The 72,089-nt window shown below is 40.9% G+C and overlaps 1 protein-coding gene across 1 annotated transcript; it reads right to left on the reverse strand.

The window, feature by feature from the left end:
- Positions 1-759: 759 nt before the first annotated feature.
- On the reverse strand, positions 760-53,461 carry FREM3 (FRAS1 related extracellular matrix 3). The gene is given in 13 exon segments (XM_060098131.1): positions 760-1,001; positions 3,680-3,814; positions 19,131-19,155; positions 19,157-19,257; positions 21,958-22,140; positions 22,143-22,187; positions 23,817-23,963; positions 48,312-48,407; positions 48,410-49,000; positions 49,003-49,848; positions 49,851-50,835; positions 50,838-52,709; positions 52,712-53,461. Coding segments are annotated over 13 exon segments (6,018 nt in total).
- Between the last annotated feature and the right edge of the window lie 18,628 nt (positions 53,462-72,089).

Raw genomic sequence — 72,089 nt, forward strand, 5'->3', positions numbered from 1 at the left:
ACAAGAAATACCTAAAAGATAATGATGGGGCACAAAGATGTGGTTTTCAAAATAGTTTGGAAACTCTAATTTATGTAATATTAGCTGAGGCACAATAATGGTGATTTATATTGTCAGCTTAAAATGAGTAAAGAAGCAATTGGCAGTTTGAAGATTTTACAACTCTTTAAATTTTCTTTGTTCTCTCTTACGATACTTGCATTTTTACAATTTATTGTTTATTATCTTCTTTTATAAAGGAGTTTGCAAAAGAAGGGAGAGTTGATGAAAGGATTTCCCTTCTAAGTAGCCCTGATAAAGACTTGTGGAGGAAAACTGAGCAACTGGCAAAAAGGAGGTTTAGGCTTATCTGCAAATCTCAGTAAGGTCACTCAGCACTATAACCAGAAAAACTGACAGAGGATGAGGGTATCTCTACAGTTGAAAAGTGCTTCCTGTCCAGCATGAATCAGCAAAGAAAGGTCGACCCTTTTATTCTTAACTGTTGATTTAATTGAGGACAGTGGGTTTCACTGGCCTTGGTAACAAAGTAAAAGAAAATAGAAAAAAACAAAGAGCACGGTCTAACAATCCTTTGTCAGCTGGATCCTTTCTCTGTTTGTACATATTCATACAGTTACATAAACTAGATTTGCACATATCACCAGAATATATGTAACACCAATGTCAGTTCAATACCACTGATATCCTGGAGTTGCTAAGATCTGGAAACTGTTGTTAGGAGATGTGTTTTGGCTGTTTCCCCTCCCTTGAAGTCTTTCAATCAAAAGAATGACAAGCACTCTGTTTAGAGTCAGTGATGGTGTCATTGATGAAAATGGTGGTTTTACTGGGTTCTCCAATTGCTGTGCCCAGAGGCATCTGGAGAAGTAATTCAAACCTCTCTGGACCCTCTGAGATGGGCTGTCCCAGGTCATCAAGGATTGTCAATTGGAACATCTCAACACACACTCCTGGAGCGAAGACCAGTTTTTGGCTGATGCCAACATAGTCTAGTCCCGCTAGTGGGAAAGGAAAGCCAAGAGTGAGACTGCAGAATTCACTGCCAGAAGTTTTCCTTCAGAGAAAAAAAAATTCAGAGAATGTCTGTAGCATTCTTCTATGTACACAGCACTTTCAGATGCATATTTTTTTGGCTTGATCCTCAGAAAGGGGAAATTTCCATGTTCTACCAAATGCCGCAATAGCCAGTGATCTGTCACCACATGCTGTCCATCACCTTCCAAGCACTTCCACAAAAATCCCACTATAGACTGACGGCTCTCTGAAGGCAAATTCAATTTGTAATGAAAGCGTTTCCCTTTTCTATTTGGAACTGTTAAGATGATGATCATGACTTTTATTTTGACTAGGTTTCACTCATTCACCTTTGCCAGACCTCTGGTTTAACCTTACAACATTCCGCTCTATTTACTCGGCCATGAAGGTTCTGCTATTTTCTGGGTTATTAATCATTTTGCAAGCTGGCTCACCTGATCATATCGCTTCTTTGCTACTTATTTAAAAAGTCATCCAATGTCATGACAAATTATAATTAAGAGACTAAAATAGGAAACCCTGAGTGATATAGATAAATATATAAATAAATGGAGGAATAGAATATTTACATCGTCTTAAAGTATCTCTCCACAAAAGTCTTCTTAATTGCATAGGAAGAAAAGTAACTTTATAGTAAAGAAACCTGGCAGGTACCACTTTAACCAAGTGGTCAAAGTTAATACCACCAACAGTGGGATAAATTGAAATTGTGTGCAATTGGGTAGAATGCAATGAGAATGCAGTACCATCTCTGTGATATTCCTGCTGGAGATGCATAGCCTGAATCTGATTATGAGGAAACATCAGACAAGCCCAAACTGGGGGATATTTTACAAAACTGGTTTGTAATCTTTTTTTTTAAATTTTTAGTTTATATTGGAGCATAGTTTATTTACAATGTTGTGTTAGTTTCAGGTGTACAGCAAAGTGATTCAGTTGTACATATACATATATCTATTTTTTTCAGATTCTTTTCCCATATCGGTTATTATAGAATACTGAGTTCCCTGTGCTATAGAGTAGGCCCTTGTTGGTTATCTATTTTATATATAGTAGTGTGTATATGTTAATCCCAAACTCCTAATTTATCCCTTCCCCCTGGTTTGTAATCTTGAAAAATATCAAAGTCATGAAAGTCAAGGAAAGACAAGGAACTGTCCAGATGGAAGAAAACTGAAAGACATGATGACTAAATACAATGTGTGATTCTGAACTGGATTGTTTTGCTATGATTTGGGGGACAACGGGTGGAACTTGAATGACGTCTGAAGATGAGATTGTGGTAATGTATCAGTTAATTTCCTGATTTTATGCTTGTACTGTGAGTACAGAGGAGAATGTCTCTGTAGGAGTTGCATTCTAAGTTGTTTGTTTGTTTGTTTGTTTGTGGTACGTGGGCCTCTCACTGTTGTGGCCTTTCCCATTGCGGAACACAGGCTCTGGACGCACAGGCTCAGCAGCCATGGCTCACGGGCCCAGCCGCTCCGCGGCATGTGGGATCTTCCCGGACCGGGGCACGAGCCCGTGTCCCCTGCATCAGCAGGCAGACTCTCAACCACTGCACCACCAGGGAAGCCCAACAAATATATATAGAGTGAGAAATAGTTCTGTCTGAAAATTACGAGAAAGAAAGGAAAGCAAGAAAAAAAAAGAGCAAAACAACAACAAAAGAACTTTAAGGATCATCACTGGTATCCTGTACAGTATGATGTGATATATTCCCTCAAGTGTTATAACACGTTAATTCTCCCAAGAGCAAGCTCTGGGCTGTAAAGCTGTCTTTAGTTTCCTTAACTGTTTCTGGGGTACATGTTGAAACTGGGTTCACATTTTCATAGATACATTTTCTCTTTTTGTCTTGTCAGTTCATGTAGGTTTTAGACTGCTGAGTTTTATTTGCAGGATTTGTGCTTTTATGTAGTTTTTATCTTTACATATTCTCATGCGTCTTGGTTGTATACGATGCTAATCCTTAACTCTGCTGCCTGTCCACATCCCAGGAGACTAAAATGTCCCTGTTAGCAAATGAAAAAATGTGGGTATCAACGTAGATGGAAATTTCCCTTTCTTTTTCTGAATCCTGTGCTTTTTATTTTATTTTATTTATTTATTTTCTGGTAAAGCAGCTCACAGGCTCACCAGAGGAAGTGGTATTCAGAACTATTTAGCTCCACTGCCAACCAGGCTTTGATTGTCCACATCAAGAAAGGCAAAAGGGAGTGGGACATGAGGACATGCTGCTTGAAGCCAAGGAAAATGTTCAAGAATCAGAAGTGAGACCGTCCTACCCTCCTAGGAGCTAACAGATTCCTGGATTCACCCAGGAGTTGGGACCTGCTCAGCCATCACAGGTATGCCTTGATCTGAAATACTGTTTATGAGCAGCTTATGGTATCTACAAATCTTCTCAACTTTGGAAGATTAATTTGGTCCCAGGCAAGTGGTTAATGAACAAATCATAAAGGTCGCTGAATGAATATTCTATTTATTTTATAAAGAGCAGAAGTCATTCTATGTGCCCAGGTAGGAGAAACTTTAAATCAGAGCCCATCCACAAAGACTAGGCATGCTACACTGACAGACTAGACCTTACCCTATACTCATGTCATGATAATGATACATTTTAAAATGGCCCGCTCACCTTCTGCTGGTGCCGGCTCTGTCTTCCTGGAGCGCACGGTGACAGAGGACACTCGGGAAAGGTCAGTGCCTGTTCTCCAGACACAAACCTCCATGGAGCCAGCACTTTCATCAACACCAAAGTGCAGGGCAGGCTCTAGGGAGACATAAAAGGACAAACTAAGACTGCTTCAGCCTCCCAGGCCTCCTCTCCTCTGGCCCTGTGGGAGCCTGGGTGTTTGTCACAATCATCAGACATGACAGTTTGCACAGGCTCGACGAAAAACAAACAAAACACACACAAAAAAACACATCAAGGAGTCACATGCCATGGCTTTGATTCCAGGAAGTGCAGTGAGATAAAATCAGTTAGAATTCTATTCATTTTTCTGCTTTAAGAGATAGCCGTGGCACAAAGAAATTTCCCAATTGGGAAAAACTGGCCAACTAGCTTGTAACCCAGGTAAAGTCAGCTATTGTTTGGGAAAAGATGGTGGGGAATTCAGGAGGCTTTTTCTCAGGAGAGAAGTGCCTTTCATGTTGAGGGGCAGTCCAGGGGTCTGAATTTGGGGGCTGCGGCTATGCCTTTTACCATAACATTTGCTTATTACAAAGATAGAAATTCTGGGGATCTTGTTAGCTGAGATGCCAGAAATGCTACCCCCAGAGGCAGAAAAGCCCGCCCCCCCAAAAGAGAAGGCTGAAGGCAGCTGGGGCGGGCATCAGACTCTGAGGGTACGTGGAAGAGAACAGCACATCTGATGGGAGGAAAAGCTTGACAATGAGAAAGTCAAGATTCGGCCAAGCAGACAAACTCATCCATCTCCAGTTCTCCCAGTTCTAAAAAGCAGCCTATGAACTTAGCTGACTCTTCAAGGCTTACACAAGGTTTAGCTGTTACACTAGCAGACTGTCATGAAAAAGGTTTGGAAATGAATGTTTTTCTTTGGACTGTGAAATCTAGAGGCAAACAAATGTAAACACCAGGCAGCAGTTTCACCACGGAGGCATGACTCCTGAGACAGTAAATGGAAAATCAACATTACAGAGATGATACCTTGGGAAACAATGCAACGTAGGAGCATATTGGAATGAAGTTTACATTTTGGAAGGTAGAAAGCCAAAGTAATAAGTACTATTTGCTCAGGATGTATTTTAGTAGATCTCTTTGTGCTGTGGAGAGTTTTACCAAAACTTTGACCATGGTGTATAAGAGCTCCCATAATCTGACTTGAGTCCCTTCTTTCTGGAGTCATAATGTACGACACCTGACCCTGTGCCCTGTGTTCCATTTACACCAACTCTCCATGAGCCAGCACAGCACGTGGTCATGGCCTCCATCTTCGCTGGTGATGTTCTCTGAGCTGAAACTCCCTTCCCAACATGTTAATTTCACACAGTCCTTCTGTAAGACTTTGATTGGGTTACCTGCTTTGGGGGGCCATATATGCCCTTAAGAGGTTAGTTGTTCCTTACCCCGTGCTCCCCTGACAGTTTGCGTTGCTCTATAACTGCAGTGATGGGTCACACTTGCTAGTTGCTGTTTTCAGGTGCACTGCAGGTAGGGGCCTGCACTCAGAGAAGGGTGGGGTGATCATCCTCTCTTTTGACCCAGAAGTTTCACTCCATCTCCCCACTGTTGCTAATAGATGTTTCTGATACCTCCAAGCCTGGGACAAGAAAGAGGGAAGAGAGGCAAGGGGAGCAGGAAAGGTCTTTCTTGATGGGTTTTATCACGGTGATCACATGCTCGGATCTTAGAAGATGGAAGAAAGCGGATTCTGTTTCTCATGGGCACTTCTGCGTGTTCTTTGGAGGTCTCTTGTTCCCATAGCTGGGTATTTCTCATCTGCAATTCCCTTGATGAGGATGACCACATCCCTATCCTGGATGGTCACTTAATTCTTCCTCAACCATCAGCATTCGGCAGTGCTTGTGCTGGGGATTGTTCATCCCTCTAGATGGCGCTTTTGGACAAGACCTAAGACAGTTCCATTCTGGCTCTCTGTTGTGTACATGGCTCACATCTGGTCCACGGCAACCCTCCTGCATCCTTTGCCTTGATAAACCCTAGGAATACTGCCTAATCCTAATGCACTTCCTCTTTTTTGCTCATCCATCAAAGCAGCCAATCAGCTTATCTCCTACACTGAGACTTTCCAGGTAGAGCCAGACCCCAGTTCTCTGTATCCGCCACAGTGTAGGTGACACACATTACACTCCCCAAATGGCCTTGTGATTTAGCACCTATTTGAAAAGCTAAAATATTAAAGCCACCATTCTTATACACTGTTCTGTGTTTTTATCAGAGCTCTAGAGGCATCTCAAGATCAGGGACCACATTCCACATGTCTTTATGTCTTTATATTAGGAGCACATCGGCTGGTATATTATAAGTACTCAAGAATTTGTCAAGTGGATAATTTTAACTCACTTCTGATATACTTTGAACTTATTACAAAAGTTTTTTTTTTCTTTTTTTTAAAGTTGGGACCAAGTGATCTTTTTTTAGCACAGAAATTACTCTGTGTGGTATTGGGGAAGGGAGAGAGGTAAGAAAGATTAAAAAATAATAATTTGAGTTAGATTACTGTTCAGAGAAAAAACGTAAGAATCAAGCCTCTGAGTACAGTAAGATACACGATGTAAGAGGAGGACAAGTGTCACTTAGAAGAAAAATCATGAAACTCTTCTGATATGCTCTGTATATTGAGCATCAGGAAATTTGTTGAAATAGAGAAAAGAGCACTATCTCCAAGTCGTCTTCACCCGAGCTCTGTCTAAAAAAACTGAGGTGCTGGCAATAATTCTTAAGGGCGGGCAATTATGAGAGTATGATGTTTTGACCACATCACACTTATGTTAAATGGATGCCATAGATGTGTTTTTATCTCCTTTAAGAGAGAATGTTCTTTAAATGGAAATAAGAAAGAGAAATATGACAAGGTAAAGCTTTCAAAAGAGATATGACCATCATTTAAAAATGAGTTCTGGGGCCTCCCTGGTGGCGCAAGTGGTTGAGAGTCCGCCTGCCGATGCGGGGGATACGGGTTCGTGCCCCAGTCTGGGAGGATCCCATATGCCGCGGAGCGGCTGGGCCCGTGGGCCATGGCCGCTGAGCCTGCGCGTCCGGAGCCTGTGCTCCGCAACGGGGGAGGCCACAACAGTGAGAGGCCCGCATACCGCAGAAAAAAAAAAAAAAAAAAAAATGAGTTCTGGGCTTCCCTGGTGGCTCAGTGGTTGAGAGTCCACCTGCCGATGCAGGGGACACAGGTTCGTGCCCCGGTCCGCTAGGATCCCACATGCCGCGGAGTGGCTAGGCCCGTGAGCCATGGCTGCTGAGCCTGTGCGTCCGGAGCCTGTGCTCCGCAACGGGAGAGGCCACAACAGTGAGAGACTCACATGCCGCAAAAAAAAAAAAAAAAAAAGAAGAGTTCAATGTCCAGATTCAGAGAAATTTCATGCCAAGATCCAAAGAGGACTTGCAGGTGAAGTGACAGAATTACTGTTGGTAAACTTGGACAAACTACCCGAAACAAGATAGATGCCAAAAGATGGAAGACTGGAAAATGTTTTTTCAGTTACGTCAGAAGAGAAAATAGATTCTGAAACAAACTGGTAAGCTTGATTGCTAGAAAAATTCTGGAACAGCTTATTTAAACACTTTCTGAATTTTTGGATAAGAAAGAGGTTATTATGCTTATGAGTTAATATCAGTTCTTTAACATCTAGTTTCATGAAATAAAATTTAATTTTTTTTTGTTTAGTTAAACAGACATCTATTGGACATCCTCTGTGTGTTCTAAATGTGCTAGTTACTGGGGATGTAAAGAGATGTGCGTTCTAGTGGTTGAGGTTATTTCTGGTGTAATAGGGCAGCCACACCGATGCCAATCAGCTAAACCCTGAGTGCTTTGACAAAAGAAGGAACCAACCTCAAGGCTCAGAGTGGGGAGTCTTGGGAGAAATAATGCTGTACTAGACTCAAAGAATGAATGACAACTGATCCATGAGAAAGGGGGGAAGAATGTTCCCAGCGGAGTGGCTAATATGACAAAAGGCACAGGGGCATGACACAGCCTAGCATTTGGAGAGGAATACAAGAGTGTGTTTCTTAGAAACGTGTAAGGTGAGAAGAGATGAATGAGGGAATGAGTTTAGAGAGGAAGGTAGAAGCCAGATCCTGCAGAGACTTGGATCCATTTGAAATAGATGGGACTTCACTTTCTAGACTCTCCGTAGAATGTGGGGACCAATTTTAAGCAGTGGAAACGTGGTTGGTTTTCTGTTTTCTGTACATCTGTCCAACTTCGGTGTGGGCCACAGATTGAAGGGAGAGTTAGGGCTACTGATCAGGAAGCTGTTGCAATTATCCATGTGAGACAGAGGATGGTTTGCACTATGCATTTGTACTAGGGATGGAGTGGAAGAGATGGATGTGATAAGTGTCCTGAGCAGCATCCAGTGATTGGATGCAGGTGGCTTCTAGGATGCCCTGCACTCGCAGCTTCAGGAGAGTGGGGCTGGGTTAGTATGATCACGTCTATAGCACAACCAACCGTTTCAGCTCAAGTTCGCTCAGCATAGAACCGAGGAAAGATAAAGCAGCCAAAAGAATTTGAAAAATGGGCTGTCTGTTTTCAGCCATGTTAAGAGAAAGAATATTTTCACTATGGACCTTGAGGGTCTAGGACCCTCAGCAATTATTTTTGGCCAAGCTAGTGGTGGTTCTATTGGCTTGATGGCGTTGCTAGGATCCCATTCCCATGCTCATCAGCCCTTTAAGGAGAGGGTATCAAGCAGAGGATGCTGGTTTTTCGTAAGCTGAGCAAAGTGCTTGATCTTCAATAAACGTTACAGAATCTGAATGCAAGCTCCCTGGATCCAATAATTATTAACAGTGACTTTCTCAGAACAGTATGCAGCAACTAAGTTTGTTTACACTGAACAAAGACTCTTCCATCACTATTTCTGTACATGATTTTTTTTTCTCCCATTGAAAAGCCTTCATGAGTTTGAGAATAATTAAGGATCAAGTCAGATGTAATAGAAGGCAGGGAAAAGAGCTTATTTGACTTTGGGGTCCTATACTAAGTGCACGGTAGGACACTATGAATGTTTCTTGAGTTGCTTGTTAAAAATCTACTAAAACCATTTCAAACAATATTGGAAGTAAACAATTGGGTCGTACACTGAATTCTGTGTTAATTTTCTTCCTTTATTTGCTGTATTTTTTTCTTTCTTTTTCTATTTGGCATTGGAAATGTCTGCAACTTCTGAACGTAGGAAGATTTAAAACAACTAAGGTTTTAAAGTAAAAAGTAAGTGGTGGTATGGCAGGGCTCAAGGAGGAAATATGTCCTCAAGAAATAGATATTAAGACATATTTATTTTTGTACATTCCTGCTTTTAGCTCTTCCTACAGGTTAGTCTGTTTTAGCTCATCTTACTTATTTTGTTGTTCACATAATGACTTTGTAGTTCATATAATACTGTGGCACTAACAATTCATTTTAGGTGTTTCTGGCTTTAGGTTTTTTTAAAATTTATTTTATCCAAGTATAGTTGATTTACAATGCGTTAATTTCTGCTGTACAGCAAAGTCATACACATATACACTTTTTCATATTCTTTTCCATTATGGTTTATCACAGGATATTGCGTATAGTTCCCTGTGCTCTACAGTAGGACCTTGTTGTTTATCCATCCTATATATAATAGTTTGTACCTGCTAGTCCCAAACTCCCAACCCATCCTTCCACCACCACTGCCCCCCCCATCCCCTCCACTGCTTGGCAACCACAAGTCTGTTCTCTCTTTTTTTAAATTAATTTTTATTATAGTTGATTTACAATCTTGTGTTAGCCTCGTTTTATGGATTGGGAAACTGAGCCCCAGTAGCTCCACTTGCCCGAGGTTACGTGGGAAGGTAGTGGTATCCCAGACTCAGACGCCAAGTGTTCAAGCCCCCAGTCCTGGCTTTTCTCACTCTATCATTTCACTTTCCCTTTCTCTTCTTTTTTTCTTCTCCCATTTCTTTCCTTGTGCATCTTGACCAGCAATTAGGTCCAGCAGAGAATGAGCACAGATATTGTACTGGCATCACTCTTTGGCTACAGGAAAAGGTATGACAGTGAAGATAAAAGGAAGTTAAAGCTATAGATATACCGATTTCAACTTTTTCATGTTAATTCCTCATCACCCTAGAAAACTGAGAACTGGTTATAAAAGGAAAGAGCTACTATGAAGCAGAGTATGTAGAACAATGTAAAAAAGGTCCCTACATCCATAACTTTGCTTCTTTCTCTCTCATTTTGCCTGGCAAACAACTTCTGGGTCTCGAGAACTTGGTTCAGGCAAACCTGTCCCAACCTCTCAGTAAGAGATAGCTGCTCTAGCTATAATGCTAATCAGAACCCTGATATTTAAAAAATTCTAATCTTTCAAATAGGCTTTAAAAAACCACATAACTCCATATTGTCATTCTTTTCTTTCAGAGTGTTTCTATTCCTCTGTTTGCCCCTTATATTTATCAAATAGACTTGACTAGGCAGTGATTCTTCAGAATCTCAAACAGTTAAAATTACTCCTATTTCCTTCTCTTCTGTGGAGAAAACAACAGATACTTTATATATAAGATTGTGAGTAACATCTCTCTCTCCAAAAATCTACATAATCAAGATTAATATTCTTAGTAGACACTCCCTAATATCTCTTTGGTTTAACAGAAAATATAATACAAATTCCAAATTTCTATGGAGTATACTGAAAATTCACATACATTATTGTTTTTTTGACTTGAACTCTTATAGGTTATTATAAAATATTGAGTGCAGTTCCCTGTGCTATACAGTAGGTCCTTGTTGCTTATCTATTTTATATACAGTAGTGTGTATATATTAATCCCAAACTCCTAATTTATCCCTCCCCCAGCCCCTTTCCCCTTTGGTAACCATAAGTTTGTTATCTATATCTGTGGGTCTATTTCTGTTTTGGAAATAAATTCATTTGTATCATTTTTTTTAGATTCCACATATAAGCGATATCACAAAATATATGTCTTTGGCTTACTTCACTTAGTACGATAATCTCTAGGTTCATCCATCTTGCTGAACATGGCATATTTCATTCTCTTTTACAGCTGAATAATACTCCATTGTATATATTTACCACATCTTCTTTATCCATTCATCTGTCGATGGACATTTAGGTTTCTTCCATGTCTTGGCTATTGTAAATAGAGCTGCTGTGAACATAGGGGTGCATGTATCTTTTCAAATTACAGTTTTCTCTGGATATATGGCCAGGAATAGGATTGCAGGATCATATGGCAACTGTACTTTTAGTTTTTAAGGAACCTTCATACTGTTTTCCATAGTGGCCGCACCAATTTACATTCCCACCAACAGTGTAGGAGGGTTCCCTTTTCTCCACACCCTCTCCAGCATTTATTAGTTGTAGACTTTTTGAAGATAGTCATTGTGACTGGAGTGAGATGATACCTCATTGCAGTTTTGATTTGCATTTCCCTATAATTAGTGATGTTGAGCATTTTTTCATATGCCTGTTGGCCATCTGTATGTCTTCTTTGGAGAAGTGTTTTTTTAGATCTTCTGCCTGTTTTTTGATTGGGTTGTTTGTCTGATATTGAGCTGTCATACACATTATTTTAAGAAAAAAATAGTTATCTTAATTCTAAGGGGTCAATTTTTGAAAATAAATTACACAATGAAGAATGCATAGACTTCAGAGTCTATACTTATTCTTAGCCCTTGAGATGTGTGAAAATATCTTTAGGAACTGAACTTAGTCCTTGGCAATTTCTTTATTTTTTTCCCAAGGCTTTGATGGCTAGCCTCTTTCCCCCCCTTTATTTATTTATTTATTTGGCTGCATTGGGTCTTAGTTGTGGCACACGGGATCTTCATTTGAGGCATGGGGGATCTTTTTGTTGTTGTTATTGCAGAGCACGGGCTTCTCTCTAGTTGTGGTGTGCGGGTTTTCTCTCTCTAGTTGAGGCGCGCGTGAGCTCAGTAGTTGTGGCACATGTGCTTAGTTGCCCTGCGGCATGTGGGATCTTAGTTCCCTGACCAGGGATCGAAACTGGGTCCCCTTCACTGGAAGGCAGATTCTTTACCACTGGACCACGAGGGAAGTCCCAGCAATTTCTTTTTCTTAGTGGACCAAAACTGGCCTATTGTACCATTCTGAGATCTTGTCCACAGGGTGGGATATTAACAAACAAACCCATTTAGGAGACCAAACTAACAAGAACCAAACCAACTTTTAATCACATTCATATTTTCCTTTGTTCTAGAACAATATAATACATGATAAATTTGCCATCCCCAACTAAAGAGCATATACACTCTTCAAACTCTGCTCCATCTGGTTTATCACTTGACATAGCTCAGTTTCATGGAAGCTCTGTGCTGTATCTATAAATCCACACCAATTCTGGGTCTGTAACAGCAGTCCAGTCTAATCCTGTCTAGATCTGAACACAGCAACCCATAGCCACTCAAATCCTGACAGAGGCGTGTTTGAGAGATGAAGTGGTCAAACTGATTTGAGACTCACAATAAAATAGTCTGATCCCGTCCCTGTCTTTATCAACATTTTCTCTTGAAAGTGCCTCTTGTAGAAAGGACAACTGAGACCTAAAAAAAGTAATACTAGGGCTTCCCTGGTGGCACAGTGGTTGAGAGTCCGCCTACCGATGCAGGGAACGCGGGTTCGTGCCCCGGTCCGGGAGGATCCCACATGCCGTGGAGTGGCTGGGCCTGTGAGTCATGGCCGCTGAGCCTGTGCTCTGCAACGGGAGAGGCCACGACAGTGAGAGGCCCACGTACAGCAAAAAAAAAAAAAAAAAAAAAAAAAGAATCCCCATGAGTTAGAAACTTCTGCTCCAAAAACATCAAATATACCTTGTGATATAAGCTGAGGTCTCTGGTGATGGTCTGGACAAATCCCTTATTTAATAGTGAAGAGTCTCCAAGGAGGACTGATGTGTGATTTCCAGATTGCTTTCATAAAGATGCTTTAGCAGTTGGGCCTCAAGCCTTATTAGGGCAACTTACCCAGTAGTTGTGTTATAACATCTTTATGAGGAACATTAGAGGTAGATTATGGGGCAGAATGGAATGTCTTACTGAGTATGGGTTTAATTCTCCAAAATTCAAGCTAGAACCAAAGGATTCATCTCAGACTAACTGAGCATGATGTTGTGTTGGTAAAGGTTTAACAAACAAAACAAAACACACAAAAGTACCACAGCCAGTTTCACTATCAATGTGAAGTCACTGAATCCAGTGTTGGAAAGAGATGCACCCAATTGTTTCTCAGGAGCAGTTATTGGCTGGATCCAGCAAGCCACTCCATCCATACTGACAGTGGCAGATTTTCCCTCACCCATGCCCACCTCAGACATCACTGGGAGTCTGATAATCTCTGAAACTATTTTAAAAATTAATTGTTTCTTTACAGAGGGTATATATGGCTCAGTCTTTGCAGCTTCAGAGTACATTTGCTTTGTAAAAATCATAAATGATGCTTAAAGTCAGAGAGAAAGTTCTATCAAGAAGCTACATTAAAGGGTAATTGAATCACTCTATTATGGCATTTGATAACTTTATGAGCTGGCTAGGGTACTTTATCGATGTGGAAATCGAGGCAGGGAACACCCCAGTGTCTTGTCCAGGAGTCAAATTCCCATTTCCTGATACAGCATTTTTAAATTTATTTTATTATTTATTTATTTTATTATTTATTTATTTATTGCAGTACGCGGGCCTCTCACTGTTGTGGCCTCTCCCGTTGCAGAGCACAGGCTCCAGACGCACAGGCTCAGCAGCCATGGCTCACGGGCCCAGCCGCTCTGCAGCATGTGGGATCTTCCCGGACCGGGGCACGAACCCGTGTCCCCTGCATCGGCAGGCGGACTCTCAACCACTGCGCCACCAGGGAAGCCCTACAGCATTTTTTTTTTTAATTTATTTATTTAATTTATTTATTTTTGTCTGTTTTGGGTCTGCTGCATGCGGGCTTTCTCTAGTTGCTGCAAGTGGGGGCTACTCTTCGCTGTGGTGCGCGGGCTTCTCATTGCAGTGGTTTCCCTTGTTGCAGAGCACGGGCTCTAGGCACGTGGGCCTCAGTAGTTGTGGCATGTGAGCTCAGTAGTTGTGGCTCGTGGGCTCTAGAGCACAGGCTCAGTAGTGGTGGTGCACAGGCTTAGTTGCTCCGCGGCATGTGGGATCTTCCCAGACCAGGGTTTGACCCATGTCCCCTGCATTGGCAGGCAGATTCTTAACCACAGAGCCACCAGGGAAGCCCAGATAGAGCATTTTTTAACCTCCTCACTTTGTCTTTAGTTATTATATTACATGATTATACATTCTTTTAAGCATACAAATTTCCTTCCATATATAATTTTAATAGGGCAGCAAGACAAGAAATCGCTTTCTTTAAAAGCGATTCCTAATTCCTGACTGAAGCAGAGTCAGAAGCCCCAGGCCCAGTTCATTTCATGCCCAGGAGGGTCCATGACTTGGGGGAGATGGGGTAGTGAGTGGAGATAAGGGGAGAAGGGGACAGGGCTGGAGCAGCATCGGAGCTTCTGTCTAGAGGAGTCTTTGGGACTTCTGTTCCCAGCAACTTGGCTGGCTAGGTATTCTGGGATACTCTCCCACTATAAAATATCTAGAAGAAATAATAATTCTGCCTTTTCTGTGCTCACAGGAAGTAAGGGAAATCATCAAGGGGCAAAACAAAACAAAAACAATACCCTAAAACCCCCAAACCCCAACCCCCCTACAGTTAGAGAAGATACTTCCACTCAAGCTGGGATTCAGAGTCAGCACTTCAGGGGAGACTGGGCCATGGGCCTGTGGCACCATCAGGGAGCTGAGTCTGAAACTCTGGGATTTAGCCTGGGACACAGGGGATCAGGAGTGTTTCTGGGTCAGCATCGCTCTTGATCCCAGAAGAAGCAATGTAGATCCTCCTTAGAGGAAAACTTCTTCAAGTAAAGCCCCCAGACCTTTCACAGATTCAGATCAAATAAATGTGAGAATATCTTAAATGCACAGAGAAGATAAATCATTAGAAAGACAACTTTTAGACTAAGGGCAGACTTCTTAACAAGACAATGGAAGCTGGAAGACAATGGAATGATAACTTCAAAATGCTGGGAGATAGTAACTGTCAATCTAGAGTTTCAAGACTGAGGTTGATATAAAGACATGTTCTGATATACAAGAGCATGTACCCCCAGCTGACCTACAGTCAAGGAGCTTCTAAATTATCCAAAGAACCCCTCTGAGATGCAAGGTATAACTTCTATAACTTACATATACACCTATAACCAAATAAATAAGCAAATTTTTTTTCTAAAGGAAAGAAAGGAGAAAGTCTTTCGCTGGATGTGCTTGGAAACTGCTTTTCACCTCCTCCTTAACTTGACCCGGAGAAACAGCCAATCAGAGGAGTGGGGTGGCCCATGGCTGTGGTTTACCACACAATCCCTTTTAACTGGATAAAGCTGATTATTTAAAAACCTCAGCATACTTGACTTGGGGTTGACTAAAACCACAGGATGACTCAATACTGTTCCCGTTCCCTTGGTTTTATGTTCTGTGGTTTGCTCTGCATTGGCTATTTTTCCAATAGGAGCAATTTCCTAACAACAACAAAAAAAGTGACTAATAAGAAGAAAAAGACAGATGGCATTTATTTTGAGAATAAGACAGGGTTAAGAAGTATCTAATTTGCACATCCTTTCCCAGCATATCCCTGAGCTTAAACATTTTACTATAGAGCAGCTGTTCTCAGCCAGTGAAGGAGAGTTTATTCCTCAGCTCTTCTTCCTCTCCCAGACAATGCTTTTTTAATGCAACACCTCCATGTTATTGTCTGAGAATACTGACGACAGATATTTTGGGACCCTGAGGTCACCATGAAAGCACAGCATAAAACTAGTCACTCCTTTCACCTGCTTATAAGTGTAATACATATTTATCATCTGTGAATTATTATTAATGTACAGAGCGTGAGTCTCCTTTCCATTCAACTATTTATACATCAGCTTATGCTTATTTTATTCATGAAAATAAGTAATTGGTAAACATTTATTTTAACAAGACTTCCAGAAAGGCTTAAATAACCAAATTGAACTTTTATCCACTGAGATATTTAAGTAACTGTAGGGAGTGGTGACGACAAATACCACGACACTTGAATATGCATAAAAATTGTAAAAGTTCTCGCTGTCAGCTATGCAGGAAGTTTGCTGGGAACACCAGCTCTCTTGAACCTGAAGACCTTATGGGGAGGTCAATTTGGGTGTAGCTTCTCCCACTTGAGGTGGAGGCATCCCCATATCCCAGCTGGCTCACAGCCAGACACTCTGAGTTTTCTGGTTCTTTCTACTTGTCTTCCCAAGGGTAGCTCTTTCCAGAGGCAGAGGGATAGTCCCTTCCATTTTAGCAATTACACATAATCTTCCAAATTGGGCTGTTTACTATTTCATTTCTCCCATTCACAGAATCGTTGTCTTCCAGACACTCTGCTCATGGACATAGAATATGCCACTGGTACCGGACGTAGCCCAGCTGGAATCATAGAGCAGAGGATGAGGGCAATTTCTCCATCAGCTGCTCTGCCCACCTGCGGCCACTGCCCCACTTGCCCAGGCCCTCGTTCCTTGTAAGACTCCAACTGGAGCCCTGTGTGGACTTGGAAGAGAGAGCTGGCACATCCTCCCAGGGATCAACTGACAAAGAAGACCTCAAGGACTACTTCACCTTGTTATTTCTTCTTGTTGCTTTTCCTGCATGAGGTAACACCAGGGTAAAACTTAAGAGTTGAAGTTAGATGTAGCTGGAAGTATCTGGTGCCTTCAAGAGGGGAGTCGTACTTAAAGAACAGGCTATAGGGCTGCTCAACCCTAAACATATAGCCAAACACACACATGAAGATCTTAAAGATGTTCTACAAGGCCTGTCCTTGTAGTTGGTTTTTTGTTTGTTTGTTTTGCGGTATGCGGGCCTCTCACTGTTGTGGCCTCTCCCGTTGTGGAGCACAGGCTCCGGACGCACAGGCTCAGTGGCCATGGCTCACGGGCCCAGCTGCTCCGCGGCACGTGGGATCTTCCCGGACTGGGGCACGAACCCGTGTCCCCTGCATCGGCAGGTGGACACTCAACCACTGCGCCACCAGGGAAGCCCTTTGTAGTTGGTTTTGAGTAACTCAAAATAAATTGTTGGCTTACTGCCAAATCCCTTGTCGTCTGGGGCAGAGGAGAATTTATTCTTATTCCTCTTCTCAGTCTTGGCACTACTGATATTTTGTATAGATAATTCTTTATTGTGGAGGTTACACTGTGCACAGTCAGATGTTTAGCAAGTGTGAGCATAGATTTTGACAGATGGGATATATGCAAAGGGAGTGGTCAGATCATGTGTAAAAATAGAACTCTGACCCACAATCTGCAGTAACTCGTGTAGGAAGTCAAACCACAACCTCTGTTAACAATCCACCCCAAATCGTCAGAACTTAATAACTCCCGGCTTCTCTGATTTTTGCCCTGGCTTCCAATTTAGGAACAACCAAAGAAAGCCAAATATGCTCCCCTGGTCAATTACACAGGCGCCTCCAGCTTCCCCAAGCCAACAGCCCCCAAGCCTTCTCTCTCTCTCTTTTTTTTTTTTTTAACATCTTTATTGGAGTATAATTTCTTTACAGTGGTGTGTGTGTTTCTGCTTTATAACAAAGTGAATCAGCTATACATATACACATATCTCCATATCTCCTTCCTCTTGCATCTCCCTCCCACCCTCCTTATCCCACCCCTCTAGGTGGTCACAAAGCACCGAGCTGATCTCCCTGTGCTGTGCGGCTGCTTCCCACTAGCTATGGGTTTTATACTTGGTAGTGTATATATGTCCATGCCTTCTCTCTTTTTCACTGTAAAGCTTTCCACTCCTCTGCTTGACTTTGAGTCTCTGCCAGATGCAAGTGATGGTGGCTGATCCTCTTGCTATAGTGACCTCTCAGTAAACTAGCCTGTGACATAATACACTTTTGGTCTTTGTCCCTGTTTCCTGTCACCCAGCTCCTAAATCCCTTGGAGTCTTTGAAGCGATGTGTTTTTTTTGTGTGCTAATGAGATGACTGGTGTCTGGGGCTCCCAGAGAGGCTCTGGATGGGGACTCGTTGCCAGGGAAACCAACCAGGTGATCAAAGGGTTGGAAAATTTGGTCCCACTCCCTAACCTCCAGGGAAGGGAGAGGGGTTAGAGGTTACTCACCAATGGCCAATTATTTCATCAATCATGACTACGTAAGGAAGCCTCCATAAAATAATCCTAGCTAGAGGAGTTCAGAGAGCTTCCAGGTTGCTGGGCAGGTGACTCACCTAGAGAGAGCATGGAAGTTCTGTGTCCTTTCCCACATACTTTAGCCTATGCATTTCTGCCATCTGGCTCTTTCTGATTTGTATCCTTTCTAATATGTAACCTAGTAAGTAACCTGTTTTCCCGAGTTATGTTAGCTGTTCTAGAAAAGTATCAAACCCAAAGAGGGGGTGGTGGGAACCTCTGATTTATAACCTGTCTGTCAGAAGCATAGGTGACCACCTGGACTTGCGATTGGCATCTGACGTGGAGGCCGTCTTGTGGGACTGAGCCCTTAACCTGTGGGGTCTCTGTTACCTCCAGGTAGATAGTTTCAGAATTGAATAGAATTTTAGGACACCAGCTGGTTCTGCATAAATGGAGAATTGCTTGGTGTAGGAAAAACTTGCACACATCTGGTGTCAGAAGTGAAATGTTGGTGTGAGTGTAGAAAAATGTAGTTTACTTTTATAGCTTATTCTTATTCTCATTTGGATGGTTTTCATGTAGTTCCATCATTTTCACCTATTCATGGTCCTAGTGAGTTAGAAAATAGGATCTTTAGGGAGTGGACACAGGATAGCTAAATTTTGACTGGTGAGGTCAGAAAGAATGGGATGTTGTTTTGAGGTGTGAGGACACCCGGGCCCATGATTGGGGAGCAGTTTTAATTGTTGGGGAGTTTGGGAGGAGAAGAAGAGAGACTGAGTGCTATACACAGGCTATTTCACATTGTTTCCTAGATGCCATGATGACTATTAAAATTAAGAATCCTTCATTATATTTTCCACCAGCATATATAAACTATTTTACACAGAATGTCTCATTTGACCCTCACAAAATTTTGTGGGTAGTCACAGCAGAGGTTTTTAATCTCAATTTTGAGTACAATTTTATCCCTGGTTGAGGAGATCAGCTCAAAGAAGTTAGGGCACCTGCAGAGAGTTGCATGGGAGTCACCATGAATGGTCCAGGTTTCCGTCCTCCCCAAGTGCTTGGCTCACCACCCGGCCACTCCCAGCATCACCACAGTCCTGTACTAAGGACCCTATTCCTGGATATCAGTACCCACAAAGCCTCATACCTTGATGTGTAGAGCAAATGACCGTTGAGTTCCTGGTTTGTATCTCCAGACCGCCTTACAGCGATCAAAAGCTCCCCAACGTCCTCCTCTGTTTTGTATTCTGCCTCTGGAATATAAACTGCTGATTCTAGAAAAGATGATAGAAGACATTTTGGCAAGACTTAAGTTTAATTGGTGATATTGGTGATATTTTAACCTGAGCGGAAATATACAAAATCTTTGACCCTTATATATTCCAACATGGTTAACTGCATGAAATACAGTAAGAATAGGAAATATATATCATTAAGTGGAGCTGGAGGGGCAGTGAAATTGAGTTTAGCAGACACCTTCTGAAAGCTTAAAAAGGTTATCTAGCACTAAAATGGAAAGAATTATCACAGCAATTTTGTGTTTTTTTTTTTTTTTTTGAGGTCACATTTTAGGTCTTCTCAATAAAGATCTCAGATTTCTGCCCTTGCTTTACTTTTAGTGTGTGTGTGTTTTTAATGCTTTTAACAATCAGGTAATATAATTCATTAATGCATAAAATCTTTTCCAGCTTCATTCAACAAACATTTGATTCATTTATTGAGCAGATATCATGGTAAGACACAAGGCTGGACACTTAATATGTTGAGAAAAAGAAGCTACTCGTCCTGCCTTAACTCTTAAAATAATATTTCCACTGAAATTTCCTGAGCTGGGTATGTGGGTATGTGTGTGTGCACTTCTGTTATATTATTGTTATCTGCCATGCATTTTGGGACATAAAAATATACACATATGCATCATCAGAATAGTCACTGAAATACGAGTATGAATACTGGTCATCTCTTGTTGATGGAATTATGTGTACTATTTTGGGGGGGCGGGGCTTTTCATTAGGCATGCATTGTGTAGTTAACATATATGTGTTTGTTTAAAAATATAAAATTTTGAAGTGGGTTGTCCTACTCACAGAGTCAAGTGGAGAACTGAAGTAATTCTCTGGATTAAACCACATTTAATAGACTCAGATCTGTCCTCTGTATCATATATACATACATGCACAAAATTTCTTCCTCTCAGTAATGGAAGCAAGAAGGAAAAATATTGTAGTAGACCATCCTTTCTTCTTTTGGAACTATTACTAAGAGTTTACCCATAATTCAATGTTGAATTATCTAGCTAATCATTTGTTAATTTTTTTCTTCTTTATTTTCCTGCCTTTGGAAAACACTTGTACCGAGTTACAGAGGAGAAAGACCAGTGATAATTTTCATTCTGCCATTTTACCTCCCTATGGTAGTCTACTGTCTGGACATCAATTGATTCTAAAGGTTGTCATCATGGAGGAAGTTAAAAGTGAATTACAGTTATTAATGTCATGTGAAAAACCTGATACATTAGGACTGAGTTATTCAGTAACGTTCTCTATTTTCCCATTCTGGGCAGCCTGTTCATATCCATCTAGGAATCCAAATCCCATTTTATTCTTCAAGAGTCAGCTCAAATCCTGCCTCCTCCAAAAAGCTTAATTGTTTGGAATGATGGTGATCTTTCCACTTTCTTAGCTCAGAACTCTGTTTTGGCCATGTACCCTTACATCTGGCTTTCCTAATTGATTCATGTGTTTAAGTGTTGTTATCAACAAAACGGATCAGATACCTCATTCATTGGGTGGTGAGGGCAGTGTTTTCTATTTTTGTCTGCCGGAGTGCAAAGCGTGTAGAACAGTATTTCTCAAATTGTGTTTCAAGAAAACTAGAACTCAAGGATTTTAAAGGATATTCTTTGGGCACCACAAATTAAAAAAAAAAAAAAAAAAGGTCTATGGTCTAATTTGAGAAAACCAGATAAACTAAGTTAAACAGGTTTCTTTTTTCTTTTCTTTTTTTTATTGAAATATAGTTGATTTACAATACTGTGTTAGTTTAAACAGGTTTCTTTATAGGAGAATTTCTCAGGAGCCTTAATAAGCTAATGTGAATTATGATGCTTCAAAGGAAGGGAGATATTTGAAGTTGCCTAGACTTACTTGGTCCATGGAAAGCTTACTGACCCTGTTGTAGAAATTCTATTTTATTTTCTGTTATGCAGTTTGGGACCTGCTGATACAGGAGATTCTTCATAGATTCTTGTGGCATTTAACTAAGACTTCCTTCCTGATAGTTAAGTCATGCACTTCTAGGGGATCCCTGAAGTATTTCAACTCTCATGATAGTCGATGTGTCTAATTAACATTCAAATATGAATACTAAAATCTTCTTTTAGGGACTATTCTTCTACTATCACAAAAAGAGGCAACAAATAGCACGATCACTGGCTAACATTTTTTCCTTTTTAATTTCTCTGGGGAGATATTTGCTGAATGAATGAACCAATAAATGAGTAGAATGAACCGATGAATTCAAGTCTGTGATGCACAAGTATAACAGAACTTTGTGGAACACATGCTAAAAACGAATCCGTTGGTTGGTTCCCAATGGCCACATCTAGGGCGAGGGATATATGAGGTCTCCACCTGATCCGGTGGGGAGCTCCCAGAAAATTGTGAGAAGATGTGGCCTGGAATGAGTCCTGAGGATTAGCCATTTGGGGGCGAAGCTGCGCCATATTTAGTGTGCAGAGAACTAAGAGTGAGGACTTGGGCCTTTGTTAAAGGAATGTTGGCAAACCTATATCCCTTTCAAAAATCCTAAGAACAAAGGAAAAATGACTGCCTTGGACTGATTTACTTAACTTTAAACCCTAAGTGGGATTGAACGTGTCCAGTGGCTTATGGAGCTTGAGGGAGGTATAAATGCCTGAAATGGACCCAGGAACCCATATTAGTTAATAGGTCATACTAATAGGAACCACATACCATCTTCAGCATTCACAATTTCAACAGTTGCCATTTCTGGAAACTCCAGTGCAGCCCTGACAGGGTTTGTCAGAATGATCTGGAAGGTCTCTGAAGCCTCATATTCATTGTCTGATAGAATTCTCACTCTCCACGTGGCTGTAGTCTGTCCGGGATTGAATTTGACCTGTTTCCGGCCCTTTCCTTTAAATCTATATCTTTATTTGCAGTTTCATCTTTGGTTACAATGCCTAAACAAAAATCAGGAAACTATAAATATATAAACAAGTGACGGATGGGATATTCTTTCACATCTATTGTTTTTCTATGGTTGATGAAAAGCAAATAACACAGAAATTGCTTCTTTTAATGTTCCTAGAAGGCACTTATAAACTATACTTTTGTGTGTGGTTTTTTTTTTTTTTTTTTTTTGCGGTACACGGGCCTCTCACTGTCGTGGCCTCTCCGTTGCAAAGCACAGGCTCCGGACACACAGGCTCAGCGGCCATGGCTCACGGGCCCAGCCGCTCCGTGGCATGTGGGATCTTCCCGGACTGGGGCAGGAACCCGTGTCCCCTGCATCGGCAGGCGGACTCTCAACCACTGTGCCACCAGGGAAGCCCTTTGTGTTTTTTTAAATCAAAATATAGCTGATTTACAATACTGTGTTAGTTTCACATGTATAGCAAAGTGATTCAGTTATACATATATCTATATATATTTCAGATTATTTTCCATTATAGGTTATTACAAGATACTGAATATAGCTCCCTGTGATACATAGTAAACCCTTGTTGCTTATCTATTTTATGTATAGTAGTTTGTATCTGTTAATCCCATATGCCTAATTTATCCCTCCCCACTCCCTTTCCCTTTTGGTAACCATAAATTTGTTTTCTGTGTCTGTGAGTCTGTTTCTATTTTGTATATAGTTTCATTTGTATTATTTTTTAGATTCCATATATAAGTGATATAATATAATATTTGTCTTTCTTTGTCTGACTTACTTAACCAAGTATAATATTCTCTAGGTTCATCCATATTGCTGCAAATGGCATTATTTCATTCTTTTTTATGGCTGAGTAATATTCCATTGTGTATATGTATATATATATATATATATATATATATATATATATATACACACACACACATGCACACACACACATATACGATGTGGTATATATATACCACATCTTCTTAACCCACGTGTCTGTTGATAGGCACTTGGGTTGTTTCCATGCCTTGGCTATTGGAAATGGTGCTGCTAGGAACATTGGGGTGCATGTATCTTTTTGAATTAGAGTTATAAACTATACTTTTGGCTAAGAGAGGGTGTCTAAGCAGAGGGGCATGAAAGTGAGAGAAAAGCAGGGAAGGAGGAGTGACAGAAAAGAGAGAACACTGTACATATATTGGAGGAATTTATAACCTAATAGGGTGAAAACAATTATACATAATCAAAAGAAGTAGCTACAACTAAACACAATAATGTATCATGTACTTGTAAATAATTTTTCAAAAGAAATAGCTAGAACTAAGCATAATAATGTATTCTATGCTTAAAAACAATTTTGAAAGAAACGGAGTGACTTGAGGATTGTGGTATGTGGCTATGAAATGTCTCTTCATTTTCCTGGAGTCCTTTGAGTTGAAAAAGAAAAAGAAAGGGGGAAAATAGAAGGAGGAGAATAAATTGTTGTACATAAGCCTGTAACGTACATGGAGTGAAAACCATGGCATAATTTCCCATGCATTTTTTAGAAGTTCCCCCAAATCTGTTATTGATTCTCTTCCAATCCATTCTCTTATCATTATTTTTAAGCCTAAATTTCATGTTTCTGTTACCTTTTGCCAACAACCAATCCAAAGTTACATACTGATAAATGATGTTTCTCCAAGGTGTCCCCTGCATGTCAGGGTCACTTCTAAGAATGTGGAATCTTCCTCCACAATGTAATACTCTTTCTCCAAAGCAATCCAAGCCCAGGATAGATGTAAACATTGATTTGTTAGCTTATTTCCTCCTGTTGTTGACAGGGGTAAAAGAGATGTTAGATGGACTATTAGATGAAAAAAAAAATATTGGGGTTTGCATTTTGTTTCTGAAGTCAAGGGTTTTATTTTTTGATGAAAAGTGGATTTTATTAGAAGTACGTACACACTTAGGCAAACATTTTTCCCTCTGGAAGGCAATAGATGCTATGCCTGGAATTAGCCCCTTTCCATTCCAACTCCCTTTGAATCTATATCTTCCCAGGACCAACTTATTACAGCAAGAGGCACCCTCGGCCAGAAACTGTACTGAACACCTGGCATAGATGTTAACTGATTCTTAGGTAACTTTGAGCTGAAACCCTTATGTTGAAGTCAAGGGTTTTAAAAATAAATGCTCCTCATTAAAAGGATCATACACCATGATCAAGTGGGGTTTATCCCAGGAATGCAAGGATTCTTCAATATATGCAAACCAATCAATGTGATAAACCGTATTAACAAGTTGAAGGAGAAAAACCATATGATCATCTCAATAGATGCAGAAAAAGCTTTTGACAAATTTCAACACTGATTTATGATAAAAACCCTCCAGAAAGTAAGCATAGAGGGAACTTACCTCAACATAATAAAGGCGATATATGACAAACCCACAGCCAATATCGCTCTGAACAGTGAAAAACTTAAACCATTTCCTCTAAGATCAGGAACAAGACAAGGTTGTCCACTCTGACCACTATTATTCAATAGTTTTGGAAGTTTTAGCCACAGCCATCTGAGAAGAAAAAGAAATAAAAGGAATCCAAATCGGAAAAGAAGAAGTAAAGCTGTCACTGTTTGCAGATGACATGATACTATACACAGAGAATCCTAAAGATGCTACCAGAAAACAACTAGAGCTAATCAATGAATTTGGTAAAGTTGCAGGATACAAAAATTAATGCACAGAAATCTCTTGCATTCTTATACACTAATGATGAAAAATGTGAAAGAAAAATTAAGGAAACACTCCCATTTACCATTGCAACAAAAAGAATAAAATAAAATGCCTATGAATAAACCTACCTAAGGAGACAAAAGACCTGTATGCAGAAAACTACAAGACACTGATGAAAAAATTTAAAGATGATATAAACAGATGGAGAGATATACCATGTTCTTGGATTGGAAGAATCAACATTGTGAAAATGACTCTACTACCCAAAGCAATCTACAGATTCAATGCAATCCCTATCAAACTACCAATGGCATTTTTCACAGAACTAGAACCAAAAAATTTCACAATTTGTATGGAAACACAAAAGACCCCGAATAGCCAAAGCAATCTTGAGAAAGAAAAACGGAGCTTGAGGAATCAGTCTCCCTGACTTCGGACTATACTACAAAGCTACAGTAATCAAGAGAGTATGGTACTGGCACAAAAACAGAAATATACATCAGTGGAACAGGATAGAAAGCCCAGAGATAAACCCACACACGTATGGTCACCTTACTTTGATAAAGAAGTCAAGAGTGTAAAATGGAGAAAAGACAGCCTCTTCAATAAGTGGTGCTGGGAAAACTGGACAGCTACATGTAAAAGAATGAAATTAGAACAATCTGTAGCACCATACACAAAAATAAACTCAAAATGGATTAAAGACCTAACTGTAAGGCCAGACACTATAAAAGCCTTAGTGGAAAACATAGGCAGAACACTCCATGACATAAATCACAGCAAGATCCTTTTTGACCCACCTCCTAGAGAAATGGAAGTAAAAACAAAAATAAACAAATGGGACCTGATGAAATTTAAAAGCTTTTGCACAGCAAAGGAAAACATAAACAAGACGAAAAGACAACCCTCAGAATGGGAGAAAATATTTGGAAATTAAGCAACCGACAAAGGATTAATCTCCAAAATTTACAATTACATTTGGAATTACAATGGAAGAAAAAGCATCTCCTGCAACTGGGGACTGGTTGCTGCTACAAAGAACCACTTGTAGAAGCATGTAAACTAGGGCTCTCTGACTCACTTTCAACTTATTGCCCAATATAATAGATATCAGATACCAAAGTGAGTGCAGGACAGACCACCATATGCAAAGTTTGTAACAGAAAGCTTTACTAACCAATTCCACAACTACTGAACCCTAACATCAGATCAAGCATATCAAAAGCGGGCAGCATGTGGGCAAGAGAGGAGGATTTGTGAAGAGCGTACTTTTGAAAAAGCTGGTGCACTGGGGGAAATCCCTACCACCACCCTAGAAGAGTGTGGACATGGGATGGGGCTGCAGTCTTCACCTCCAGCATAGAGGTAGTAGACTCCATTGAACCTCTTGAGGAGTTGACATGTCCTCTGCAGTCAGAGACCCATGTGAACACATATGATGCGTTGTTTTTTTTTAAAACATCTTTATTGGAGTATAATTGCTTTAAAATTGTGTGTTAGTTTCTGCTGTATAACAAAGTGAATCAGCTATACATATACACATATCCCCATATCCCCTCCCTCTTGCATCTCCCTGCCACCCTCCCTATCCCACCCCTCTAGGTGGTCACAAAGCACCGAGCTGATTTCCCTGTGCTATGTGGCTGCTTCCCACTAGCTATCTATTTTACATTCGGTAGCGTATATATGTCCATGCCACTCTCTCACTTCGTCCCAGCTTACCCTTCCCCCTCCCCGTGTCCTCAAGTCCATTCTCTATGTCTGCATCTTTATTCCTGTCCTGCCCCTAGGTTCTTCAGAACCTTTTTCTTTTAGATTCCATATATGTTAGCATACGGTATTTGTTTCTCTCTTTCTGACTTACTTCACTCTGTATGACAGTCTCTAGGTCCATCCACCTCACTATAAAAAATTCAGTTTTGTTTCTTTTTATGGCTGAGTAATATTCCATTGTATATATTTGCCACATCTTCTTTATCTATTCATCTGTCGTTGGACACTTAGTTTGCTTCTGAAAGCTTAAACAGTCTTGGCAGGTTAGAGAGAGTGGAGAGGGCTGTATTCAGGAAGTAATTGAAAAGAGTATCCCAAAGAGTGGGACAAAGAAAGCATGCATGTGGATCAGAGGTGTAGGAAAGTGTGAGCAAGTGTCCTTTTTATAGCTTAAGTTATTATTATTATTAAGTTCATTTATTTTCCTTCAAGCAACAGGAGAATAAATTGTTTTAAAAAAACTACGTGGAACAAAACTGATGTTCTAATGTTCTAAGAAGAGAATGTCAGCGCATAACAGGGGATGGGGGTAAAGAGGGACAAACATGCACCAAATACCTATATGTACCAGGCACTGGACTAGGCAGTATAATCTGCAAACAAAAAAGAAAAAGAAAAAGGAAAGGCAAGCAAGATGAAGGAGATAGGAGTCAGTGAACAGGCACTGACAGGACCAACCAGGAGAAGGAAAGGGTCTCAGTGCACAAAAAGGTGAAGTTTGAAAAAGGAATGGCTTAGAAAGTAACTATTAAAGTAATAATGGAGAAAAACACCCAACTGCAGAATTTCTAGTTTATTGAATTTGAAGGGCATAATGCATTTATGTTTCACAATTATATCCCATTAGGTTAAAAAAAAAGGAAAAGTACAAGTATTTTATCCAAATACTGTATTCAGGAAGGTTTCATTTTGATGAAAATGATTTACTAATTCTAGTTGCTGTATGACCTCTTCTTTTAAAAATGCAATAACTTAAAACTTAAAATTAAAACTAAAACTTAAAGCAAAACAGAAGAGGTTATACACTGCTAAAGACAATTTTGAAAATACATTTAATGAAAGCTGATGCTCAAATAGGTAAAATCAAATACTGAATGATAAAGTAGCAGCCACTGTCAAATGTTAATGGTTTATGTCCCTGAACTTGGAAAAAGATTTAATTGAATAGGATATTTGATCTTAAATGTTTAATAATCACCCAATGAAAATATAATATTATATATACTTATGTTTTCTACTACTCCATGCCATTTTCAAATAGCTTCATTGTCATAAGCATTTAGCTTCTACAGCTACCAACATAATATAATTTGATAATGTATTTGAATTTCATAAGCACCTATTCATTATGCATTTGGAAATAATACCTATAACTGACAATTGTCACAAAGTGTCAGTTAATGTCATTAGTCATTTGGAAAATGCTTCACAGTGCCTCATTTTGAGGAAATGTGCTACTCTGAATTGTGGCTTGATGTGTACAGCTCCAGCTGCACGTCTACAGATTATAAATATAATGGGTTTTTTAAAAATAGAGTTGTACATTCAGGGAAAAGTAAGTAACTTGAGATAGAAGAATTAGAAAATTGGGTAAGAGAAAAAGTCAAATTGCATATCAGACAGATTCTCCATTTTCTTCCCCTAGCTGTTTCCCTTTGATCTTGGAGCTGTAGGTAGCTATCTAAAAAATGTGCTTTGTTAGGTGGAATATGCCACATTCCCTTCCTGCACAGGGATATTTATTATTCCACTCCCATTTCTTTTGTGTAATTCACTTCTCATCCGTGATTCCTTGGCCTGCCTGGTTGTCTGCCTTCAGTGGGTGTGAACGCCCATGTCCCAGGGCTGTGGAGGAGAGCTGTCTCCTCTTGGAGTCTCTGACCCCAAAAGGTCAAGTCCATTCTCTTTTTGAGAAATAATAGGCTGTTTTGTGTAGGCTAACATCAGGTTCTTCAGAAAGGCGGGAACCCAGAGCAAACAGATAAGCTATCTGCAGTCATTTCTCTCCGTGTGTTCTCCTCAGCTACAGCGAGCTTCCTCCCATGCAATGCTTCTAAATCCCCTTCTGCAGTCTTTGGAAATGTGGGAGCAGGTGTTGGAGGGAGAAGCCTTTGTACTCACCTGGTGGGCAGGTGAGGGCAGCAGGGCGCAGGTTTAATGTGTTTTATTTTTATTTTTAATTTATTTATTGTAGTTATTTATTTTTGGCTGTGTTGGGTCTTCGTTGCTGTGTGCGGGCTTTCTCTAGTTGCGGTGAGCAGGGGTTATTCTTCGTTGTGGTGCGCGGGCTTCTCATTGCCGTGGTTTCTCTTGTTGTGGAGCATGGGCTTTAGGCGCGCGGGCTTCAGTAGTTGTGGCACGTGGGCTCAGTAGTTGTGGCTCGTGGGCTCTAGAGCTCAGGCTCAGTAGTTGTTGCACATGGGCTTAGTTGCTCTGCGGCATGTGGGATCTTCCCAGACCAGGCATCGAACCTGTGTCCCCTGCATTGGCAGGCGGATTCTTAACCACTGCGCACCAGGGAAGCCCTAATGTGTTTTAAAAAGAAGTGTTTGGTATATTCTTTTGGGAGATGTCTCCAAACTGTCTTGATGATATATTTGGCTCTCCATTTAGAAGGCTATGAACCCAACATGTTACTGCTATGGATAACAATACAAGTTTTCTGTGTCCTTTCCCTCCTTCTTAAGAGTTTTTCAATATAAACTCAGTGGAAGTGGTGTGAAAAAATATAGACCACAAGCTTTTATTAGATTCTTCTGTAAGCCTCAGTAGGGGCACCATTGGCTGCTTTTGACACAAAATAAAATTACCCAAGAAACTCTTAAAGCAAGACTTTAGAAAACAATAATAATAATTTTAAATAGATTCTATATGTTGATTACTTGATTACACAAATCTATACATGTGATAAAGTGACACAGAACTATGCAAACCCAGTATACCAATGTCAATTTCCTAGTTTCCAACTAGCAGGAAAGTAGAAATACACTTAATGGCCATTTGCGAATGGCCATTTCTGTTTGGGAGTTAGGGCTCCATATGGGTTAACTGGAAGGGAGAAAACATTATGCTTTCTTCCTTCTTTAGAGTGTATAGGATTCAAGGAAGATGTGAAACATGTTCTTCCTTCCAGAGAACGTAATTTAATGTAATGTAGTATGGCAACTTCCTATTTGGAAATCAGAATAATCATTCTCATTTTTGGATATAATCTAGATAGATACAGACAAAGTGATGGGGTAATTTCATGTATTTAATGAAAGAATCTTTTAATCTAATTTTAAAAAATCTCACTCTATTTTCTTTGCCCTCCCCATTGGAGGTGGAGACTATATTTGATTACTGTGCTTTAGGGCCAGGGATGCTAGGGGTCTCTGTTCCCTAAGCAATCTAGTAATTTAAATAAATTGCCCATGACAGAGTCTTGATTTTTCATTAGGGAGAAGACACAGAAGCAGTGAATTCCGGCTCCACACACCAGACTAATGGGGTTGTTGAGGCAGCAAGAGGGGTCGTGGCCCTCAGTATCCCGGAGAGCCAGTCAGTGTCTGACTCGGTAAGTACCACATCCAGGTGCATCCTCTGTGCTTAGTATCACATATTTCATATTCATGCTTCTGATTACTGACCCTGTGAAACAACTTACACTCACTTCCAAAATATTTATTTGGTGATATCAAAATATTTATTTGGTGATATCTTTATTTTTTTATTTTTTTTGCGGTACATGGGCCTCTCACTGTTGTGGCCTCTCCCGTTGCAGAGCACAGGCTCTGGATGCGCAGGCTCAGCGGCCATGGCTCACGGGCCCAGCCGCTCATGGCATGTGGGATCTTCCCGGACCGGGGCACGAACCCGTGTCCCCTGCATCGGCAGGCGGACTCTCAACCACTGTGCCACCAGGGAAGCCCTATTTGGTGATATCTTTTTTTTTTTTTTTAATGATCCTTTTAATGTGTCATTGGATTCTGTTTGCTAGTATTTTCTTTTTTTTTAAATTTATTTTTATTTTTATTTTTTTTTAATTTTTATTTTACATATTTAATCAGTTATACATATACATATGTTCCCATATCCCCTCCCTTTTGCGTCTCCCTCCCACCCTCCCTATCCCACCCCTCCAGGCGGTCACAAAGAACCAAGCTGATCTCCCTGTGCTATGCGGCTGCTTCCCACTAGCTATCTACCTTACGTTTGGTAGTGTATATATGTCCATGCCGCTCTTTCACTTTGTCACAGCTTACCCTTCCCCCTCCCCATATCCTCAAGTCCATGCTCTAGTAGGTCTGTGTCTTTATTCCTGTCTTACCCCTATGTTCTTCATGACATTTTTTTTTCTTAAATTCCATATATATGTGTCAGCATACAGTATTTGTCTTTCTCTTTCTGACTTACTTCACTCTGTATGACAGACTCTAGGTCCATCCACCTCATTACAAATAGCTCAATTTCATTTCTTTTTATGGCTGAGTAATATTCCATTGTATATATGTGCCACATCTTCTTTACCCATTCATCCGATGATGGACACTTAGGTTGTTTCCATCTCCGGGCTATTGTAAATAGGGCTGCTATGAACATTTTGGTACATGTCTCTTCTTGAATTATGGTTTTCTCAGGGTATATGCCCAGTAGTGGGATTGCTGGGTCATATGGTAGTTCTATTTGTAGTTTTTTAAGGAACCTCCATACCGTTCTCCATAGTGGCTGTACCAATTCACATTCCCACCAGCAGTGCAAGAGTGTTCCCTTTTTTCCACACCCTCTCCAGCATTTATTGTTTCTAGATTTTTTGATGATGGCCATTCTGACTGGTGTGAGATGATATCTCATTGTAGTTTTGATTTGCATTTCTCTAATGAGTAAAGATGTTGAGCATCCTTTCATGTGTTTGTTGGCAGTCTGTATATCTTCTGTGGAGAAATGTCTATTTAGGTCTTCTGCCCATTTTTGGATTGGGTTGTTTGTTTTTTTCCTATTGAGCTGCATGAGCTGCTTATAAATTTTGGAGATTAATCCTTTGTCAGTTGCTTCATTTGCAAATATTTTCTCCCATTCTGAGGGTTGTCTTTTGGTCTTGTTTATGGTTTCCTTTGCTGTGCAAAAGCTTTGAAGTTTCATTAGGTCCCATGTGTTTATTTTTGTCTTTATTTCCATTTCTCTAGGAGGTGGGTCAAAAAAGATCTTGCTGTGATTTATGTCATAGAGTGTTCTGCCTATGTTTTCCTCTAGGAGTTTGATAGTGTCTGGCCTTACATTTAGGTCTTTAATCCATTTTGAGCTTATTTTTGTGTATGGTGTTAGGGAGTGATCTAATCTCATACTTTTACATGTCCCTGTCCAGTTTTCCCAGCACCACTTATTGAAGAGACTGTCCTTTCTCCACTGTACATTCCTGCCTCCTTTATCAAAGATAAGGTGACCATATGTCCGTGGGTTTATCTCTGGGCTTTCTATCCTGTTCCATTGATCTATCTTTCTGTTTTTGTGCCAGTACCATACTGTCTTGATTACTGTAGCTTTGTAGTATAGTCTGAAGTCAGGGAGCCTGATTCCTCCAGCTCCATTTTTCGTTCTCAAGATTGCTTTGGCTATTCGGGGTCTTTTGTGTTTCCATACAAATTGTGAAATTTTTTGTTCTAGTTCTGTGAAAAATGCCAGTGGTAGTTTGATAGGGATTGCATTGAATCTGTAGATTGCTTTGGGTAGTAGAGTCATTTTCACAATGTTGATTCTTCCAATCCAAGAACATGGTACATCTCTCCATCTATTTGTATCATCTTTAATTTCTTTCATCAGTGTCTTATAATTTTCTGCATACAGGTCTTTTGTCTCCTTAGGTAGGTTTATTCCTAGATATTTTATTCTTTTTGTTGCAATGGTAAATGGGAGTGTTTCCTTGATTTCACGTTCAGATTTTTCATCATTAGTATATAGGAATGCCAGAGATTTCTGTGCATTAATTTTGTATCCTGCAACTTTACCAAATTCATTGATTAGCTCTAGTAGTTTTCTGGTAGCATCTTTAGGGTTCTCTATGTATAGTATCATGTCATCTGCAAACAGTGACAGCTTTACTTCTTCTTTTCCGATTTGGATTCCTTTTATTTCCTTTTCTTCTCTGATTGCTGTGGCTAAAACTTCCAAAACTATGTTGAATAAGAGTGGTGAGAGTGGGCAACCTTGTCTTGTCCCTGATCTTAGTGGAAATGGTTTCAGTTTTTCACCATTGAGGACGATGCTGGCTGTGGGTTTGTCATATATGGCCTTTATTATGTTGAGGAAAGTTCCCTCTATGCCTACTTTCTGCAGGGTTTTTATCATAAATGGGTGTTGAATTTTGTCAAAAGCTTTCTCTGCATCTATTGAGATGATCATATGGTTTTTCTCCTTCAATTTGTTAATATGGTGTATCACGTTGATTGATTTGCGTATATTGAAGAATCCTTGCATTCCTGGAATAAACCCCACTTGATCATGGTGTATGATCATTTTAATGTGCTGTTGGATTCTGTTTGCTAGTATTTTGTTGAGGATTTTTGCATCTATGTTCATCAGTGATATTCGCCTGTAGTTTTCTTTCTTTGTGACATCCTTGTCTGGTTTTGGTATCAAGGTGATGGTGGCCTCATAGAATGAGTTTGGGAGTGTTCCTCCCTCTGCTATATTTTGGAAGAGTTTCAGAAGGATAGGTGTTAGCTCTTCTCTAAATGCTTGATAGAATTCCCCTGTGAAGCCATCTGGTCCTGGGCTTTTGTTTGTTGGAAGATTTTTTATCACAGTTTCAATTTCAGTGCTTGTGATTGGTCTATTCATATTTTCTATTTCTTCCTGATTCAGTCTTGGCAGGTTGTGCATTTCTAAGAATTTGTCCATTTCTTCCAGGTTGTCCATTTTATTGGCATAGAGTTGCTTATAGTAATCTCTCATGATCTTTTGTATTTCTGCAGTGTCAGTTGTTACTTCTCCTTTTTCATTTCTAATTCTATTAATTTGAGTCTTCTCCCTTTTTTTCTTGATGAGTCTGGCTAATGGTTTATCAATTTTGTTTATCTTCTCAAAGAACCAGCTTTTAGTTTTATTGATCTTTGCTATCGTTTCCTTCATTTCTTTTTCATTTATTTCTGATCTGATTTTTATGATTTCTTTCCTTCTGCTAACTTTCGGATGTTTTTGTTCTTCTTTCTCTAATTGCTTTAGGTGAAAGGTTAGGTTGTTTATTCGAGATGTTTCCTGTTTCTTAAGGTGGGATTGTATTGCCATAAACTTCCCTCTTAGAACTGCTTTTGCTGCATCCCATAGGTTTTGGGTCGTCGTGTCTCCATTGTCATTTGTTTCTAGGTATTTTTTAATTTCCTCTTTGATTTCTTCAGTGATCACTTCGTTATTAAGTAGTGTATTGTTTAGCCTCCATGTGTTTGTATGTTTTACAGCTCTTTTCCTGTAATTGATATCTAGTCTCATAGCATTGTGGTCGGAAAAGATACTTGATACAATTTCAATTTTCTTAAATTTACCAAGGCTTGATTTGTGACCCAAGATATGATCTATCCTGGAGAATGTTCCATGAGCACTTGAGAAAAATGTGTATTCTGTTGTTTTTGGATGGAATGTCCTATAAATATCAATTAAGTCCATCTTGTTTAATGTATCATTTAAAGCTTGTGTTTCCTTATTTATTTTCATTTTGGATGACCTATCCATTGGTGAAAGTGGGGTGTTAAAGTCCCCTACTATGATTGTGTTACTGTCGATTTCTCCTTTTATGGCTGTTAATATTTCCCTTATGTATTGGGGTGCTCCTATGTTTGGTGCATAAATATTTACAATTGTTATATCTTCTTCTTGGATCGATCCCTTGATCATTATGTAGTGTCCTTCTTTGTCTCTTCTAGTAGTCTTTATTTTAAAGTCTATTTTGTCTGATATGAGAATTGCTACTCCAGCTTTCTTTTGGTTTCCATTTGCATGGAATATCTTTTTCCATCCCCTTACTTTCAGTCTGTATGTGTCTCTAGGTCTGAAGTGGGTCTCTTGTAGACAGCATATATATGGGTCTTGTTTTTGTATCCATTCAGCCAATCTGTGTCTTTTGGTTGGAGCATTTAGTCCATTTACATTTAAGGTAATTATTGATATGTATGTTCCTATTCCCATTTTCTTAATTGTTTTGGGTTCGTTATTGTAGTTCTTTTCCTTCTGTTGTGTTTCTTGCCTAGAGAAGTTCCTTTAGCATTTGTTGTAAAGCTGGTTTGGTGGTGCTGAATTCTCTCAGCTTTTGCTTGTCTGTAAACGTTTTAATTTCTCCATCAAATCTGAATGAGATCCTTGCTGGGTAGAGTAATCTTGGTTGCAGGTTTTTCTCCTTCATCACTTTAATTATGTCCTGCCACTCCCTTCTGGCTTGTAGAGTTTCTGCTGAGAGATCAGCTGTTATCCTGATGGGGATTCCCTTGTGTGTTATTTGTTGTTTTTGCCTTGCTGCTTTTAATAGGATTTCTTTGTGTTTAATTTTTGACAGTTTGATTAATATGTGTCTTGGTGTATTTCTCCTTGGATTTATTCTGTATGGGACTCTCTGTGCCTCCTGGACTTGATTAACTATTTCCTTTCCCATATTAGGGAAGTTTTCAACTATAATCTCTTCAAATATTTTCTCAGTCCCTTTCTCTCTTCTTCTTCTGGAACCCCTATAATTCGAATGTTGGTGCGTTTAATGTTGTCCCAGAGGTCTCTGAAACTGTCCTCTGTTCTTTTCATTCTTTTTTCTTTATTTTGCTGTGCAGCAGTTATTTCCACTATTTTATCTTCCACCTCACTTATCCGTTCTTCTGCCTCAGTTATTCTGCTATTGATCCCTTCTAGAGTATTTTTTATTTCATTTATTGTGTTTTTTTTTTTTTTTTTTACAAATTTAATCAGTTATACATATACATATGTTCCCATATCCCCTCCCTTTTGCGTCTCCCTCCCACCCTCCCTATCCCACCCCTCCAGGCGGTCACAAAGAACCGAGCTGATCTCCCTGTGCTATGCGGCTGCTTCCCACTAGCTATCTACCTTACGTTTGGTAGTGTATATATGTCCATGCCGCTCTTTCACTTTGTCACAGCTTACCCTTCCCCCTCCCCATATCCTCAAGTCCATGCTCTAGTAGGTCTGTGTCTTTATTCCTGTCTTACCCCTATGTTCTTGATGACATTTTTTTCTTAAATTCCATATATATGTGTCAGCATACAGTATTTGTCTTTCTCTTTCTGACTTACTTCACTCTGTATGACAGACTCTAGGTCCATCCACCTCATTACAAATAGCTCAATTTCATTTCTTTTTATGGCTGAGTAATATTCCATTGTATATATGTGCCACATCTTCTTTATCCATTCATCCGATGATGGACACTTAGGTTGTTTCCATCTCTGGGCTATTGTAAATAGGGCTGCTATGAACATTTTGGTACATGTCTCTTTTTGAATTATGGTTTTCTCAGGGTATATGCCCAGTAGTGGGATTGCTGGGTCATATGGTAGTTCTATTTGTAGTTTTTTAAGGAACCTCCATACCGTTCTCCATAGTGGCTGTACCAATTCACATTCCCACCAGCAGTGCAAGAGTGTTCCCTTTTTTCCACACCCTCTCCAGCATTTATTGTTTCTACATTTTTTGATGATGGCCATTCTGACTGGTGTGAGATGATATCTCATTGTAGTTTTGATTTGCATTTCTCTAATGAGTAAAGATGTTGAGCATCCTTTCATGTGTTTGATGGCAGTCTGTATATCTTCTGTGAAGAAATGTCTATTTAGTTCTTCTGCCCATTTTTGGATTGGGTTGTTTGTTTTTTTGCTATTGAGCTGCATGAGCTGCTTATAAATTTTGGAGATTAATCCTTTGTCAGTTGCTTCATTTGCAAATATTTTCTCCCATTCTGAGGGTTGTCTTTTCGTCTTGTTTATGGTTTCCTTTGCTGTGCAAAAGCTTTTAAGTTTCAGTAGGTCCCATGTGTTTATTTTTGTCTTTATTTCCATTTCTCTAGGAGGTGGGTCAAAAAGGATCTTGCTGTGATTTATGTCATAGAGTGTTCTGCCTATGTTTTCCTCTAGGAGTTTCATAGTGTCTGGCCTTACATTTAGGTCTTTAATCCATTTTGAGCTAATTTTTGTGTATGGTGTTAGGGAGTGATCTAATCTCATACTTTTACATGTCCCTGTCCAGTTTTCCCAGCACCACTTATTGAAGAGACTGTCCTTTCTCCACTGTACATTCCTGCCTCCTTTATCAAAGATAAGGTGACCATATGTCCGTGGGTTTATCTCTGGGCTTTCTATCCTGTTCCATTGATCTATCTTTCTGTTTTTGTGCCAGTACCATGCTGTCTTGATTACTGTAGCTTAGTAGTATAGTCTGAAGTCAGGGAGCCTGATTCCTCCAGCTCCGTTTTTCGTTCTCAAGATTGCTTTGGCTATTCGGGGTCTTTTGTGTTTCCATATAAATTGTGAAATTTTTTGTTCTAGTTCTGTGAAAAATGCCATTGGTAGTTTGATAGGTATTGCATTGAATCTGTAGATTGCTTTGGGTAGTAGAGTCATTTCACAATGTTGATTCTTCCAATCCAAGAACATGGTACATCTCTCCATCTATTTGTATCATCTTTAATTTCTTTCATCAGTGTCTTATAATTTTCTGCATACAGGTCTTTTGTCTCCTTAGGTAGGTTTATTCCTAGATATTTTATTCTTTTTGTTGCAATGGTAAATGGGAGTGTTTCCTTGATTTCACTTTCAGATTTTTCATCATTAGTATATAGGAATGCCAGAGATTTCTGTGCATTAATTTTGTATCCTGTAACTTTACCAAATTCATTGATTAGCTCTAGTAGTTTTCTGGTAGCATCTTTAGGATTCTCTATGTATAGTATCATGTCATCTGCAAACAGTGACAGCTTTACTTCTTCTTTTCCCATTTGGATTCCTTTTATTTCCTTTTCTTCTCTGATTGCTGTGGCTAAAACTTCCAAAACTATGTTGAATAAGAGTGGTGAGAGTGGGCAACCTTGTCTTGTTCCTGATCTTAGTGGAAATGGTTTCAGTTTTTCACCATTGAGGACGATGCTGGCTGTGGGTTTGTCATATATGGCCTTTATTATGTTGAGGAAAGTTCCCTCTATGCCTACTTTCTGCAGGGTTTTTATCATAAATGGGTGTTGAATTTTGTCAAAAGCTTTCTCTGCATCTATTGAGATGATCATATGGTTTTTCTCCTTCAGTTTGTTGATATGGTGTATCACATTGATTGATTTGCGTATATTGAAGAATCCTTGCATTCCTGGAATAAACCCCACTTGATCATGGTGTATGATCGTTTTAATGTGCTGTTGGATTCTGTTTGCTAGTATTTTGTTGAGGATTTTTGCATCTATGTTCATCAGTGATATTGGCCTGTAGTTTTCTTTCTTTGTGACATCCTTGTCTGGTTTTGGTATCAAGGTGATGGTGGCCTCGTAGAATGAGTTTGGGAGTGTTCCTCCCTCTGCTATATTTTGGAAGAGTTTGAGAAGGATAGGTGTTAGCTCTTCTCTAAATGCTTGATAGAATTCACCTGTGAAGCCATCTGGTCCTGGGCTTTTGTTTGTTGGAAGATTTTTGATCACAGTTTCAATTTCAGTGCTTGTGATTGGTCTATTCATATTTTCTATTTCTTCCTGATTCAGTCTTGGCAGGTTGTGCATTTCTAAGAATTTGTCCATTTCTTCCAGGTTGTCCATTTTATTGGCATAGAGTTGCTTATAGTAATCTCTCATGATCTTTTGTATTTCTGCAGTGTCAGTTGTTACTTCTCCTTTTTCATTTCTAATTCTATTGATTTGAGTCTTCTCCCTTTTTTTCTTGATGAGTCTGGCTAATGGTTTATCAATTTTGTTTATCTTCTCAAAGAACCAGCTTTTAGTTTTATTGATCTTTGCTATCGTTTCCTTCATTTCTTTTTCATTTATTTCTGATCTGATTTTTATGATTTCTTTCCTTCTGCTAACTTTGGGATGTTTTTGTTCTTCTTTCTCTAATTGCTTTAGGTGCAAGGTTAGGTTGTTTATTCGAGATATTTCCTGTTTCTTAAGGTGGGATTGTATTGCCATAAACTTCCCTCTTAGAACTGCTTTTGCTGCATCCCATAGGTTTTGGGTCGTCGTGTCTCCATTGTCATTTGTTTCTAGGTATTTTTTAATTTCCTCTTTGACTTCTTCAGTGATCACTTCGTTATTAAGTAGTGTATTGTTTAGCCTCCATGTGTTTGTATGTTTTACAGCTCTTTTCCTGTAATTGATATCTAGTCTCATAGCATTGTGGTCGGAAAAGATACTTGATACAATTTCAATTTTCTTAAATTTACCAAGGCTTGATTTGTGACCCAAGATATGATCTATCCTGGAGAATGTTCCATGAGCACTTGAGAAAAATGTGTATTCTGTTGTTTTTGGATGGAATGTCCTGTAAATATCAATTAAGTCCATCTTGTTTAATGTATCATTTAAAGCTTGTGTTTCCTTATTTATTTTCATTTTGGATGACCTGTCCATTGGTGAAAGTGGGGTGTTAAAGTCCCCTACTATGATTGTGTTACTGTCGATTTCTCCTTTTATGGCTGTTAATATTTCCCTTATGTATTGAGGTGCTCCTATGTTTGGTGCATAAATATTTACAATTGTTATATCATCTTCTTGGATTGATCCCTTGAGCATTATGTAGTGTCCTTCTTTGTCTCTTCTAGTAGTCTTTATTTTAAAGTCTATTTTGTCTGATATGAGAATTGCTACTCCAGCTTTCTTTTGGTTTCCATTTGCATGGAATATCTTTTTCCATCCCCTTACTTTCAGTCTGTATGTGTCTCTAGGTCTGAAGTGGGTCTCTTGTAGACAGCATATATATGGGTCTTGTTTTTGTATCCATTCAGCCAGTCTGTGTCTTTTGGTGGGAGCATTTAGTCCATTTACATTTAAGGTAATTATTGATATGTATGTTCCTATTCCCATTTTCTTAATTGTTTTGGGTTCGTTATTGTAGTTCTTTTCCTTCTGTTGTATTTCTTGCCTAGAGAAGTTCCTTTAGCATTTGTTGTAAAGCTGGTTTGGTGGTGCTGAACTCTCTCAGCTTTTGCTTGTCTGTAAAGGTTTTAATTTTTCCATCAAATCTGAATGAGATCCTTGCTGGGTAGAGTAATCTTGGTTGCAGGTTTTTCTCTTTCATCACTTTAAGTATGCCCTGCCACTCCCTTCTGGCTTGTAGAGTTTCTGCTGAGAGATCAGCTGTTATCCTGATGGGGATTCCCTTGTGTGTTATTTGTTGTTTTTGCCTTGCTGCTTTTAATATGATTTCTTTGTGTTTAATATTTGACAGTTTGATTAATATGTGTCTTGGTGTATTTCTCCTTGGATTTATTCTGTATGGGACTCTCTGTGCCTCCTGGACTTGATTAACTATTTCCTTTCCCATATTAGGGAAGTTTTCAATTATAATCTCTTCAAATATTTTCTCAGTCCCTTTTTCTCTTCTTCTTCTGGAACCCCTATAATTCGAATGTTGGTGCGTTTAATGTTGTCCCAGAGGTCTCTGAGACTGTCCTCTGTTCTTTTCATTCTTTTTTCTTTATTTTGCTGTGCAGCAGTTATTTCCACTATTTTATCTTCCACCTCACTTATCCGTTCTTCTGCCTCAGTTATTCTGCTATTGATCCCATCTAGAGTATTTTTTATTTCATGTATTGTGTTTTTAATCGATGCTTGATTCATCTTTAGTTCTTCTAGGTCCTTGTTAACTGTTTCTTGCATTTTGTCTATTCTATTTCCAAGATTTTGGATCATCTTTACCATCATTATTCTGAATTCTTTTTTAGGTAGACTGCCTATTACCTCCTCATTTGTTTGGTCTGGTGGGTTTTTATCTTGCTCCTTCTCCTGCTGTGTGTTTTTCTGTCTTCTCATTTTGCTTATGTTACTGTGTTTGGGGTCTCCTTTTTGCAGGCTGCAGGTTCGTAGTTCCCGTTGTTTTTGGTGTCTGTTCCCAGTGGCTAAGGTTGGTTTAGTGGGTTGTGTAGGGTTCCTGGTGGAGGGGAGTACTGCCTGTGTTCTGGTGGATGAGGCTGGATCTTGTCTTTCTGGTGGGCAGGTCCACGTCTGGTGGTGTGTTTTGGGGTGTCTGCGGACTTTTTATGATTTTAGGCCACCTCTCTGCTAATGCGTGGCGTTGTGTTCCTGTCTTGCTAGTTGTTTGGCATAGGGTGTCCAGCACTGTAGCTTGCTGGTCGTTGAGTGAAGCTGGGTGCTGGTGTTGAGATGGAGATCTCTGGAAGATTTTCGCCGTTTGATATTATGTGGAGCTGGGAGGTCTCTTGTGGACCAGTGTCCTGAAGTTGGCTCTCCCACCTCAGAGGCACAGCACTGACTCCTGGCTCCTCAATTTGGGATGATTTGTTGTCTATTCATGTATTCCACAGATGCAGGGTACATCAAGTTGATTGTGGAGCTTTAGTCCGCTGCTTCTGAGGCTGCTGGGAGAGGTTTCCCTTTCTCTTCTTTGTTCTCACAGCTCCTGGGTCTCAGCTTTGGATTTGGCCCCGCCTCTGCGTGTAGGTCGCCGGAGGGCGTCTGTTCTTCGCTCAGACAGGACAGGGTTAAAGGAGCAGCCTCTTCGGGGACTCTGGCTCACTCAGGCCCGGCGGGAGGGAGGGGCACGGAGTGCGGGGCGAGCCTGCAGCGGCAGAGGTCGGCGTGACGTTGCACCAGCCCGAGGCGCGCCATGCGTTCTCTCAGGGAAGCCGCCCCTGGATCCCGGGACCCCGGCAGTGGCAGGCTGCACAGGCTCCCGGAAGGGCGGTGTGGACAGTGACCTGTGCTCGCACACAGGCTTCTTGGCGGCGGTAGCAGCAGCCCCAGCGTCCCACGCCCGTCTCTGGGCTCCGCGCTTTCAGCCGCGACTCGCGCCCGTCTCTGGAGCTCCTTTACGCGGCGCTCTTAATCCCCTCTCCTCGCGCACCAGGAAACCAAGAGGGAAGAAAAAGTCTCCTGCCTCTTCGGCAGCTCCAGAGTTTTCCCGGACTCCCTCCCGGCTAGCTGTGGCACATTAGCCCCCTTCAGGCTGAGTTCTCGCCGCCAGCCCCAGTCCTCTCGCTGCGCTCTGACCGAAGCCCGAGCCTCAGCTCCAGCGCCGCCCGCCCCGGCGGGGGAGCAGACAAGCCTCTCGGGCTGGTGAGTGCTGCTCGGCACCGCTCCTCTGTGCGGGAATCTCTCCGCTTTGCCCTACCCAGGTATGTGGGGAGTTTCTTGCCTTTTGGGAGGTCTGGGGTCTTCTGCCAGCGTTCAGTAGGTGTTCTGTAGGAGTTGTTCCACGTGTAGCTGTATTTCTGGTGTGGTGATATCTTAATATAACTTTTCTTTCAGAGATTCTTCCCTCTGTGTTGAGATTGTAGTAAGGATCAAATGTGATAAGGGATGTGGAAGTTTTGGAAAAGTTTGAATTTCCCTAAAGCCAAGTTTGCAGGGATCTGAGTGGGAAGAGAGCCTTCTCCGCCGGCAGAGGTCATGGAGGGAGTGGGATTTGGGCAGCAAGCTGGCCAGCTGAGCAAGTCCTTCTATAGATCAAACCACAGGAAATGATTGTTTTCTTCAGATTAAAAATGTCAGCAATTTTGTGTAGTTCATCTTGGTATGTAGAGATGAGGCAGGATGCAGTGGGAAGAGAACCGGACTCAGGGTGAGGAGACCTGGGCTGCGGTCTTAGGGGCACCACTAACTAGAGGTGTATCCCTTAAGGAAATACTTCCTTCTCAGGACCTCATTTCTTCTTCTCTCAAACGAGGGAGCAGAATTAGAACCTTTCTGAGTTCTTTGCAGGTTGAACATTTCATGATTCACAGCAGTAGAGAAAACATATTAACTTATTATGTCCCACTTTGGACAAACAATAATATTACTTCATCTAAGTTGGTGTAACTTGACAAATTAAATGTGAGCGGTAAGCTCTCTGGAGCCCTATGCACAGGCGAGGAGAATGAGTTCTCCAGAAGGCACCCAAATTATCTGGGTACTGAGGTGCACTGGCTCATCTAGAGGCGTGATCTTTACCTCGGCTGCATTTTATAACCAAGCCCTTTCATATCCATTATCTCGTGTGAAAATCCAGGCAGCACAGCAATCTGCAAGGGGAGCAAGCACACTTGACACTATATTTACAAATGAAGTACCTGTGGTTCCATAACTGTGCCTCACTCGAGGTCACAGAATCAGTCAATAAATTAAAAAATATGCAAAGGAACTTCCCTGGTGGCACACTGGTTAAAGAATCCGCCTGCCAATGCAGAGGACATGGGTTAGATCCCCGGTCCGGGAAGATCCCACATGCTGCGGAGCAACAAAGTCCCTGTGCCACAACTACTGAGCCTGTGCCCTAGAGCCCACGAGCCACAACTACTGAGGCCACATGCTGCAACTACTGAAGCCCGCATGCCTAGAGCCTGTGCTCCGCAACAAGAGAAGCCACTGCAATGAGAAGACTGTGCAGTGCAACAAAGAGTAGCCCCTGCTCGCTGCAACTAGAGAAAGCCTGCGTGCAGTAACAAACACCCAATGCAGCCCCCCACCAAAAAAAAGCAAAGCTCTCCACAATCTGGATCCTCTCCACCTCTCCATCATCTTCTACTCTCTTGCTGCCTTGGAGTCTATAAGCTAACTATACTAAGCTGTGTGCAGTTTGCAAATCTTGTGGTGCTGTTTCTGAATTCAGCTCTGAAAACACTTGTTCATCCTTCAAAGCCCAGAGTGGGCATTGCTTCTTGATGAAACTTCCCTGGGTGATGGCTCATCTCTGCCCCTCATGCACATACTTCCTTGGTAGGTGCCTCTCACAGTACTGTAGTTAATTGTCTCTGTTTCTGGCTCCCTTTCTATATTTGGAGCTGATTGCTTGTGGCTTTTCATCATGGAGTCCCTAGCACGTAGCACAGTTCCCAGAGATTAATCAGGACTCATTAAATACCTGTTGAATATGACTAAATCCCTCCTGGATAAAAACTGACCTAAATATAGATTTAAAGAATAGACTGAGCACTGCTAATAATTTAACCTATTTACGAGCTGTAAGTGTATTACTTCTAGTACCTTGCTTCATAAGAATATAGATGATGGTTTAAAAAATCTAGTAATATCAATACATAAAGCTGTAGTTATAGTCTAGTTAGAGCCAGGACCTGCATGCCAGGCTTTTAGATTCTTAGCTTAGACTTGTTCTTATACAAAATACTATGCGTACAGTGTGAAACAATCTTTAAGTTTGAGGGTCTTGTTCTAGAGAAATCTTTTTTAAAAATGATAAAAACAATACTTTGCATTTCCAGAGTACCTATTATTTAACCTTTCCCCCACGGTCCAGCATTCTTCTCATGTTCCAGAAATTGATACCGTAACACTTGTCATATAAGTTTGTGCTTGATTGGCATTAGAAATGAGATCGTATAAGAAAGGGAGGAAGGAAGGAAAGAAAGAGAAAGAAAGGAAAAGGCCCATTTCCTGAAAAGCCCTAATGCACTGTATGCCTTAGGAAGACATGATCCCCTACCAAACTAAGCCCCTGCAGTTCCATATAGATGGCCAACAACAGGACAGAGTCCCCAATGTGGCTATGCTAATGTCAGTGACAAGTGATTCTGAAATAGTGGGTGTAATACCCAGATCACCTATTCTCCTAAGAAGAAAGAGATCCCACATCCCATCCCAGCTCATGTACGTAGTACAAAGGATATATATAAGACAGTTCCAAGAGCAATTTGATTCATAAGTATTAGGAAAGGAGGAGCCACGTGAAGGTCCACATGAAGGAAAAGGTGATCAAAAGGAAGCCTTGTGGAGGCATAAAAATAAAGTTCTACTGATGGCAGGCCAGATTTTAGAGCCAAGTGTATCGACATGCTATTGTAAGTGGGTTGGGCCAAACCTTGGAACCATCCAGCAAACCTCTAAACAAACGGAGGATGACCTCTGGTTGAGAGCCCTTCCTGAGGTTTGACAAAAAAATAATTAGGGAGGAAAGGTTGGGAGTTAAAGTAAACCACAGCCCAGCTCTGTAATAATCATCTCCATTGTTAGTCAGCGCTTTACAAAAACGGTCAAGCCAGGGAGCCCAACAGATGTCATTAGCCTGGTGCTTGGCAAGCACTTATCAGGCGAAGAATATAAGCTGAGCTTTTCTTTCCAAGGGAAGCATTCCATGTGTCAGCAATTCCTTTCTGCCAGACCACAAATCAACAGTTGCTAGATAAATGAAAAGCTTCCACTCAACTTACAAACTCTTGGGTAGAATATTCATTTTCTAGAAAGTAAAATGCCTTTTTTTAAATAGCACAAGCTATAAACGGTCCCAGGGGGTTCCACTAAAGCGATCAAATGTCAAATTCTTAAATCTTATGGATCCTTAAGGAAAATGGAAATTGAATTATGCTATAGATTGGCAAGAATTAAAAAATGGCAGAATAGGTCTTAGCTCATAGGTCCCTGAGAGTCTGGACTGAACCCCAGATACTGCCTGTATTAATGGTAAAGAAAAATTCAGTTTGAAAATCACTTAGGATATATTTTATTAAAATGAAAATCATTTTGATGACTTTGGATTACATGTATTATCTTGCGAATTACGTTGCTGCATACTTTGACATGGGATACTATTATATAATGATCAGTGGACATTTAAAGTGGAAAGAAATGTTGTAACTGGGGCCAAACACACACAGAATAGCCTACGCTTCCTGACTTTCTGCGTCTTTCCTTCTCTCTTATTCCCTTCCTGGTGTGTGTGTGTGTGTGTGTGTGTGTGTGTGTGTGTGTGTGTGTGTGTGTGTGTGTGTGTGTGTGTGTGTGTGTGTGTGTGTGTGTGTGTGTGTGTGTGTGTGTGTGTGGTGTGTTTCCTTTGCCAAAGCCCCTTCTCCTCTGTTTCTTTTATCTTTCCCCCCTCCCAAGTATCTGCCTCTCCTTCTGTATTTTTATTTCTTTGTCTTTGTGTAAACAAGAGCTCTTTCCAGCTTCTAGAAGACTGGTTAGTATTTTTGTATACACTCTCTTTTTAAAGTTTAAACACACAAGAAATGATTATTTAATAAGCAGCATCTACAAAGAAGTTTCTTAATTTATTCTTTGCCTTTGGCCTTCCGTTGGAATTAAACCTAGTAGTTCCCTTGGAGTTTGTGATAAAATCTCAAGGTAAATCTCCAACATCTTTCATTGAACAAAGGAACAAAAATGGGTATGATCTCCGAAGTCATTTCTAGTCTTTAGGTCTGTGATTCTAAGTGAGTATTATCATAATAACAACAATAATAGTTTCTATAATTTTGCTCTTTTTTAAATAAAAAAATGAAAGCTCAATCTGAAAAGCATGTAATTTCTTTTAAAAAGTGTTTCTTGGTGTCTGTAAGGAAAAGAAACATTTTCCCACTAAAAGCATATGAACTGTATGGTCCAAGATATAGAACAAAAATATGACTGTCCCTTAAGCCAAGGTCCTGTGTTTGCCCAGCATGGAGTTTCCATGGTTATTATAGTAGAGTAGTTCTATAGTTATATAGAGTAGGTGGCTTTGGGGTTTCTCCAGGCAGGCCCAGGCAGAAGACATGAATCAAGAATTAAAATATGCTATTTCTGTCATGACTACCCTTTCTACAATTATTATTTTCATAATTTCCCAGAGACTAGCCTTTACTCTACATATCAATAATGGGTGACATGACAAACTGGGAATAAGTATCACTGGGGAAAAGAGGAGAAGTACTTCCTGAGACATATGACACTGTTTTCTCAAGCACCCTGTGTGCATGATATTCCGGAAGGGCCTGACGGTGGATTTGTAGTCTGCCTCAAGAGGAGGGAAACTCAGTGCTTTGGGAGGATGGTGAGATGATCAGTGAAAACACTGGGCTTTTGCTGGGGTGAGTGAAGAGCTCAGTGGTCTCTGGAACTGCTTATCAGCTCTTCTAAATGCCCCTAATAGTGAAACCTGAGAAAAAGAGACACTCAAGCTAGCTATGTTAGGTGGTGTTAATTTCTCTAATCAGGGATTCACATCCTAGGGATTGTCACGTGTCCTTTAATCAGAACAACTCCATTTTAGAAGCAGATCCATCTGAGATACATGTGTACTTCATTATTTCATTTGTCATTATTTCTGGTCATATATTGCACAATTCAATTTTTGATACAGGGATTCACTGCTGAAATTAGTGGCTTGTCAATTAGCATAATGAATGACAGGAATAAAATATCATTGGTGAAATCAATGAAAATAAAGATAAGAAAATTTGCTATAACATTATAGATACACTCTCCACATTAACTGAATAGGTTATGCATCTAGCAGGTCCTATAGCCTGTGCAGTTGAGAAGCGTGCTTAGGACTTTATTCTTAAAGAATTCTTTGTCCATTTGTTGGCAGGATTTTCACTGGTTGAGGATGATTATAAGCTATCTCTAAGGGTATAGGATTCCACATTTAGAATATTATTGTACCTGCCTCAAGTAAACTACTCATTCAAGATCAGGTCAGTACCTGAAAAAAAAAAGAGATGGGACATTATCAAACTGATAGAACAGGTTATGTAAACTATTTTCTTTCTTCATCTAAAGAATTCAATAAATGTTGGTATGTGGTAAAAAAAAAAAAAAGAACGAAAAAGTGCCATTTGCAGCAACATGTATGGACCTAGAAATTATCATACTAAATGAAGTTAGTCAGACAGAGAAAGACAACTATCATATGATATCGTTTATATGTGGAATCTAAAAAAAGGGTACAAATGAACTTATCTACAAAACAGAAGTAGAATTACAGATGTATAGAAAACAAACTTACGGTTACCAGGGGGTAAGGAAGGGGAGGGATAAATTGGAAGATTGGGATTGACATATACACACTACTATGTGTAAAATAGTTAACTAATAAGGACCTACTGTATAGCACAGGGAACTCTACTCAGTACTCTGTAATGGCCTATATGGGAAAAGAATCTAAAAAAGAGTGGATATATGTATATGCATAACTGATTCACTTTGCTGTACATCTGAAACTAACACAACATTGTAAATCAACTATACCCCAATAAAAATTTAAAAAAACACGTACTCCCAACACTTAGGCAAACTTAGTTCTATGCGTTTTTTTAGTTGCAGAAATTGCATTTGAATAGTACAATAAAATGTGCAGTGTAATTTTTATATCTAAAATCTAAATATCAAACACTATCTTCAGAAATCTAGACTTACTGATAAACTATGCAAGTGATTCCTAGATATGTCATTGTTTACTTAAAATTCAAACTTAACTGCAATTTTCAAAATCAATGTAATCTTACACTATTTCAGAAGCAGAAGCTGTCCACCTGTGTTTTGCAGTTTTAAGGCATAACTACAAGCCTGATTGAATGTCTGAGGGTTCCTGTTAAACAGGCATGCTGATGAAATAGCTGATAATGGACTTGTTGCCTTTTTTGGTTTGTTAATTTCACATCCCATTGTATTTCATTAGAATTAGAATCTTTCTGCTAATGGACTAAGTAAGGTCAGGACAGTTTCATACAAACCTGGGAGATCTAATCTACTCAAGGAGAGGGACAAAGGCATCAGAGGACACTGTGTACTAACCTTGTGTAAACACTCAAGTGCTCTTGCTTCCAAGGCCAGTGTTGATGATGAAGCCATGAACTGGTCCTCTGGTCACTTTATACTTCTGGAGCCTGGGGAACTGTCCCGATCCTCTGACTTCAGCGACCTGCTGGTAATCAGGAAGCCCACGTGTCCAGTGTGAAGGTGCTTCAAGGCCAGGGCACCCCTGTTAAAGACAATCTGGGGGAGCCTGTTGTCTAGGGAGCTTATGTGGATGCTCATTACCTGAGGTCTGTGTGTCTCCACGGCAATGTCTGGGAAGACGTAGAAATCAGCATGAGCGCCATCTGTCACAGTCAAGGAGAAAGTGTTTTCAGTTGTCTCACTGCCATCATGTCAGTAGCTAATCAGGTTCTCATTCAGGTCCCGCTTGGTGAAGGTGGTCACAGAACGGCTGCCATTATATAAAATCCTACCATGGACAGGGACCTGGGTGATAGTAAAGAGAAGATCATCTGGGGTATCCTCGTCTTCCACTGTCAGCTCAAAGGGAGTGATCCATTTGCTTTTCCCTTCCTGCAGTATTAGTTTATGGATGGTCATGATAGGTATCCTATCATCCACATCCGTGATGAAGATCCTGAAGGTTCGGAACACAGGATTATGTCCATCAGTCACTCGAAACTCACAGCTGTCCACCTTTATCTCATCATTTGAAGTGCACAGAATATCTTGTTGCCAACCAACTGAAGCTGAGTGAAAGAGGCAACAGGCTCCCCAGGGTGGTCAGAGATTTCCAAGTGCCCCAGGCTAGGAGCCTGTGTGATGTTAAAGTGAAGCTGTTCATCGGGGCTGTTGATGTCACTGGTGCTAGGCAGATCCATGATGAGGGTTACTCTGCCAACTTCCATCAAGGTGACCCCTTTGCTAACCACTTCAGGGAAGAAGACCTTGTGTAAGCTGCCAATGGTGATGCAGAAGTAGTGGTTTAGCAAAGGGTTAATCCCATCAGTCACATCAAACTTGATAAGGTCATGAAGTCCTTGGCCTGTGTGGGTGTAACAGATGAGACCTCTGTCAATGTCATACTGTGTGAAGTTCATTCCCAGGGTGAGATTGTTCCTCACCTCCCCTCTGGGTTTTCTCAGTCACTGTAGAAGCCCTTGTTGAGGCTCAGCATGGAGGACAAAACTGAGGCTCTTATGTGAGTCAAGATCTGTGGCCTTGAGGACCCGATTCCTGATGACCTCAGTACATCCAGTCTCTACTTCCAGCCCATTGTTGATGATCAGCTGAGGGGCTTCATCGTCCACCAGGATCATCCCAATGGGTACCTTCCTGCGGGTGGTGTGCTTGCCATCACTCAGCCAGACCTCAAAACCGTCCCCTGTGTTCTCAGAGTCATCATGCTCATACACAATGGTGGAGGCCTCCTGGATCTCCTGTAAGGTGAAGCTGTGGATGGGCTGGCTGCCTGTGGCCACCTGCTGTGGCCAGCTCCCTTGCCGAGGGAGGGCTGTGAGCTGAAAGTGAAGCTCATTTGGTGGCAGATCAGCCTCAGCTACATTGAGCAGGGGGTGTCTATGACTATGACCCGGCTCATCCCCTCTAATACCACAAGTTCTCGGGCAAAAAGTTCAGGCTGCTCATCATTGGTGGGTAAGATCATTATAGGGAAGCAGACATTTAGGGAGAAGTTGATGTCATCAGAGCAATTAAAGGTGAACTGATCTTTTTGTGGCTCTACCCCCTTGTGGATACTCTGTATGTAACTGATATGTCTTACCCGGACATCTCTGATGGAGAAAGCACTGATGAGGTTACCAGCTCGCAACTCTTCTGAGCCAGGAGCTGGTGCCATGTTTTCCAGGTAGCCAGAGGCTGGCTAGCCAGTTATTGTACGTACAATTTCATCTTGGGGAGTGTCCACATCTTCAGTTGTGAAATGTTGTAAGGTCAAGGGGCTCTTCTCACCTTCATGGACGGTGTAGGGCTCCCCCACCAAGACCTTGGGGGCCACACTGTCCACAGGTAGCACAACCACTTGCACCTGCACCCCCTCCACTGTGTTGTCCTCCGCCACCCACTGATAAGAATCCTTGGAGGGGGCAAGGCTGAAGGCATCATGCTGCTTCTGGAATCCAACTTCACCTCCTGTGTGGACGTACACTACTGCCCCACTGATGAGGTCCTCTTGGGTGAATCGTTCTGTTGGTAAACCATTCACCACAATAGTGCCCAATTTTGGGCTGTCCTCCACAACGAAAGAGAGCATCAAGTCACCTGTGTCTTTTTGGTCATGGATGATGCCTATGGTGATCTCAGTGGCTCTGTTCTCTAGCACATCTATGGACACTTCTAATAATGGACTACCTATAATAGAGATACTAGGACATTTGTCAGCTGCCATGGGATGCATAGAAATCTGGACAGTGATGGGTATGTGATGCACCCTGTCACTTACCTCCAGCTGAAAGGTCTGGTCTCTGTGGTGCTGGTAAGAGATACTCCCATTAACAATATCAGCTTGCATGAAAAATTCCCCTGGGACCATACATTTTTTTTTAAGTATTGCAAATGTCCATGTTGGGGACCCCAAACTAATATGAAGACAATCTGGTCAATGTCTGTGTCAGGGTCTGAAACATCCAGCTCATTACTGCTGAGGATAAAACTTTCTCCCTCTAAGACAGTGAAGCCTCTGTTGGTGACTTGGAGAGGCTGGTTGTCCATAGGCTTCAGGAATAATGTGACTGTGCCAGGTACGCTATTGCCTGCAGCATCGTCCAGCAGGTAGGTGAACTGCACAAGCCGTGGTACAGTACCCAGCTTCTTCTGGGGGGGCTGGTAGGCAACTTTGTGGTGATTTACCTGGGCCTGGGGGAAGTGCACAATGTGTGTGTCTGGTGAATCAGTGAGCACAAATTCTCCAGCCTGGACTTGTTGGTTGCCAACTGTACCAGTCGGGGACATCGGTAAGGTATATCACAGGTGCTGGTCATCTGAGTCCTGGTCAATATATCGGAGGAACTTCTGCTGGAATTGAGTGAGCTGGTATTGCTGCATGGTCATTTCTAGGGTAGTTCCTGGAAACAGCTCTGGACTTTGCAGATCCACTGGTTGGACTTTGATGGTGAAGAAATGCTGGTTGGATAGATTGGGTGGGTCATGGTCATCCTGCACATGGAAAGTCATCTGGGCCGTTACAGATTGAGGGCCAAGGGGTCCAAGATGATGGTAGAAGAGTCTGCCTTCTACTATGTCTCGCTGAAGCCACTCAGTCACCACCTTTTCATAAACTACTTCCTTTTCCACATAATACCAGCCTTCATCTTCAGGTGACAGAGGTGGTTCCAAAGGCTGCAGCAGCATCTCCCCCAGATGCTGACTTGAGTTGGAGGAACCAGGGTCCAGATCCCACCCTCTATTTTCCTCTTCTCCTCCCAGAGGCTGGTCCTCCAGCACAAAGTGGATGGTTGAGTCCTCAGAGTCAATATCTGTAGCGCTCAGGACACAGGGGGAGATCTGGACCAGCTGCCGTTCAGTCACTGAGAGCCTAGTGTTGGCAGTGACCGTTGGTGGTTCATCATCAACAGCGATGATGGTGACAGGGAAGAGGAATTCCACCTGGTGGTGCCCATGATCCATCCGGAAGATGATGTTGTCACTGTAGGTATTGCTGCCATTGTGCTGGTACACCACTCGCCCTGCTGCCAGGTCTACTGGTGTGACATGCTTGCACCCAGCAGGTGCCCCAAGCACCACCAGCTGCCCATGTCTCAAGCCCCTGACCACAGCCACTTTCATCTCTCCCAGGTTATCACTATCACTGATCCGAAGGCTGTGGGCGCTGGACAGGGGCCTTGACTGACCTTCAAAAAGCAGCAGTCCCCAGTTATGGCTAGCCATTGGGGCCAGGGAGTTCACAGGCTTCACTACCACCATGAAGTCAAACGGGTCTGAGATGGCGCCATCTCTGCCGACCACCTCCAGCTCCAGCTGGAAGAGGCGCTCCCCATCCAATTTCTCCGTAGGGGGCTGATAGGCAATTTTCAGTTCCCGCAGCTCCCGCTGGGTGAAGAAGGAGACTGGAAGGCCCAGGGGGTCGTCAGTGCTGACCACGTAGCCCTGGTGCCCTGGCGTGGTGATGGGGGCCTTGAGAATGTTGTAGACCCGGTCATCAGCGGCAGACTCCACGTCCTCCGCAGCCAGGTCGTCGGGCGTCAGGGCTGTCAGCACGAACTGATGGACCCCCGTCAACATCAGGGGCCTGAAGCTGGGCCTGGGTGCCGTGTTCTCGGCTCTCTCGCGGATCCTCACCAGCAGCTGGAAGTGTTCGCGGAGCAGCAACTCCCCTGACCCAGCGCCTCGGTCCCCTGGCCCTAGCAGCTTCGCCATCATGGGCACATAGTCCCGGTGTGGCGAGGGGGTGGTGGCGGGCGCTGGTAGCGCGCCCCAGCCTGGACAAAAGCCCCACAGTCTACGCCCTTCGCCCTGGGGAGAGGGGCCCCCAAATGCCCACCCTTGGGCAGTGGGCCGCCCTCGGGCGGAAGAGCGGCGAGCCGGCACCTGCGGGTGGACGCCGCCCCGGGCCCCGCGGAGGCGAAGTGCAGCACTCTCCTGTCCATGGCGTGACTCCAGCCGCGCAGCCCCTTCACCTCCAAAGGCCTGCTGCGCGTCACCAGCTCCAGCTGGGGGAAGACCACGCCCACCGCCAGCGTGAAGGGCGGCACCAGCGTGGAAGCCCGGGCGTCGTAGCGTAGCTGCAGCCACGCCTCGGCGCGTCCGGGGCTGCGGGCGCCGAAGTGAGTGGACCGGGTCTGGCGGGGCCCGCAGGCGCAGGGGAAGCGGCGCGGGGAGAGCGCGCCGTGGCGCGGCGGCAGGTAGTCCAGCACCGTCACCTCACACCGGTCCCTCGGCTGCACTCGAATCACCGGGTCCCGGAGCGGGTCCAGCCAAAGAGAGCGGCCCACGGGCACCTGGAGCCCGGGGTTGGCGATCAAGACGCTGGGGCCGTCGGGGCGGCTGCGGCCCAGGGCGCCCCAGGTGGGCAGGTAGAGCGCCCGGTGGGGCTTAGCCTTAGGCGAGGGTACCTGTCCCTGTAGGGCAGCGCAGCTCAGGAGCAGGTAGGCGAGCGCGGCGACAAGCTGCCGGGGCGACCCAGCAGGGCGCGGAGAAATCCCAGCCATGGGAACTTGGCGCTGGGGTGCCTGGAGGGTACCCTGTCTTCAGAGTGGCCCGCTCATCGGCAGGTGCAGGCGGTGGCTGCTGTCCACTCTGGAGGGGACGAACGGACTCAACAAGAGCCGGTGGCTGCGCTTCAGCTGCAGCAAGTAAAAGCAGCAGGGGGTGGGGGGAGGATAGGAGGAAGGGGCTCAGCCACCTCCTGCCCCACCTAGGAGGGTGCGGAAGCTCTCCCTTCCACTCCTCGGTGCCCTTCCCCGGCTGTCTCACTGACCTTCGCGCCCGGAGGGGTGGCCGGCCCCCGTGCAGCCCTGGGCTGCCTGCCTCGGACCAGTTCGTCTGGATACTCTCCTCCCCAGGAGGCTCAACGGGATTGTCCCCCAGGGCTGGGAGACGCCGACGGTACCCGGGCCAGTTCTGCGCGTGTGAGAGACACTGCGCTCCCGCGGTCCATTCATCCAGGCAATGGTCTTGGGGAGAGACACCATTCCTCTTCCTTACCGCTGACAAGAGTGCATTTTTCTAGCCAAAAGTGAGTCTCACTTGGGACATAAAAGAAGCTAGCAGTGTGTGATCTTAGCCTCATACTCATGTTTTAAGTATTAGAGGTGTCCATTTAGGCACAGTGCAGAGTAATCTTTTCCTATAAATAAAATGGTAGTTAATGTGCTTTCTTATACAATTAATGTGAATGTGAGAGAGACGTACTGATGACAGTAGAAATAGGTGCATCCAAACCTGTACTGATAAAAATGGCTTCAAGGGGAATATAAATCTGTAGAATGTCATCCTTAAATTATGCTTTTGATTTTTTACAGTGTTGCAGATGCCTGTTTTATTCACTTGAGCAGCAGCAGCAGCAACTGACTGACTCCCAGAGCAGGAATAATCTGCTAGGGGCTTGAAATAGTTAATTTTCTCCCTAAATATTTAATTTAACCAGGCAGTGAAATGCTATGGGTCTGTATAATCCACTAAAGTAGAATGCTAGTACACCTCAATGCACAGATTTGTTCATATAACAGAACATTAAGAGATAGTAAAATTGAAAGAATGTATGTTTAGCCTAATTATGCAAAGCTACTCTGGTGTGTCTGGAAAGTATTATTAAAAATATTTTAAATTGAAACACAGGTTAAATTCCATTGTAAATGAAAGAGGCATTATATTTTATAAAGCTCCTGCCTCGTCCAAAGGATTTTTTTTTGGCTGCACCTCGCGGCATGGGGTGATCTTAGTTCCCTAACCAGGGATCGAACCTGTGCCCCCTGCAGTAGAAGCACAGAGTCTTAACCAGTGGACCGCCAGGGAAGTCCCCAAAGGATTTTTTTTAAAATAATAAAACTCTCATTGGTCTCCATATATTAAATTTTACCAAGTGAATATTCTTGTTGAGTGTATTTTGATTCCCGTCCAAGCACCACTCACTTTGGGCAACTATCTTGTCTATGTGCTATAATATTTTCATTGTGGGCAGAGATGGGGTGGATAGCTGAGCTGATAGAAAGCTAAACTATGTTGATATTTTTGTCCTCTGATCTGCCCTCTCCAGCTAACATTCCTTTTCCTCTTCTTCACTATGAAGCTTCTTGAAAGTGGTGTTTTTTGGCCTTGTGTTTTGTTGGTTTTTGCTTACTATCTCCATTTCTTAACCTCCCACCAACTCCCTCTTAGAACACTCCAGTCTGGCTTCCATTTTAGACACTTCAACAAAACTCTTGCTGAGGTCATTAGTAACCTCTAGGTGGAAAAATCTAATGACTGTGCTTGGTATTGTCCATTTGTCACACCCTTCTGGTATTCCTCTTTCTTCTCAGTTCAAGTCCTAACTTCTTCAGAAAGCCTTTTTCCTATGCTCCCCAAGCCATATTAAATCTCTGCAATTATACATTCATGGACCACTTGATTAAGATCTGTCTTCTCCACTAGACTTTAAGCTCCATGAGAGCAGGGAGCCTGCGATGTTTACCCCTGATACCTAGTGCTTATGGCTCGTAGCACGTACATGGCAACTATTTGTTGATTGAATGAATGAATAATAGAATGAAAGAGTCTCAGAATTAGTAATTGACATACTATAAAGTCGAGGTGCTAGGCAGAGAAAAACAGTTCAAATGTAGGATCACTTCTTTCTTCCTTCTTCAGACTATGACAATTCATTAGAGGCTGGTGATGGCTCTGTTCAGAGAACACAAATTTGATTTCTAACCAAAGATTTATTTTATTAGAGTTTTCTTTCCACAGGGCAATTTCACTTATCCATATTATATTTCTTTTATCTCTCACCATCCCAAATTTCTCTTTTAAACCTGAGCTGCATTTCAAGTCTATCATTAAGTGGGAAAGAAAAGAACTACAGACTGTGTGCTATGCTGGAGTTTTTCATATGCCTTATGTCATTGGATCCTTGTGGAACCCTGCAAGGTGACTGTGTGTCTTATTTCTAATTTATATGTAATAATAGATCCCACCTCATAAAGCTATTATAAGAATTAAATAGATTACTGCACATAAAAGGCTTTGAAGCATACCTGGCACACAGTAAACGTTCAACGAATGTAAGTTATTACAATTATAGATGGGAAATGGAGATTTACAGGAGTTAAGTAGAAAAAATTTACCTTGTAAATTAATTCAACTATCACTAAAAGTGTGTCCTTACAGAGAAGGAGTCCTCACATGCGCCTGTCACCCCAGGGTACTTTCCATCATGCCCACACCATAAATAACTGGCTCTGCCCTGAAGTACATACATGGCATTTAATAGGTCATAGAAAGGAGATTATGTGTCCAAATACTGCGCTTGTGCTTTGGCAGAGAGACAGTCCATTTTCAGTAAAGTCACATCCAACTTCAGGAGAAATGACTGAGAACAAGTGGAAAGTTCTGCCTCAAGAACTAGGAAGTTCTACACCAATATCTCTGTTCCCCATTAAGGCTAATGGAGCCCAGCTATTCAACCTGATCTTTGCTGAAGCTATTTTTTGTCTACTAACTGGAGAAATAAAAGGGCCTAAAGCCTAAATTTTGCGAGACGAATGCCTTGCCACAGTAAAGCCTACCCAGAGGCTCTCCTCTAGTTGGCCTTGGGGTCAGCAGTGGACACTTGGACATTAAACAATATGTTCCAGAAAGGCTATAGTTTAAAAAAATAAACCCCCTCACCCCCCAAACATTAAAATGACATCCATTGGCTGTGTAGGTCCTATGTCATCTGTCAGGACAGCAGCTTCAAGAGGAGTTAAGCACACAGTCTATCGTTGGCTGAGCCTGCTTTGCCCCTCCATTACACGCGGAGTCAGTGGGCACCTATGTTTCTTATGGGTCCCTCCCAGCCTGAAGAATGCAGTGGCTGCAGCTCCACCCCGATGACTGTATCCCAGGACCACATCTTCCTTTGCATAGATCTGGACAAGGATCTCCATGCCCTGCAGGATGGGCACCACTGTTTTCTGTGCCTCCACATACTACGGGGTGTTGTTAAAGGAAGGCTCCACACAGTTGGGCAACGGGAAGATCGTCATACCCAATGGGAGTAGCCACACAGCTTGTATCAAAGATACGATGCTGCATTCATTAACTTCTCAAGCTGTCCCAACAAAGACTTCTAGTTATCCTATTAATGTAAAGTACACTGTTACTGTCAGTGCATTTGGGAACTGTGTGGTGTTGGCAAGGAGAGAGAAGAGGGGAATCAGAATATATTTTCCTGCTCTTCTGAGATTCCAACTAACATCTGGAAGAGAGCAGGTGACCCTGGCTCTCTCACCCCAAAGAGAGACGCCCTTCAGGCTGCTGGGTGCACGATCCCTGACTGGCAGGACTCTTGCACAGGCTGTAGCTGCTCAGGGAAAATGCTGGGATGCCAGGAGCCAAGGGCAAGGGAGCCCATGAGAGGTGAAGAAGGGTCTCCTCTGCTCTGCACCAGGACAAAGAGCTGATTCAAATGCCCTCATTCCTGGTTGAAAAGAAGACCCTGGGAGACCAAGAGGGATTGTTCAGCACTAATTTCTGACATAATTGATTTTCTTGCTTTAAATCATACAACATATAAAAGAGGTAACAACTGATATTTTTTACTTCATAGGAAGACATTAAGAACACATGTTAAGTATGGAGGTTCCTTAAAAATCTAAAAATAGAACTACCATACGACCCAGAAATCCCACTACTGGGTTACCCTGAGAAAACCATAATTCAAAAGGAGTCATGTACCACAGTGTTCATTGCAGCTCTATTTACAATAGCCAGGACATGGAAGCAACCTAAGTGTCCATCGACAGATGAATGGATAAAGAAGATCTGGCACATATATACAATGGAATATTACTCAGCCAAAAAAAGAAACGAAATTGAGTTATTTGTAGTGAGGTGGATGGACCTAGAGTCTGTCGTACAGACTGAAGTAAGTCAGAAAGAGAAAAACAAATACTGTATGCTAACACATATACATGGACTCTAAAAAAAAAAAAAAAGGTTCTGAAGAACCTAGGGGCAGGACAGGAATAAAGACGCAGACCTACTAGAGAATGGACTTGAGGACACGGGGAGGGGGAAGGGTAAGGTGGGATGAAGTGAGAGAGTGGCATTGACATATATACACTACCAAATGTAAAACAGATAGCTAGTGGGAAGCAGCTGCATAGCACAGGGAGATCAGCTCGGTGCTTTGTGTCCACCTAGAGGGGTGGGATAGGGAGGGTGGAAGGGAGACACAAGAGGGAGGAGATATGGGGATATATGTATATGTATAGCTGATTCACTTTGTTATAAAGCAGAAATGAACACACCATTGTAAAGCAATTATACTCCAATAAAGATGTTTAAAAAAAAGAACGTCTTAAAAAAAGAATCAAACCTAAATAAAAGATTGTTTTTCTAATCTAATTGGTATTGCTCCCTTATAGTATATGTAGGAACCATGTCTATTTAGCAGTGATTTCCTTAAAAGTAGTTTCAAATTTTAGGAGCCAAAACTCACACGATGATGAATAGTGATACTATTTAATCGGCAGTGTTTTTTGGAGAAATCTTAGTTGAATCTGATGTCAGAACTACTTAACGATGACATTATTTTGTTTTTATTCTGGTCTTCCATCAATCTAATTTGAAGGAGTTAATAGGAAGTCTAGCTTTGAGGCACAGTCCTGTTTATTTGTCGACAAGTTTTATCTGAAGGGGAATTACGTATATTTAATAAATTAGCATTTTTGTCTCTTAAGAATTGATCTGTTGCGTATTATAATCATGGTTTCAGCTCGGAAATTTAGAGTTCAGCCAAATTCTAAAAATGATTTGCTAGTATATTTATCAATTAAATATAATTACTCTTACCTCTCAGCTATTTTTTCTTTTGCTTATGCTTTCAGAATGTTCTACTTTGACTTTTTTTCTTTTAATCAATAAGTGCAGAATATGCATAGGAAATACAGAACTATTATGATATGAGTCTACCTCTATTAAATATGTTTTTTAAAATAAATTTATTTATTTATTTTTTGGCTGCATTGGGTCTTTGTTGCTGCGGTGGGCTTTTCTCTAGTTGTGGCGAGAGGGGGCTACTCTTCGTTGTGGTGCGCTGGCTTCTCATTGCGGTGGTTTCTCTTGTTGCAGAGCATGGGCTCTAGGCATGCAGGCTTCAGTAGTTGTGGCTCGTGGGCTCAGTAGTTGTGGCTTGCAGGCTCCAGAGCACAGGCTCAGTAGTTGTGGCACACGGGCTTAGTTGCTCTGTGACATGTGGGATCTTCCCGGACCAGGGATCAAACCCGTGTCCCCTGCGTTGGCAGGTTGATTCTTAACCACTGCACCACCAGGGAAGCCCTAAATATATTTTATAAGGAAATTAAAGCTTTAGCAATATCTTACTGCAAAATATGATCAATAGCTTTTGAATAGATGTTCAAACGCCACATAAACACTATAATTTAAATATCAACATGTTTTCTATGTTAAATTGTTATAATTAAATGGTGTTGTTTGTTAGGGCTGCCATAACAAAGTACCACAGACTGGGTGGCTTAAACAACAGAAATTTATAGTCTCACAACTCTGGAGACAGGAAGTTCAAAATCAAGGTTCAGCAGGCTTGGTTACTTTCTAGGGCTGTGAAGGAAGGCTCTGTTCCAGGTCTCTCTCTTTGGCTTGTAGACAGCCATCTCTTCCCCTGTGTATCTTTATATCATCTTCCCTCTATGCATGTCTCTGTGACCAGATTCCTCCTTTTCTAAGGACACTATTCATATTGGATTAGGGTCTACTCTAATGACCTCACTTTAACTTGATTGCCTCTGTAAAGATCCTATCTCCAAATAAACTGCATTCTGAGGTACTAGGGGTTTATGACTTCAACATATGAATTTTGGACACAATTTACCCATAGCATTCTTGCTTTGGCCCCTCAAAATTCATATCCTTTTCACATGCAGAATATATTCACCCCATACCAACATCTCCAAAAGTCTTTAACCCATCCCATCATCAACTCTAAGTCCAAAATATCCAAACATCATTTAAAACAGTTATGGGTGAGACTTGGGGTATGATTCATCCTGGGAAAAATTCCTCTCCACCTGTGAACTTGTGAAACTGAAACTGAGCAGGACCCTGCCATCTCTGCCATCCCATACCCCCATGTTCCCCATCTCGTTTGTAGAAAAGCTTTGGGCTCCTAGGCTTTCCCCAAGTTCCAAAAGAGCAAGTTTAATCAGAGAAGTGAGAAAATGCAGAAACAAAGGGAAAAAAATCAAGCAAGACAAAACAATAGTTTGGCCATAAAACAAAGTCAAGGACTTTTAGTTCCTCCTCAAGGTCTATAGATAATATCCTGAGCCATATCCCTGAGTTGTTTTGCAGATACTAAAATCACCACCAGGTGGAGGAAGTTAACTGCATGCTGACCACCAGCACACAGACCCCAGACTGACTGGAACCAGAAGGTTGATGACTGAGATTCCAGAAGCATCACCCTGTCACCTCACCATCAACCATTCAGAGTATTGAGCACAAGCTGATCGCACACCCCACGACCCTCTCCCCACACTGTCTTTAAAACCCTTCCTTGAAAGCTATTGGAGAGTTTGGGTTTTTTGAGCATAAGCTGCCCATTCTCCTTGTTTGGTTCCTTCCAATAAACACTGTACTTTCATTCACCACAACCTGGTGTCAGTAGATGGGCTTTGTTGCCAGTCGAGTGATTGGATCTAAGTTTGGTGCAGTAACAAAACCAGGAAACAAGCTATCTGTTTCCCAGAATCAGTGGTGGACAGGCATAGGATAGACATTTCTATTCCAAAGGGGTAAAATTAGAAGGAAAACAGAGTTATGAGTCTCAAGCAAGTCTGACACTTAACAGGGCAAATTCCATTAGATATTAAGGTTTGAGAATAATCTTTTTTGGCTGAACGCTCTGTATACTCTGTCCTTCAGACCCAGCTGAGTAATGGTCCCACCCCCTCAGCCCAGGGTAGGTATGTAACAATATTCTGAACTAGTTGTGACCTATAAAGAATGCTCACATGGTAGAAAAATGTTTTCCAGGCACGTTGAAGGAGGGGAAAAAAATCTAATTTGAATTCTTCTTGATTAATAAGGAGACAATTTGTTCATTATCTTTTAGAATTAAGGCAATGCTCAATGAAAATTTGTATGTGGGTGATGAGGAAGAAAACCAATTCTGGAAGCCTTTATATATGAGGTCAAATCATCACCTTATTATTAGGTTCTTAACAGAAATAAAGACAATAAAAATTATTAATAATATAGCATGTAGCCAAACTGATTCTCACCATGATTTTTTTCTATAAAGCCAAATTTTTAAGTAACACCAAACTGACATAAGGAAAATCCTCAGGTTATAGCAATATGTATTTTCCTCAGACTGGGCTAAAAACTAGTTCAACCTTCCCATTTAAACTGATCAAGGGATAAAAATGAAAAGGGTTTCATATAAATGTTGCTTTGCTAATTGACCTGTTGGTTTTGAAATGTTATTCAGAATAACTGCAAGGACATCTTAATTATAATGTTCAGAATATATTAAGGTGGTGAATTTATTTAATTTTGACTTTCAAGGGCACTTCTAATACATTCAGTAAGCTTGAGCAAGGTTTATTCAACATTTTCTATTAGAGATTCCAAGGTAAATTGACTTAGTCACTTGTTAAAGGTTAATTTATAACTGGCATATCAAAGTTATTTTTATTCTATTTAAAAAATTTTATTGAAGAATAGTTGATTTATAGTGTTGTGTTAGTTTTTGGTGTATAGCAAAGTATTTCAATTATATATATATATATATACATACATATATATCTATATACATATATATTCTTTCTCATATTCTTTTCCATTATGGAGTATTACAGGATATTAAATATAGTTCCCTGTGTTATACAGTAGGACCTTGTTGTTTATCCGTTTTATATATAGTAGTGTGTATGTGCTAATCAAAAACTCCTAATTTATCCCTTTCCCCCCCTTTCCCCTTTGGTAACCATAAGTTTGTTTTCTATGTCTGTGAGTTTATTTTGTAAATAAATTCATTTGTATCATATTTTAGATTCCACATGTAAGTGACATCATACTGCATTTGTCTTTCTCTTTCTGACTTACTTCACTTAGTATGATAATCTCTAGGTCCATCCATGTTGCTGCAAATGGCATTATTTCATTCTTTTTTATGGCTGAGTAGTATTCCATTGGGTATATACACATCTTTATACATTCATCTGTGATGTACATTTAAGTTGTTAAAGCTATTTTTAAAAGAAGATTCTAAGAGTATCAGGATGATCAAATGAGGTTAAATTTGCATGTGTGGATGTGTGTGCACACTCTTCTTCAGTGAGGGAGAAACACACTGGACTTGCCTATGGCAGCCTTCCTTAAACCAGTAAATAGGGTTTCCTGAAGTCACAGCAGGTAGCCCAACAATTCATTCTTCGCTTCTCCCCTAAAGGATAGGTATGGGCACTTTGGAGTCACTGTAGAAATTTTGCTTAAGGGAAAAACTCATTTTTGAATCATTAAAGTCAAATGTTATTATAATTTGTGTGTGGGGGGGTTGACAAGTTTAACAGGTGTGACCAGACTGTGTTTGGAGAATTTGAAGGAGGTCAAATACTTAGAGGGTTAGACAGGTGACATGAATTAATTAAGCCATAGGGGCATAAGAAAATAAAGGAGGGAGACTACATCTCTGTCTTCGCTGGGAAAACATAAAGTGCATGCTTTACAGTCAAGCATGGTTTTCATCTACAAAGGATATAGTGTTGTTTCACAAAGTCTCTTTTGCCTGCTAAGACATAAGACTTTTGGAAGCTGTCCATCTTTTAGGCACTATGGGAATATGTAGCACACCAAGGTGTATAGTGTAGCATGAGTCAGGGAAAAAGGACCTTCTTATACATTCAGTTTCATTTTAAATAAGGATCATAAGATATGATCATTGGTATAGAGCTGTGTCCTTTGACCTCACAGTAGGGATGGCAAGGAATCTCCCCCAGGTACCTAGTTCTTGACCTTGGTGGGCTGAGATGTGGCAGAGATGTTGAAGCCAGGAATGGGGTCCATAGTGGTGGTACACTGTGGGTTGATCTTTAATTTTGTATGCAGGCCATCTGTTTAAACCAATAACTGCCCACTGCCTCATTATTCTATTCTGGAGGATACATAGGGAAAAATTAGGATGTTTTAGGGGAAGGAAAATAGAGTGGAAACGGAAGCAGAGATGGATAATTGTGGGGGAAGACATAACACAGGAATAGAGCAGAATCAGGGGGAGAGACTGAAGGCATCAGGAAAAACCACCCAAAGTGAGAATTAAATAAAATGATGTATGGAAAGTGCCTGGCATCTAGGCATCCAGGACTCCCAACATCTTGGTTTCCTTGCACATTCCTTCCATTTGGGAGCAAGAAGTGGCTTTTCATTTATGTGTTTCCCAGGACCTGATATGTAGAAGTCCAATAAGATTATATTTTGATTTTAAAAATTGAAGTATAGTTGGTGTACAATATTATATAAGTTACAGGTGTAGGACATACTGATTCCAATAAGATTTTTTAAAACTGAATCATTCCAAAGTTTAGGTTCAGCTGTCATAGTTCACATAATTATACAGTATTCTATGTATGGATTTTTCTAGGCTTGGCCTTATTCTCTGTATAATGTATAGAAGAATAAATATGGTTTATATTTTGAAAACGGTGTCTATTTTCTTCTTCAGGACTTCTTGAAACAAAAGTCGGTAAACAGTTGAAAATATGGAGTTTATGAAATTTATTAAGTTTCAATCACATCCATTTCATATATTTGAATGTGTAGACATTGCAATATGAACACTGCAATATAGCAATTAAAATTATGTTTTCAAGTTTAAAAAGTTATATTTTTGAGTTCTGAGGGAAAATTGTTAAAGTAGTCCAAATGAATAGAGCATTTTGAAAAGTCTAGATTGCTTTTGTGTCAGTTGCAAAATGTAAAATTTTAATAATATGAAGCAGTTGCAGTGGGAGAGTAGCACACCATACTGGCTGCTTTCTTTTCTTTTGTTATTGTTGTTGAATGGGTTTATTTTGAATAATGTGATGTTTATTATTCATTTAAAGTGATTGTAAAAGCAAATTTTGAATAGATGCTTTAAGTATATGTATAAATTCTCTACGAGTTTTTGTCCTGCACACGTTATCTTGAGTAATGTTTTTATTGGTTTATTTGTTCTCAAAGACATTTGCGGTGTTTGATAACATTACTTCCACTTGTGTGCTTTACAATGTCAGATGCTCTAAATTAAAGATGTGGTTGGTAATTACACAGTTATTTGAATTTGCGAGCTAAGTTTGCAAACTGTGGGCTTTATGAGAAAGAGCCGAATAACATTTTCAGACTTGGTAGAAATAGAGAATGTCCTTTTATATGAAAAGGCCCACAGAAGCATTAATAGAAAATGATAACCAACTGAGGGAATGATTCCAACTAAATAATCTGTTTTTTGGAATACAAAATCTTGTTTTGGTTTCAAAATAGCTAAATCCATGGGTAGGACTTATTAACAGTTTAACCACTTCTCTGTACCTGTGATGCAGTCCAAGGCACGCCAGATACATTTCATGTTTGGCGTAATTGCAGGTCCCTGAAATCTGAGGTCTGTAGAACCACTGCAGGGTCAACTCTTATCTCCTTGGATGTTTAGCAAGACCAGAAGGTACTCCCACCTATTAGGCCTTTTCGGTGCTGCACTTTCAGGCAAAGCATGATCAGTACCTTTGTTTCCTTTGTCATCTCAGTTACTTCATAGAGTCACAGAAGTTTTTAAAGGGTGCTAAAAACTTAGGGAAAAAGCAAGTGGTCACGAAGAAAGAAATGACTCATATTACTGAAGAAATGTAGGTGACTTACAGATTATGTGTGTTTAAGGGGAATAGGATAGCAGAAATACTCCAAGTCTACATCATTACCAAGTTTCATTATAGTTTTTTTATCTGAATTTTCTCACCACTGATTTTCCCATTTCAATGAACAGTGCTAATTTTCTTCTAAGTGGCCCAATTTCAAAAGTGCAGTCATTAAAATCCTTCCCCTCCCTTGCCTTCTGTACGCACTCCGCAATTATCCAGAGCTTGCTCAGGGTCAGGCAGCGGTGAATACAATATAATCTCTGTCCTCTAGGGGGCGTAGAGTCTACTTAGCATTCTGGCTAGTTATTACTTCATTTTTCTCATAGCTTTGCTTGCTTTTCCTTTCCCCTTTAACCACCTCTTTCAGATTTTGTCACTTTCTACCTGGAGTATTACATTATTTTCCAAGTCTCTAATCATCTTGCACAACTACCACTCTGATCATGCTTCTTTCGTCCCTCAAAGCTTCCTGTGGCTCCCTCTTTACCTCTCATATAAAGTTCAAATTCTGTAGTCTTTGAAACAGCAACTCCCACAGAAGGCTATAGCCTGCCTTTAAAAAAAATTATTAATTTTTTCCTATGAAGTGATTTGGGATATCTCCTTTGCCTGCAAGTTCCTTCTTCCATTTTTTCCTGTGAGCCCAATTTCAATCCAATCGTCTATCGAAGACCAGCTGAATTCCCACTACAACAAAGCTTTTCCTGAGCTCCAGGATGGAAGTGATTTCTCCCTCTTCTAAACCCACTGACTACTTATGGTTCGGACTACTCTCAAGGTACAAATCATTCACATCTCTGTAAGGTGGCTTATCTGCTCCTGTTCACACTTCATCCTTAACTTCTACTTAGACTGTGTCTTTGTATCTCCTACAATGCACAGCACTGTGCTTTTTGCAGGCGAAAGTTACTAAGTAAATATTTATAGATTGATTGCTTCAAATAAAGATGAATTAACTCATGTGTTTATTCATTCATAAAAGCACAGACAGGAATATAATTATCTAAGGCTAATTCTACGGCACTGTAAGCTTCTGTTATGGCCTTTTTGTACAATCCAATTAATTATTCCTGCTGATGAAGTCATTTGGTTATTCCCTCTTTTGTTTCTTCAAAGACTCAGAGCAAAATTTGGTGGCACAGACATAGCATAATACCTTGTTTTCCAAATACTTGATTCTAATTTTGTTATTACATATATGTGTATCTATACGTATCTCTATATGTATATATGTGCGTATGTGTGTGTGTGTGTGTCTGTGTGTACACAGACACTAATTAAACTGTTATAAAAACAACAGGTGTGTTAAATTGAATTCTGTACCTTCACTACTGGAGTCAATCAAGGCTATAATTTGTGCTGTCAGCTTACCTCATTTTTGGGCCGTTAGTGGAAAAATGCTTTTCCTGCTATCTTTGTTTAATTGGAGTTTTCCTGAAACTGCAAGGGGAGCTATTCAAAAACGGTTATCATTTACAACTGTCTATCTGTTTGAATAAGATTTCCTTCCAAGCAGAATAAAGAAACAAACAGGATCCTAGGACAATGAAATATCCAGAATTTATATGGCAAGTAAGAGAAGTTGTCGTAGTTGCCAACAGTAAAAGCGTAGTGCCTCTGGTTATGAGAGTGGAGTCCAAATCCGAACTGCTGGGAGGAGCCCTGGGCTTGTGGTGGGAAGATCTGGACTCTGCTTATTAGTGATGTTCTCTTAGGCAAGTGCCACAGTTCACAGTCCCCTTCTGAGTCTTTGTCCTACCGACTGCAATATGTAGTTAATAATGCCTGCCTCTCCACAATGAAGTCTGGATAAAGTCATCTATGCAAAAGCTCTTTGTAAGACGTGAAATGCTCTATAATATAGATAACAACCAGATCTGGGACCCTGTTTTCTGCATCCCTTCCCATGCTCTCATTGCACACCGACCTCTGTCCTCTGACTCGACCTGCCAGTTGGGAATATCTGTTACCCATGGTGCTCTTGGCTTCCCTCAACAAACTGATTCCTCCCTAAAGCTGGTCCCCATCCCTACCCTTCTCCCTGACAGATAACATCTGTGGTGGGTTTTTAACATTGAGCTGTGGATTTCTGGCATGAGATGTGTTATATTCCTGAAATGAGACATTTGCTAAAGGGCTGTGAAAGACTGCCCTTACCATATGCTTTCTTTCCCTTTCACAAATAACAAAAGATCCAGTTTACACATTAGCGTTTGAACAATAAATTACAGGGAGAATTTATTTGTCTCTGGGTCACCAATGTCTGGCACTGAAATTTTACCCAGATCCAGAAAGTCTGCTGGCAATACTCCATCCTTACTGATTTTTAAATTCAGAAACACTTTTTTTTTTTAAGCAATTCAAAATTTCTGAGTCTTTGGTGGAGCTAAAGAATTTCAGTTCATCCAAAGTTAATGATAGTGCTAAGAGTTAAGAAGGTAATGGGGTCTTTGCCTCAGCTTCTATATTTGAAAAATAGAAATGAGTTAAAATTTTCACTGTATGTTGGGAGGAGACTTGTACTTACTGCTCAAAGAGAACAAAAACTAAGTTTTCTGGAATCTGAAGCAAGTGAGAGAAATTATATATTTAGTGTCTGCTGAAGGAGAGATTGTGTCATAATTATCTCCTCAGTATGCTACGGCAAAGTATTTAAATCTTCGGGAACAGACAGAAAGAGCATGTTTGATCTTTCTGCAAGAAGACATGGAACTGTGGAATAAAATCAAGATACTTGTAGTTGGGAGTAGATCTTTTATGTGGTATTTGATCATTTGTGTTACATTTGTGAGAAATGTAATCTTCAATAAATTTGTGAAGCATTATTTTATGTGATGTCGGTTTATTGATAAAAATGGAATAATTGGGCTTCCCTGGTGGCACAGTGGTTGAGAGTCCGCCTGCCGATGCAGGGGACACGGGTTCATGCCCCGATCCGGGAAGATCCTACATGCCACGGGGCGGCTGGGCCCGTGAGCCATGGCTGCTGAGCCTGCGCGTCCGGAGCCTGTGCTCCACGACGGGAGAGGCCACAACAGTGAGAGGCCCGCGTACCGCAAAAAAAAAAAAAAAAAAAAAAAAGTTGGTGTCTTCTGTGTCTATCCTTGGTTTTCTTTTCTTTTCATTTTATAACTTCTTTCTAGTCTACTTTATCCTATACCATAGGTTCAGGTCTCAGCTATATACTAATGAGTTCCAAATCTATATTTCCATCCTAATCCTCTTTCCTGAGCCCAATTCATCTAACTGCCATTATGGACACATCAAAGTCAATAAGGACATTATGCTTCCCCTTTTGTATTCTTTCTCAGTAAATGGCACTACCATCCACTGTCTTAACCAAGCAGAAAGTTTGGACTCATCAGTAAGTCCTCTTCCCTTTTCTTCATTTCCATGTCTAGTCAGTCATCAACCCTTATTGATTCAGTTCTCTAAATACTTCTTAATTCTTTATACTTGTCCATTTATTTCCATCCTACAGCTACCACCCTAACTAGGGCTAGCACCATCTCACATAAACGACTGCAGTAGCTCTTGAACTGTCCTCCTCTCCTGCAGTCTTGCTCCCATCGAGCCCATTCTTCATGCTGTAGCTGGAGTGTTTTATTAAATCAAACATGATTCCCGAGGATACTGCTTCTCTACTCAAATATTTTCAATGAGTTTCCATCGTCTTCAGGATAGGGTGAATATTCCTTAATATGTCATTCAGAGCCTTCCCTGACTTGGATCCAGTGCATATTTACAGACTGATCTCTGTTCATCCTTCCAGTCACCCTTAGCCATTAGCCATGTTGAATTTTTTTCAGTTGTTTAATGAGATCTTGTTTTTCTTGCCTTCAGGCCTTTCCATACACCATTCCCTTTGTCTGAGGTGTTTCCCCCTCCTCTTCTTTGCTGGTAGATTCTTATTCAACCTTCAGATTTTAGCTTAAATACAAATTCCTTGGGAGTTTTGCCTGAATTTCAGATTAGATTCACCCCCACTACTCTATGCTCCTGTAACCCCCTGTTCCAGTTTCCTAGAGCTGCCATAACAATGTACGACAAACCGAGTGACTTAAAACAACAGAAATTTACTTTCTCACAGTTCTGGAGGCTAGAAGTCCAAAATCAAGATGTCAGCAGGGCCTTGCTCTCTCTAGACTCTGGGTAGAAACCTTCCTGGCCTCTTCCTAGCTTCTGGAAGTGGCCAGCATAGTTGGCATTCCTTGGCTTGTAGCCGCATCACTCTAATCTCTGTCTCTGTCATCACATGGCCTTCTCCCTGTGTCTCTGTGTTCATGTGGCACTTTCCTTTTCTTACAAGGATACCAATCATATTGGATTAGGGCCCACCTTCATGACCTCAACTTAACTTGATTGCATCTGCAAAGACTCTATTTCCAACTAAGGTGGCATTCACAGGTACTGGGGGTTAGAACTTCAATATATCTTTTTGGGGGATAGAGTTCAACCCAGAAGACTCCCCCATAATTTCCTTTTCACAGTACTCATCACTCCATACTGTAATTATTCAATGTTCACCTTCCCACGTAGACCATCCTTCCCTTTTTCATTGGATCCCCATTGTTTGAGATAATAGAGAGCACTTCTTGAAAGAATGACTGTGAGCTAAGCAGCAACGTTGTGGGCTGAAGAATGGAGAAGCAGGTCAACCAAGAAATCGATATTGGAAATTTCCAAGTTAAAATAAACAGCAGGATTCAATCACAAGCTGGGGATAGATACAGAGTGGGCAGAGGTGTGGGGAAGGTACGGAGCAGGGTCAACTCAAGCACAAATTTTACAGGAGCAGAATTACTCTTTGCAATTTGCTGCCTGTCTTTTGTGTGGGGTTTGCCAGCTTCCTGGGCAGGGGACAGAGCCCTAAATTTCTGGATTTTTTTCTCCAGAGCTGCTGAAATGTTTTTCTATGTCCTCACATATCTCTTAGTCTAAAGGGTGTGAGTATGTTCATACAATCTGGGTTCCTGAAAACAAATTTTACAATTCACAGGGAAGAGAACAGAACACAGAGAATGTACACAATATTTATGAATGTACTGTTATGTTTCTCTAGCATTTATTTATTGCCTTTTCCTGGAAAGAGAAGCTTGTATGTATGATTCAGCGGCTGATTATTCATACACTTGGGTCCCCAAGTGCATGAATCCCAGCTCACAAATACTTTAGCTTTCAATTTACTACCTGAAACAAATCACAATCAAAGTTTTATAGTACATGATGTGAGATGTTTCAACTTAGTAATTTTAAAAACACTTTTATTAAGGTGCTGGTAGAAACCGATGCAATCGACTAAAACAAGTTAAAATATTTTCTGTGCTTACTGTGTGTATAATTTCTTTTACTTTCACATTAGAATTGATCAAAACAAGAGTCATGGTGATAGTCCAGCTGTTTATTGGTTGTAATGAAGTATCTTTTTGTGATTTACCATGGGACACAGGGATTTGGGGATCTAATTGTGGAAGGGAGAGATGGGAATATAAATAAACAAACGAATAGATAAAATATAATTTGAGGGAAAATTCTGAGAACTACCGGTTTAGTTTATTAGATCTACTGGCCTAAGGTTCTCTGAGATAATTCTAATACATACATGCCTGCTTACATACGTACACATATGTGATTATATTTAAATTATTTATAATTTATTTAAAAGTGCTTTCAGGGTAAGTTTAGAGCAGTGGTTCTCAAGCAGGGACAGTCTTCCTCCAGTGGGACATTTGGTAGTGTCTGGAGATATTGTCAGTTGCCACATGGGTGGGGAGGAAGGGATGAGTGAGGATGCTACTGGCATCTAGTGTAAAGGTCCAGGACGCTGCTAAACATCCTCCAATGCACAGGACAGCCCCCCACTACAAAGGGTTCCTGAGCTCAAAGTGCCAATGGTGCTGAGGGTGAGAAACCCTGGCTTAGAGGATAAACATTTAGCTGATATAAAAAGGAATTTCCTATTTATTTTTCTCAATTCCCCCCCTTTTTTCCATTTTAATTCTACCACCCTCCAACAACAGAAGAGAGGGAGCAAATAACCTAATTTACTGACTTTCAGTCCCTGGTTCCAGTTCTTTTTGAGACCTGACTGTGTCTCCTACCATTGAGTTTTATGAGACATTCTTATATTTTTTCTTTCACTTGAATTTAATTCATTGAGTTCTGTTGATAGTAAGAAAACAGTCCCTAAGAAAAAGAAAGTAATGTTAATACCAAAGAGTTTGAAAGTAGAGATATACAATGCAATGTCAAGTGTGTATGTGTGTGTAAGTATGTGTGTATATATATATATATATATATATATATATATATATATATATATCTCATAATAGCCTATTAAAGTTTGTCCTACATTCTGTGGTATACCTTGAAATATGTTTATTCATGATTAGAATTGAAAGAGGTGATAATGTATGTGAAATTAAAATGGTGAATATTATATAATCATAAAACTATAAGGATAAAAGGAGAACTGAGATAATCAAGTCATCTTATGTTCCCCAACTATTTCTTGTGGTGGGGAACTATGCCATTATTATACAGTACAGCACCTGGATAAGAAATATTATTAAATATTAAACATTTAAAATTTAATACAGAATTTGGTTTCTTCTTTGCTTTTAAAAGTTTCCTAGCAGCAGTTATTTCTCAAGTGTTAGACTCTCCATTGGGGTAAGAAGTTGGAACTTCTAAGATAATTTGTTGAATAGGCTGTATTAAACAAATATTTATTGAATGCCTCTTTCGATTGGAGCACATAGTCTTCAGCCCATCTAGTGTTTAATAGGTTAGGCCACAGGAATTTCTTTCTAGATAAATGGAAAACTCAGGAGAAAGCAAAGTCAGGGAGAACAAGTGTAAATTGCGAGCTTGTGAGGAGCAAATTCAGGTCAGACTCTATTTGGGTCGAGACAATCTCTTCACTTCCTGTTCAGACAGTGGCGTAAATCTCTGACCTTGAAATCCAAGGCTCCCAGAAGAGCTAAGACTTTCATAAGCTCTAGAAAAGAACCCTAATTTGCAGGATGAGAAAATGGAAGCAATGGTTCAGACCAGCTCCAAAGGGTAGCTGTGCTCTCTCTCAATAAGAAATCAGCTGGAAATGCACCTCAGGTAGATACAGCCAAAATACAGAGTACAAAATACAACACCGTGACGAGCAAAATAAAAGAACCATGTGAGTCATGCATGGTAACACAGATGTAAACATGCTATTTAGAATACTAAGGAAAATCAT

Source organism: Mesoplodon densirostris, chromosome 1 (assembly GCF_025265405.1).
Source record: "Mesoplodon densirostris isolate mMesDen1 chromosome 1, mMesDen1 primary haplotype, whole genome shotgun sequence".
Taxonomy (NCBI): domain Eukaryota; kingdom Metazoa; phylum Chordata; class Mammalia; order Artiodactyla; family Ziphiidae; genus Mesoplodon; species Mesoplodon densirostris.